The sequence below is a fragment of the Rhinoderma darwinii genome, chromosome 3 (assembly GCF_050947455.1).
Source record: "Rhinoderma darwinii isolate aRhiDar2 chromosome 3, aRhiDar2.hap1, whole genome shotgun sequence".
Classification (NCBI taxonomy): domain Eukaryota; kingdom Metazoa; phylum Chordata; class Amphibia; order Anura; family Rhinodermatidae; genus Rhinoderma; species Rhinoderma darwinii.
Window position 1 is genome coordinate 211,724,710 of NC_134689.1, and position 72,089 is coordinate 211,796,798.

General features: G+C 40.1%; 1 protein-coding gene across 1 annotated transcript; it reads left to right on the top strand.

The window, feature by feature from the left end:
• Nucleotides 1–16,260: 16,260 nt before the first annotated feature.
• Nucleotides 16,261–52,545, top strand: CD36 (CD36 molecule (CD36 blood group)). The gene is made up of 10 exons (XM_075857353.1): nucleotides 16,261–16,422; nucleotides 23,311–23,402; nucleotides 27,693–27,742; nucleotides 29,485–29,554; nucleotides 44,546–44,733; nucleotides 47,086–47,204; nucleotides 49,743–49,816; nucleotides 50,292–50,346; nucleotides 50,957–51,114; nucleotides 52,315–52,545. Exons 1-10 carry the CDS (start codon nucleotides 16,264–16,266, stop codon nucleotides 52,322–52,324), a joined length of 975 nt encoding a protein of 324 aa, XP_075713468.1. The 5' UTR covers nucleotides 16,261–16,263; the 3' UTR covers nucleotides 52,325–52,545.
• The last annotated feature ends 19,544 nt before the right edge of the window (nucleotides 52,546–72,089 follow it).

The following is a 72,089-nucleotide window of genomic DNA, read 5'->3' on the forward strand; positions in this document are numbered from 1 at the left end:
GGCCAGCAAGATATTGTCGTGTATTAAAAGAGGCATGGACTCGCGGGACAGGGATGTAATATTACCACTTTACAAAGCATTAGTGAGGCCTCATCTAGAATATGCCGTTCAGTTCTGGGCTCCAGATCATAGAAAGGATGCCCTGGAGTTGGAAAAAAATACAAGAAGAGCAACTAAACTAATAAGGGGCATGGAGAATCTAAATTATGAGGAAAGATTCAAAGAATTGAACCTTTTTAGCCTTGAGAAGAGACGACTAAGGGGGGACATGAGTAACTTAAAATATATGAATGGCCCATACAAGAAATATAGTGAAAACCTGGTCCATGTAAAATCCTGTCAAAAAACAAGGGGTCACTCCCTCTGTCTGGAGAAAAAAAGGTTCAATCTGCAGAGGTGACAAGCCTTCTTTACTGTGAGAACTGTGAATCTGTGGAATAGTGTACTGCAGGAGCTGGTCACAGCATGGACAGTAGATGGCTTTAAAAAAGGCTTAGATAATTTCCTAGAACTAAAAAATATCAGCACCTATGGCAATGTCTAGAATTCTTGTCTGAATCTGGATCAATAGGGGAAACAAAGCTTTGAAGTTTACCCCTACCCCTTCCCTACATGCACATCCTCTTCTATCTCTTAATTGAACTTGATGGACATACAGTTTGTCTATTTCAACCGTACTACATATCTGACTGTGGAACTATATTTACTATGCAACTTAGTGCTTTATGCCATTGACAGTGTAGATCTTTTTATTTTTGGTGCAGTTTTTTTTTGTGCCAAATAAGGCCCCGTGCACACGGCCGTGCCCGTAATCATCGTCTGCGATTAGCCACCCACATTTTCAGCCAAGCAATAGATAACACATGTCCTATCTTTTCTGTTGGCTTTCTGCGGCCCAGACACCTTCCCGTAAATATACAGGAAAGTGTGCGTGGTCAATTAAAGTGAATTGGTTCGTAATTGTGGTTCGCAACTACGGACAAATTCTACGGCCATGCATGGGGACTAAGCTGTGGATCTAAAAAGAATGATATGAAGAAGGGAAGGTCTTATTTCTCCTCTTCTTTGTTTGACGCAAAAAACAACATTAAAACCTGCAACAAAAACTTCATCAAAATCTGCATGTGTGAATCTAACCTGAAGCTACAGCTCTCTTCAGTGTTACATTAGTAACATATCTTTAATATTTTTTTTCTCATTGTAATATCAACTTCCTATTGTATATATTTATTTTATTATGGCTTTTTTACCCCTGTATTTGCGTTCTTGTCAAATTACTCTAATTGTAATTGGTTATAGTCTTCCTTTGCTTAATTTAAAGAGGCTCTGTCACCACATTATAAGTGCATAATGTGATCGGCGCTGTAATGTAGATCACAGCTGTGGTTTTTATTTAGAAAAACTATCTGTTTTCACCAAGTTATGACCTATTTTAGCTTTATGCTAATGATCCTGCGTTGTTCACTATGTGCTGTCACATACACACACATTAACGTTACTGAAGTGTCTTGACAGTAAATAGACATCGCGTCCAACTAGGACAGGATGTCTATTCACAGTCCCGACACTTCGGTAACGTTTGTGTGTGACTTACTCACACAGCACATCAAGATCACACTGTGCTGTGATTTACAGCGAAATCTCGCGAGATTACGCTTGCTCTGCTGTAAGTCACACACAAACGTTAAGTGTCGGGATTGTGAATAGACATCCCGTCCTGGTTGGATGCGATGTCTATTTACTGTCAAGGCACTTCAGTAACGTTAATATGTGTGTATGTGACTTCACATAGTAAACAACGCAGGATCACTATGTGCAGAGTAAATAAATGGGGAAAAGTGTATGACGCTGATTGGTTGGGGAAAAAAAAAACCGAACTAGGGATCGACCTCCGAGCTACTAACACCCCAGGATCACGTGCCGGCGAGGGGCGAATCTCAATAAACCTCTTCAGGAGCACAGAAGAAACGCTCCTTATCCATGCATCGTTCAGCGCTTCTGCCGAACTCCCACTCCTGACGCATGCTCAGCGTCTCCCTTGCCGATCAAGCCGCTCCTCCCCGGACGCTACCTCCCTTTTCACAGCACACACAGATATATAGAAAGATAGAAGCTGCAATCTCCTCCTCACTTTCTATTTACTGTATGATTGGAAATTGATTTTTTGATGATAGGTTTCTGAACTTTTGCAAAGAGAAATGGGAACTACTGGCTAGTGGAAAGTGAAGAAGGAGATAATTTCCCCAGTAACGTATATATTACAAACGGGCATACCTGTGGGGGGTGCAGAGGTAGTAGTGACACCCGGGACCTGTTAAATAAAAGGGCCCAAGGCCCTTCCTCCACAAAAAGAGACACCAGTAGTATAGATGGCGCAGACACTAGTATTAAAAATCGCACAAATTTTGCATTGGGTCCCAGAAGCTTCAAGTTATACCTCTGATCTCAAAGACCCATCATTTTGAATGAGCTTCCATTTATGGAATCCAATTTCATTTGTGTTCTGCCAATTTTAAGATTGCCCATACATTTGTGACAGAGTTATGGCCCTTAGGCTGTGTTCTCATGTTGTGGTCATATGGTCGTATTGTGGTACCATGGCAAAAAAAACGTGATATGACCACAAAGTGTGAGAACATAGCCTTACTCCGTAGAAGCAAAATGGCTACTGTAAACATGATTGATAATTGTTTCGTTTAAACAGGAAGCTGTTATTGAAGAAGGAACGATTGCCTATGAAAACTGGATAGTGCCCGGAAGTACTGTCTATAGGCAGTTTTGGATCTTTCATGTTTTAAATCCAGATGACATCATAAATGGAACAACACCTAAACTACAGCAAAAAGGACCATACACATATTTGTAAGTATACTGGTACACTTGAGAATTGTGCTTTTCAATTGTATATGAAGAAGTAATACAGTAGATAAGACAGAAAAACATTTTTCTTGGTACGACATGTAAAAAATTCCCCTGAAATTTCTGCATTTACATGAATAAAAATCAGAATAAACAGAACGTGGTCTACAGAAGATAATGAAAAATAGGAGCATTTCTAGAAGTAATGGTTTCCAGGATAAGGCTCTGTTCCCTTTGCAAAAGTGCCCTACATCCAACGTATATGTCGGGAAAGCTTCTAGCCCATACGCTAAATCTATCCATAGGTCCCCAGTCATCCAGCATATGCCAAAAGGATGTTCTTTTGGCAAACATTGAGCTGTACAGCATAGTGTATTAATGACTATGCTATCCTATGTAGAGGGATACAACATATGCCTCTGATGGAAGGCTCAAGAGCAATGGAAACAAAGCTTTACCTGGACTCAATGGGCGTTACAGACTTTTTATACTGATATTACGGTCTTCACATTTGAAAAATGTCTGCCCAGAAAATAAGTAATACAATTACCAAGTTTACTATTCAGAATATAGTTCATTTATATAGTGTCAACAAGTTCCATGGAGCTTTACAATCATAGGATACCGTAGATGTAAGAAAATAATGTGACAATGACAAAAATAGGATAAATGAGACATTATAATTTAAATATAGTAGAGGGGTGGAACACATATCCCAAAAATATCTGTACCAACATAAATATAAAGCACATTCTGTCAGTATATTTAAGATACAATAACAGAAGAGTTGAGTGAGGCGGTCTGGGAAAATATGTCAGTTTGTATGTGGATCATGGGCTATGCCTAATAGTCAGAGGCAAAGCATTCCAGACAAAAGGTGCGACACAGGAGAACTCTTGTAGATAGGAAAGAGTAGTTGTGATGATTGAGCAAGATAGCCGTAGGTCATTGGCTGAAGAGGGAGATGAGATATGTTGTTAGAGATGAGAGTTAGGCCTACATAGTTCACACTGCGCTTTTTCTCCATGTTTAGTGTGTAGGTTGGAAAAGTTCCCGATGTACACGCTAAACGATTCCACTGGGCTCCATTTGCCCATCAGAGACCAAAAAAGTGTTCTTTTGGTTTTCGTCGGGATGGTAAACGTCAGTATGCCTTTTTTCTTTAAGAATGGTATAGTGTAGTAGATTACACTTTTACATTCTAAAGGATCCCGCCCAAAAACTTATACCGCACGGTATACGTTTTCTTAACGTGGTAGCCTATGGATGACAGATGCCATCACAAAAAGTGATTTATACTGTGGTGTCACGATGGGTGCGTGGACCCACTGGTCTATACCGCCTTAACGGTATGGCAACTGGCCAACAGGACACAGGTCAAAGTCTATAGTTCGTATAGGTGTACCTGTGGTAGCTTCAGACAGTAGCAAGACAGGCTCGGATGGGACTAGGCAGCAGGCAGGCACCAGGCGTGGTGAAGCAGAACAGGCGAGGTACTCAGCGCAGCACGACTCCAACTGAATACGGCACTTGGACCAGGATAACACAGGATACAGTTTACAGGTAGCAGGAACGGGAAACACTTGGAACTGGAGACACTTAGGGAACCATTTGCAGAGACAAACTTAGGTAACGACAACAATGCTCAGGCAATACAGGGAGGGGCAGAGCCCTTCTTATAGTCCAGAGTGATCTGGGAGCAATCAGCTCAATCTCACACATGTGTGCGCTCTGGCTCCTTAAGGCTGGACTGAGCCCGCGAGCGCACCCTAGTGGTCACTGTGAAACAGAACGACCGCATGTGCAGACATCTCTGGAGAGAAGGGCGTCGACAGGATGGGAGGAGTTTGTGGTCAGCGACCATGGACGTTACATGTGGATTTGAGTGTCATTGCATATGTATCATAATACTTGCACTTAGTATATATAAAGAAGTAAATCATTGAAATACTTGTGTACAATACAATTATGTGGATTTCGTTTGGAGGTGCAACTGGAGAAACCTCGGCTTTTTGCACAGGACTTCTGGTGGTTTACCTAATCATTGGCTATGTATGTTTGGATGCTACAAGACCTGTCCAGTCCACAAATGTCTAAATCTTGGAGTAATAAAAAAATTTGCTAGAGATTTTCCCTAGTGAATTTGTCTGAGACAGACTTCTTATGAAAACCTGCTTAGGAAATGTCCTATTAAAACTCATCTAGAAGCCTCTATTGCACCCACAGGGTCCCCCCAAGACAGTAATATAGAGTGCTCAGTGTGTTGTTTTTTATTCAACACATTTCTCCTGCCTGATTTCATGAGAGGCACGCTGCAAAGTAAGTTTCTTGTAAAGATGTTATGGAGCTGTCTGTATGATCCATCTTGACCAATTTGCAAAGGCGAATACTTTGATTTAAGAGGTCCTTCTCCATTACAGATCCTCTTTGAATAGATCTTGAATGTTGTACTTAATTAATGGCTGCAGAGGTTTAGTGCACTTGCACTTTCCAGGCGACAAAGTGGGATAAGCAGACCCAGGAAGCTTCTCTACAGACTTCATAGATTGGAAGGTCATTGAATTAGCATTGCTGGCCTGCAGGGAGTTAAGAGGACTGGCAAACTCTGTTCGGGGGGGCATCTATAGCTGTCAGACTTGTGGGAGACTTCTGTGGCTAGAAGGCACTGTTGTGGGGGACAATTGTGAATGACATTTTACAGCGATTGCGGCATGAATTGTAAATGAAAGAGAATGTATCACTTATATAGTTTTTTTACTAAGTAAAACCAGATAGTGAAACATGTTTTTTTTTTTCTATTCTGATTTTATTTTCTGATCATAGATTTTGTTATTCTATTTTCTGTACATTATTATGGGGGTGGCCATCTTGCCTGAGTTGCTGCTCTGTTAAAGTCATTGAGAGGCATGATGTACAGCAGCCACATGAACCAGAGGAACCTGTAGTCTGGAGATGACTATGGGAGAGTAATCCAAGTATATGTCAACCCACTGCACTCCAAATATTTTAGTGGGATGCAGAAATAGGTTTCCAGTATACAATATGTCAAATAAATTCTGCACTCCCAAAAAGTATTCTTTTTGTATGCGTTCTTTTATTTCAATTAGACATAAATGTTGTAAATGTTTTCGGTCAATTACAATCTTTATCAGACAATCGGATTGCCATATGTCACAGAAAAATGCACTCTAGTATGAGGCGATAGTATCGCTAGGAAGGTAAGAGCACATACTTACTTTCTTAGCTATACTATCTGTAGCATATTGTGGATCTTATGTGACATATGGCAATCCGATTGGCTGATGAAGGTTGTAATTGACATAAAACTTTTAAATTTGTGTCTGATTGAAATAAAAGAACATGTAAAGGGGATATTCCGTAGATCAATTATAAATGTCCCCTTGTGTGCCAGCTGTCTGTGGTGACATGGTTTGTGTGCCCCTCATCTGTTTCCCCTATCTGTTAGGGTATGTGCACACACACTAATTACGTCCGTAATTGACGGACGTATTTCGGCCGCAAGTCCCGGACCGAACACAGTGCAGGGAGCCGGGCTCCTAGTATCATACTTATGTACGATGCTAGGAGTCCCTGCCTCTCTGCAGGACAACTGTCCCGTACTGTAATCATGTTTTCAGTACGGGACAGTAGTTCCACGGAGAGGCAGGGACTCCTAGCATCGTACATAAGTATGATGCTAGGAGCCCGGCTCCCTGCACTGTGTTCGGTCCACTACTTGCGGCCGAAATACGTCCGTCAATTACGGACGTAATTAGCGTGTGTGCACATACCCTTAATGCGTGTCTGTCCCCTCTGTGTGTGTCCTGCATGTTTGTCTTGTATCTGTCTTGTCTGTGTGTCCTGTATGTATGTTTTGTCTACATTTAAAATTAATGGTGTGGGTAAACTGAGGAGGCAGGGGCCATAGATAATAGATGGGGGTCCCCCGTTCAGGGCCGTCAACTATTAGTCAGAGTGGAGAGTGACTTAAAAGAGCGTCTAATTCTGGAGGACACAGGCACGTAGCATGACTTCAATGGGAACTGAGTGGATGCTGCATGGAAGTTTATCGCTCGCTGACAGGTTTCCCACAATTTATAGCTGTTTGATAGGGGCAACTTTTAGGGGTTGTCCACACACAACGGAATTGCTGCAGAAAATTTCTGCAGCAATTTAGTTGAAAAATGCAGACATTCCGCTGCGGCAAAAACACACCATTTCCTGCGGTTTTTACAGCAGAAAATGATGCGTATTTTGCTGCGTTTTTCACAATGTTAGGAGATGGAGACCTCTCCTCTGAAAAGCCTCTGAAAAGCGCAGCAGTTCTGGCCACTTTCTGCAGCAGGAATTGACATGCTGCAGTCCGAAAAATACGCACCGCAGGTCAATTTCTGTTCGGAATTTTTACGCAGCATGTGGATGAGATTTGTTAAATATCATCCACTATGCTGCAACTGTATTCCGCTGCGTTTTTCCGTCCGAAATTCCGTCCGGAAAAAAACGCAGCAATTCTGCAGCGTGTGGACGAGCCCTGAGGCTATGATTATAACTTTTAAGGTGTTGCCCAGGGCTGTCAGTTTGATTCCATCTATCGTTTTTTAATCCATATTTCTTGTTACAAATTGACAGTTGTAGTTCTATTGACTCCAGTCAGCAACTCCTAATATTTATTTTTGCGCTATTTATATGAAAATGCCTTTTTAATTAATGTATCAATGTTTTCTTTTTTAAAATATTTTTTTTATGTTTATTTTTTAAGGGTCCGCCACGTACCAAAGTCTAATGTGACACAGAACAATAACAACACTGTATCTTTTTATCAGCCAAATGAGGCCATCTTTCAGAGACATTTGTCTTATGGATCTGATGATGATGTTTATACAGTTCTGAATATTGCTGTTGCTGTAAGTAAGCATTTTCCTTTAAGATCATGGAAGCATTTACTTAGCCTCCAGTTCTGAACATATCTTGGCACTTAAACATAGTTTTGGTGCTTCAAATGGCTTTATTCAAATCATGGCTTACAGAGATAAGATTATTTCTTCATGAAAAACTTTGAGTAGGCTTTCATAAGAGCTGTAGTTTAACATCACACATTGAAGTCTACAAGTTTGAACCCCTAAAAATAGTTAAATGCTATAATTATATCAAATAAATAGACAAGACTATATAAAGTAGAGATAAGCAAGTTAAATGGTTCATATCGGTTTGCTGATTAGATGACAGGAATTTACAAGAATAAAGGCTAAAACATGGATCCAATTAATTTACGTGCTTTGATGGCACTGCAGACTTCTAGGCCCCATGGCTGTAATTTTGATCCGTAATTGCGGATCACAGTACGGACCCATTAGTTTCTATTGCCTACATACACCTTCCCGTATAATTACGGGAAGGTGTCTGCGCCGTAGAAAGGCTCTGCAAAAAATAGGACATGTCCTATTTTCTGATTTTACGGACCGTGCTTCCATACATTATAATGGGAGCACAGCCCGCAGATGCGGGTGACTGTCCGCGGCTGGCCGTAGCCGTAATCCCGGACCGGGGTTACGGCTAAGGCCGTGTGCAGGGGTTCTTATTGACAGCCGGATCCTGTACTGTGACAGGGAACTGAAATAATAAATTTCCTGTCACTTAAACACCTAAACACATCATTAATACCGAGTGCAGAGGGATTCCCTGTTTAGAGGGGGATCGGAGGCATCCAGAGAAAACGCAATCTGCATCTTCTCTGCATATCCCTGTATGCCAGGGATGCAGATTGCTCCTTTAAACCGGTGTCCCCATCTGAGATATATATGGCATATCCACAGAATATGTAGCTCTGTTCATTGTAGTTTTTTTCTGTTTTCTGTAACTTTCCTTACGTTTTATGGCCTTGAGAGTATCACAATCTGGCAATGCGGCCCTTGCACCAGAAATAGTTGTGCACCCCTACTGTTTGCTGATCACTGGTAAGTAACAGTTATCTAATAGGCTGTTACCATTATATCACTGTTTATCAGTGACATACATTAGTATCCGTGATCGGTATTTGAGGTCAGCATGGAACGCACAGATCATGTGTTCCCTGCTAACCTGTGTACCTTTAATAAGAAATAAGTAAATTAAACAATAAATATAGTAAATTGTAAATAAATAAATTCACAGTGCCGTTATTGGTATCAGGAATCTGCCCCCTACCGCAGCTTGCCCCGCCTACATGCATCCTATTGGTTTGCTTCAGGCACTAAGTATAAATGTACCCTGCGCCTCTGCGGGCCCTTATGGCTGATATACCACTATCTCTCATGACCTAGCCCGACCACCCACTGATGTGAGTGTACAGCATACACACCACACAACAGCAGCAGGAGCGTAATACAGCACGGTCCCAGACTAGGTGGTCAACACAGTCCCAGTCCAAGACTTTGTTAGAAAAGGATACCATCTCTTGTATTATCGCATGACCTGACTTGGACCTGATTGGAGATGTCCAATTCTTTTTCATTTTTTTGTGTTCTGTTGGTATCCATTTTAACCCCAAAAATCTTCCATGATTCCTGGTCCCATCAAACTAACTAATTAGAAGAAACATACTACGCCACTTTTTGTAGGCCACACAGTTGATTATACTCAGAGCTTGAAAGTCTGATATACCCCTGACCAGAACACAATGGGCAACTGAATTTATTCATATTATATGACTGGAGGACATGTTGGATGTTGATACAACTAGATACTCTAGGTTTGTAGCTCAGAGGGCCTTATAGTTGACCTTTTCGAGTTCCCCTGCCTTTCACATATGGTTTATGTCTGGCTCATTACCCTCATGATCACTTAACACTTTTATTTGGAACGTAAAGCTTTTTCTCTGGTTAAAACAATGAATTACAGTTTTACAACCATCTTCCCCTGATTCTAGGGTAGTTTCCCATTACCTCTCCATAATGTGGTAATATCTGATGTCCTGTATATCTTGCCTGGTTTTAAGTTGTTATTGCTTGGCTATATAACTGGTCACACTGGTTCATCCTGTTTCTTTTGATGATGACATTTACATGTTTTTTAAATGGGTTGTATTAATATATTGGTTTTGCTTATTGATACAATCATTGTAATGTACGTCACGTGAGTGTCCAATAAAATCTGATTCAACTTGTAACAGCAGTATAACAGGAACAATAACTGTAGTAACAACAAAGGTAACTTGCTTGTAGAACATAGTGTACCGTAACCCTTAAACTCTTTATGCAGGAGGAGGCATTACCCACTACCACTTGTCTTACTCTCCCAAGAAGTCTGTGGCTAAAAGGGGTTGCCCGGCACGGGGGCGTTTTTCCATACTGATCACCTATCCACAGTATAGGTGATCAGTATATGATCGGTGGGGGTCCGACATCCGGACCCTGCACTGATCAGCAGTCTCCAGGCACCAGATGTCCGTGCCGGAAGCAGATGGCTCAGATCACAGTATACCAGCCGTGCTGCAGTACTGCAGCTCTGCTCCTATTCAAATCCTGTGGATAGGTCATCAGTATGAAAAACCAACACGTGCCCGGACAAGCCCTTTAACACTGTCCCTCTATCCTCCACTAGTCCACTTTCTTAACGGGCCTTGAATAGGACAGCCAATCTCTCAGTAAGCGCTGGTCACTGACGCTTCGCAACCCACACAGACCCAGCTATGGCTCCCAACTCAGATCAGTTTCTTTCACTGCTCACTGGCCTATCTCCAAACTAAAAACTCAAAACTACAGTTGCTGCAACCCTCAAGGACTCTGGCCCACCATCAGTCTCACAGCGACTCCTCTGAACCACTCTGCACCACTCCTCATGGGCTTACTTAGGGCCACATATACTCAGACAAATATCCTACAAAGGCTGTGAACAGTTAAATGAGCCCACAAAGTAATCTTTACTAACAATTCATGTACTAAAAACTAATAAAAACATGGAGAATCAGTTATCTGTTGGCGCCAAATAATGTCAGCCTTGGAAGGCCTGGTAGATGCTGCGGAACGTGGATAAGGCACGGCTGACATTGTTTGGCGTCAACAGATATCAACAAGCAGCGTGGATCTAGTGAGTGCAGTTTACTATACTTCTCTTGATAAAGCCATTGGCGAAACTAAGGGCTAAGGGCATCCAGGGATTGTCCAATCTTCAGTCCACAGAGTAACATGTACAGTAGTTGGCCATGTTCCTTTTTATCCCTCTTAATGGAGCACTCCCACAAATTTTTTCATTCTCTGGCCCATTAGAGAGGCACATTATGTAAATGTTGGTGAAGGTAATCTTCTTACCGGTGGCTGTATTTGTGAGTTATCCACTCCCTTCTGGTCCCCAGCTGTCATGTGACCAGCAATAGGACTCTCCAACTGTCACAGCGTCTTATGTGTAGACAGGAAGTCAGTTTCTCCATTCATTCCTATAAAACTCATATCGAGGCTGTGATCGTAATGAATAGAGAAACTGACTTCCTATCCACACCTGAGACGCTGTGGCAGTTGGAGAGTCCTATTGCTGGTCACATGACACAGCTGAGGACCAGAAGGAAGTGGATAACTCACAAACACAGCCACCGGTAAGAAGATTTCCTTCACCACAAATTACATAATGTGCCTTTCCAACCGGCCAGAGAATAAAAAAATTGTGGAAGTGCTTCTTTAATCATGTAGAATTTTGTCATTGACCACTTGATTTAAACCTTCTAACAATCATGAAAAGTGGTTTACATGTCCTTATACTGATATTTATTATAATGATGACGGAATCTGGCAAGCAGATTTTGTGATGGTTGATTGTTCCCCATGTTTTCATTCATTTTAAATACACTAATTGTTCACAGAAATGACTCATTATTTTCAAACAATATTTTTGTGGGCTCATTCAGCTGTTCACAGCCTTTGTATGATATTTAACTCCATTTTATCTACTACACCGGTCCCTCCTAACCAGCAATTTGGCGCACCATTACTTTAGCATTGCATTCTGCGTGAGCCCACACTGACACCCGACACCTCCCACTGCATTGATAGCAAGATATGGCGGCACCTTCCACCTACTCCTGCAATGACGGCAGGGAATGGCGGCACATTTAATAAAAACGGCCCTCCATTCCTCTACAACAAGGAGAAGGTGCACAATAATCATGATATTTTACATACAGGACAAAGAGAGCACAATACAACCTGTAAATAAAAGACAATTAAAGTGACCCATATAATTTTACAAAAGGGGAGGGAAAATATGTGTTACCCCCACATCTGCGTTGAAGGCTCCGTTGGAGTCCTCCGTCACCGACCTGGCCGAAAATACCGGAAACAACAGCACACTGCACTATTGTTTCCAGTAAAAAAACGGACATCCTGATAGAAACCCGATGGAACCCATTTAAGTCAATGGGTTCCATTGGTCGCCGACGGAGCAGAACAACAGAAAGACCGACGCAGATGTGACAGAGGTCTTACACGTTTATTCACCCATTGGAAGGTTTCAGTTCAATTTGGAGTCATTCTCAAGATTGTGCAGGCCTTGTTCACACAGTGCAGATTTGCTGCAGATTTTGCATGTATTCTTTTAAGCCAAAACCAGGAACTGAACCAATACAGAAGAAATATATAAAAGAAGGCCTTATGGGTCTGCTATCCTGGAACCAATTCTGGTTTTGGCTTAAAAAATGCATGCAAAATCTGCAGCAAATCTACACTGCGTGAACAATGTCTTAAGGGCAAAGCCCCACGTGTCGGAATTGCTCTTGAATTCCGCTGCGGACACTCCGCAGCGTTAATCCACAGCGGACCCGTTTCTCCATTGCCTCCCACTTCTTTTTAGTAGGCTTCGTTCAGACGAGGCTGAAAATTCCGCTGCGGAGCATAGGCTGCGGCGCGGAATTTGGTGTCCGCAGCATACAATGGATGTTGCGGACCAGTGGCGGACTGGTTGCGGACTCATTGCGGAAGTTCTCCATTGACTTCAATGGAGATTCTTAATTCCGCAATGAAGTCCGCAGATGTCATGCACATGTTATGTGTGCTGCGGATGCGTATTGCTTTTTTAACATGACATTTCTTCATTCTGGCTGGACCTATGTATTTCTAGGTCTACAGCCAGACTGAGGAAGTCAATGGGGCTCCCGTAATTACGGGTGACTATGTGTGTGCACCCATAATTACGGGAGCGTTGCTAGGCGACGTCAGTAAATAGTCACTGTCCAGGGTGCTGAAAGAGTTAAGCGATCGGCAGTAACTGTTTCAGCACCCTGGACAGTGACTACCGATCCCAATATACATCAACCTGTAAAAAAAAAAGAATTTCATACTTACGAGAACTCCCTGCTTCTTTCTCCAGCCCGGCTTCCCAGGATGACGTTTCAGTCTAAGTGACGGCTGTAGCCAATCACAGGCTGCAGCGGTCACATGGACTGCTGCGTCATCCAGGGAGGTCGGGCTGGATGTGAAGAGAGGGACGCGTCACCAAGGCAACGGCCGGTAAGTAGGAAATTCTTTTACTTTCACTAGGGAAAGTGCTGTCCCTTCTCTCTATCCTGCACTGATAGAGAGAAGGGAAGTACTTTCACGGCAATACGCAGCAGCCAGTCCGCATCAATTTACTGCACATTTTGGGCAGATCCGTCACAGAATCTGCAACGCAGATTCTGTGCGGCATTGATGCGGACAGTTGCGGAGGAAAACCGCCACCTGGGGCCATGCCCTAAGGGTTCAGTCACAGAAATGTCTGCACCAAACCCTGTCGCATATTGCATGTAAAAGTTAGTACCATTAATCTGAATGGGACTTGCAGAAATCCCTGCACCTGCTGCAGAAACAACGCCATTTAGATAAATGGAACTGATTTTAGGGTGCAGTTACATGCGGCAGATTTCACACAAATTTCTGCAACAAAATCTGCTGCATGTGACTGCATCCTTAGGCTATGTTCACATGTAGCGTAAATTCTGCTGAATTTGTCAACCAGATTTTCTGTGTGGAAATTCTTCCGCGTTTTTGCAAAATAAATTGACATGCTTCAGATTGAGAATCTGCATCATAAGTCAATTTCCGTATTTTTTGTGCGTATTTTTTTTATGCAGTGTGAGGGTGAGATTTATTGAAATCATCATTCACTACACTGCTACTGTAATATGCTGCAGAATTTCTGCACAGGAAATTCGGACGGAAATTCTACAGTATTTACGCTACTTGTAAACATACCCTTAGGAAACCCTCAAATGTGGCATACTTTGATTGCAATGCATTTTCACAGCGTAAATATTCGCTGTGAAAAAATGTACAATGTATACCTATGGAAAAATATTCCACAATGCAAGAGCAAGAGAAATCTATCTGACTTGCATACCGCATATTTTACCGCAGTGTATTTTTACACTGCGGAAATACAGTTCTAGAACGCCATGTGTGAGCGCACCCTTATATCTGCGATCTCGTTTTAAAATCTTGTGTGTGTTTTTTTGCATCATTTCTGCCACTGTCCCATTAATCTGAATGAGGCTTGCACAAATCCATGTGCATACTGCAGGAACAATCCCATTCTGATTTTTGGGACTGATAATTCAGTCACAGAAATTTCTGAAACATATCTGCCCCATGTGAATCCACCCTTAGGCCTTATTCACACGAACGTGTGCGTTTTGCACGCGCAAAAAACGCTGCATTTTTTGTGCGTTACAGTTCCGTGTGTCATAAGTGTTTGCTGCGTGGCTGCGTGATTTTCACGCATATGCCATCCTTATGACACGCGGTTTTGATGTTTAGAAAAAGAAATTAAGGAAGTGCTTTTATTTTTCCCTTCATTTCTTGATCTACTGTTGCGCGAATTACGTGCGACACACGGAAGTGCTTCCGTGTGCTGCGCGTGATTTTCACGCACCCATTGACTTCAATCGGTGTGTGATGCGCAAAAAACACCGAAGTAAAGGACATGTCGTGAGTTTTACGCAGCGAACACATGCTGCGTGAAAATCACGGAATGTCTGAATGGACCCATTGACTAACATAGGTTCGTGCGACGCGCGTGATTTTCACACGCGTATCACGGACGTTAAACACGTTCGTGTGAATAAGGCCTTACACAGACATAGTTTAAATGGACACTAACTTTTCAAACAACTTATGCTAATCTAATAGTATGCCTGATATAGATCAACTTTGTCATTTACGTACTATTAAAATGCAGCTGTCTTATCCATGCAAATTCTGTATGAAGTTACTGCCACTAGGTGTCTCCGATCGTGTATTCTGCTGTCTACCCCCAATTGTAAAGCAAAATCAGTCTATAATTACAAAGCAGGATTGACGGGCTGCAGAAGGTGGTGGGGGGGGGGGGTTTCACTTAACTGCCTGCCAATAGAAGTCTATGCAAAGGGCAGAGGAAGCAGGAGGAGGAAGAAAAGAGTGAGTCAGCAACTGACGCGCTGCATACAACTCTATGGGGAGGGGAGGTGTGAACAGGGAGAAGGAGCAGAGAGAAACACACAGACGTGATGGCAAGATTTTTATGTCACACCAATGCTGGATTCTCAGCTACACTACTCGTTACTGCTGTATAATGTCCTCCATGCTGCTGCAGCTTCTATATATGTGATAGAAAAAGATAGGAGACCAGGATTATCCTCTTCTATGAGTGCAGTGTATAAAAGACATGATAGCAGTTAGGCTCCGCCCACTAGCTCAGACACAACTGAGAATTAGATATACAGCCTGCAGCGGGGAAACTGCTAAATAATGCAGAAAACAAGTCAAATAATGGCCAGAAAAAGTTTTATTCCTTATGTACACACATATGACAGCTTATTCTGAAAAGTTAGGTACACTTTAAACTTTAAATTTAGAATATATAGAATATCACAAAAAATTTACAACACATGCAAAACACCTATTCTGTCTCATGTGTAATTACGTCTTATAATAATTTAGTAATAATTTCTAATAATAAATTAACATTTTATTCCTAGAATGTGTTGCAATCTGTAACTACATACATTTTGTAATCAAAGTCAGAAAACAGAAAACATATATTTTTAGTCGACACTCTATTATTACTGCTTGTAAATCTTGAGCAATCTGAACTCTCCTTTGATGTCCTTGTATATGCTATATTTACGGGTATATTCAGACATTGCAGTTGTGGTGCGATTTAAACCATATCCAATCTATAGCGATTTGATGCATTTTTTGATGCAGTTGTGGTAGAAAAACGAAACTGTATCAAAAAACGCATTAAATCGCGGAAAAGCGCATTCTTGTTTTTAGATGCCTTTTTAACCGCACATCAACCGCAACATCTGAATAACCCTAACTACTTATCTTGAATCTCATTACATTATCACAATAATGTTTCAAATTACAACTAACAAAATTATGTAACAATAAATATTTGTTTTTTTTTAAGGCTGCCCCTGATATGTTTTCATCACTCCTGGGATTAGTGAATATACTCATTAAACAATCAAATTCATCATTGTTTCAAAAAAGAAGTGTCAACGAGATCCTATGGGGCTACAGTGATCCCTTGTTGGAAAAATTAGGAGCTCGAGATACAACAACTGGAGTGTTCTATCCGGTACGTTTGAACTAACGATATAAACTGAGGTTGTAAACTGCAGTAAAGAATTTTTTTTTTATATAAAATATAAAATACTAAATTATTAAGCACCTCCTAACAAAGTGAAATAAAATTAACAAGTGCTCTTCTGCTCTCAATGCAATGCAAAAGCAAACAAACACAATGATTCTGCAGCACCCTGCAGGCACTAAGATATATGCATACATTTAATATTTTAATTATTTTAAATTGCATCACTTCTATATTTACTATACTTATAAATGGGAGGTTCTTAGTGCACACTTTAATCAAATTGTGTGAGCCCACCTGCCACAACAGGCAACCTCCGATGAGTCCATACACTAAACATTATACCTGTACAATAGGAGACTCACCCCTCTCTCTGTTGTAAAGAGGTATTATGGTTTTAGCAAATAAATGTTATTCATTGTTTTATGAAAAAGTCCACAATTTTCCAATATATATTCTGTATAAATACTTCCCAATTTTTACGATCTCTGTTTGCAGCTATTTAATAGAAACCTTCAATGTTAACTTCCACTGGTAAAAAAATAAATCTGTCCTGGTCATGTAATGGACACCCAGGTGCAGGGCTGATTCCAGTTACAGTATGTGTATCAGAGCTCTATCTTGTAGCCAAGCACCTTTGTGTCCATCACATGACTAGGACAGATGTCCTATTGAACGAATGCAAGCGTAGGTCGTGCTAACCCCCTGGCTACATCCAATATACAGTTATGTCGCGCTGCCAAGGTGTTAGCACATTTCAACGTACCTATACGTTGAAGTTAAGCTGCTGGCTCAGAAGCTGAGCCTGCGCCATCACCAGCGGGTGTCTACTTTATACTGCAGCTGACACACTGCTGTAATGGCCAAGATCAAAGCTAGCTCTGATCCCGGACATTTAACCCCTTAGTTGGCCATCAAGTTGTTAGCACATTTCAACAAACCGGTTCACTGGGGTGGCGGTGCGGGCTCAGAAGCTGAGCCCACGCCACCACAAGAGGGTGTCAACTGTATAGCACAGCTGAGACTCTGTTGCAATGGCCAAGATCCCAGCTAGCTCTAATCCCATCTGTTTAACCCCTTAATTTCTAGGTCAATAGTGATCATGGCATCTAAGAGGTTAGAACGCCATCGGTCCCCCCACAATGCGATTGCGGGGTGCCGATGGTTGCTATGACAACTGGAGGCCTAGTAATGGTCTGTAAGAGGCAGGGCGTAGTAGGCTGCCTGTCAGTGTAACGGTGTGTTCACACGGCTTATTTTGGGCCATTTTTCGGGCCCAAAACGGCCGAAAAACGGCTGAAAAGTCGGAAGCAGAACGCCTCCAAACATTTGCCCATTGATTCCAATAGGAAAAATGGTGTTCTGTTCCGACGGGGCGTTTTTTTAAAAACAGCTTCGTATTTTCAGACATTTTTAGCAAGCGTGTGAACATACCCTAAGGCTGGGTTCACACGAGCACGTATTTCGGCCGCAAGTCCCGGACCGAACACACTGCAGGGAACCGGGCTCCTAGCATCATAGCTATGTACGACGCTAGGAGTCCCTGCCTTGCAGCAGGACAACTGTCCTGTACTGTAATCATGTTTTCAGTATGGGACAGTAGTTCCACGGAGAGGCAGGGACTCCTAGCATCGTACATAACTATGATGCTAGGAGCCCGGCTCCCTGCAGTGTGTTCGGTCCGGGACTTGCTGCCGAAATACGTTTTGTCCTTTACGGACGTAACATGCTCGTGTGAACCCAGCCTAAGGGGCATTTTCAGACGTGGCGGAATTGCTGCAGACACTGTCCGCATCAATGCCGCACATAATCTGCGTTGCGGATTCTATTGCGGATTTGGCTAAAATGCTGCAGATTTGTCGTTGCGGATTCAGGTGCAGATCACACCCTGCTCTCTTTCAAACATTCCATCCCAGTTTGGGTACCTCAACACACATAAGTCCAGCCTTCATCCCGTGTGTTGCGCTCACTATACACTGCACTGGAGGTGTCCCACAATTCGGGACGGTTATGTACCTGAAAAACAAAAAGACAGTGCATATTGAAGTTTGATTTGTACTTATGAATAATGTTATATATGTTATATGTTTATCTTTGTTATAATATTTACATATTGCAAATGCTGCTAGTCAGACATCATACATACAAGTAAACTAGTGAAAACATGACATAAACATGTAAGGTTACTTACAATGTTAATAAGAGTGGACACTTCCATATCCATTCGCCTATATCTGGCCATGGTAATAGCTCTGTGTTCATGTAATAAGGCTGGAAGGCGAAAATGGAGGTTTTCTCTTCCTCATCAGAATGATGAAATATCCTGTTCCTGAAAGAAATCCGCAACACAACACACAGCAAATTCGCAACACACATTACATCTGCGGATTTCATTGCGTAATTTTCAAACTCCATTGAAGTCAATGGGGAAATTCCGCAACAGCTTGTGCATGCTGCGGACTGCAAATTCCACACCGCAGCCTATGTTCCGCAGCAGAGTTTTCTGCAACGTCTGCACGAAGGTAACTAAAAAGGTGTTGAAACCAATGGAAAAACTGTCTGCTGCGGATTTCCACTGCGGACTGTCCGCAGCAGAATTCCACAGCAATTCCGCCACGTCTGAACATGCCCTAAGGGTATGTGCACACACAAAATAAAAAAAAGTCTCAAAATACGGAGCTGTTTTCAAGGGAAAAGTCTATGAAAAACGTCTGAAAAAGTGACATTCACTTTTTCACGGCTTTTTTTTTACGCTGCCCTTTTGAGAAACGGCCACGTAATAAACGGCCGTTGGAACACAACACCGATTTTCCAATTGAAATCAATGGGCAGATTTTTGGAGATGTTCTGTTTCCGATTTTTCAGCCGTTTTTCGAGACGTTTATGGCCCGAAAAACGGCTGAAAACACTCCGTGTAAACATACCATAATAGTGACAGATATAACACACTGCAGTGTATTGTAACAGCAATCAGAAAGTTAGATCTACAAGTCCCATCAAATTACAATACTTATCCTGCACGGTAGGTTTATCACGATAACAGAATTTGGACTTCGATACCGATACTGCATGTAGTATTAAATTTCTCAATACCAAAACGATACTTTACCAAAAAAAAAAAAATCCCAAAAATAAAACGCCCTTCCATTTTCTGTTGTAAGGCACAATTTTGAACCACCATATGCGTCACATTCAGCCTGTTCACACAGCGCATATCTGATGCGTATTTCAGTGCGTTTTATGTGTAGTTTTCATTAGTACTATTTTGGGGTACATAGGATTTATAGATTAACTCTTATTTTATTTTTTATGGGGCGAATGGGAGAAAAGAGAGAATTTTGACATTGTTTTTTTTGGACACCGTTCATCCGGCGGTTTAATTAATGTGTTCATTTTATTGGTCAAGTTGTTATGATCGCGGGGATACCATATATGTGTATGTGTTATTTGTTTTGACACTTTTACTAAATAAAACCACTTTTGGGCAAAAAAAGTCGTTTTATTTGATTTTGACTGTAATTTTTTTTTTTTCACAAACTTTATTTAACTGATTTCCATTTTTTTTTAGTCCCACCACGGGACTTCACTATGTTGATCGCATATATAATGCTTTGGTATACTTAGTATACCAAAGCATTATTGCCTGTCAGTGTAAAACTGACAGGCAATCTATTAGGTCATGCCTCCGGCATGGCCTAACAGGCATTTGCTGAAGGCAGACCTGGTGGTCTTTGTTAGGCCCCCGGCTGTCATGGAAACCCGACGGCGACCCGCAATATCTTTGCGGGGGCGCCGATGGGGTGACCGAGGGAGCTCCCTCCCTCTGTTAAACACATTAGATGTCGCTGTCACTATTGACAGCGGCATTTAATGGGTTAAACTGCCGGAATAGGAGCGCACTTCGATGTCGGCAGTTGCAGCAGGAGCCAGGCTGTGTATAACAGCCGTGCTTCTACCACTGATCGCATGGGTACAGTGGCAGTACCCGCGCCATCACAGGACGGATATATGCATCCTCTTGCGCGAACTAGCAGCTGCAGAGGATGGATATATCCGTCCTTCGGCGTTAAGGGGTTAAAGAGGCTCTGTCACCAGTTTATAACCGCCCTATCTCCTACCTAATCTAATAGGCGCTGTAATGTAGATAACTACTGTTTTTTTTTTTAAACAAAACAAACGTTTATTTTTGAACAAGTTATGAACATTTTAAGATTTATGCAAATTTGTTCTTAATGACCAACTGTGCTTTTTTTTTTTTTACTTTTCACCAAGTGGGCGTTGTGAAGAAAGTGTATGACGTTGACCAATCCGCGTCATACACTTCTCTTCATTCCAGCCCAGCTTGATCCACAGCATAGAGTGATCTCTTTAAGGATATTTCTTTATTTTTTCCTCTTTGCATCCCGTGCTCATAACTTTTTTATGAGCTGTATGAGACTTTTTTTTTTGCAGGTTGAGTTGTGCTTTATGAAAGTGCCGTTTTTTGGTACTTTTACATTATCGTTAAATTGGTATAAATTTTTCTTTTGGCAAAATAAAGCATAAACCGATCATCATAAATGACACTATAAATTTGTAGTGCAGGTCATTATGGTCACAACGATACCAAATATTTGTATATTATTTTACGTATTGAGACTTCTATGGGGCTATCCACACAGCCATTTTTTTTTAACAGACAGCGTGAACTGCCTGTGATAACATAGGACATGTCCTATGTTTGCCCGTTTTCAAGGATCTCTCAATAGACTCAAGTCTATGAAAGATCTATGAACTCGGGCCCCTCACAAGTGCAAATCAGCTGTGAGAAACACCTGTTAGTGTGAATAAGCCCCTAGTATGCCCTAACTGCAGGATATATGGCCAGACTGCCCTGGGGTCCTTCAATGGACCCTGGGCTGTCTGTACATATAAGTTATGTCCCTCGATCGCATCACATGGATTCCCAGTGACGCGATCAAAGGAGAGTCCCCACCTTCTCATTTTCCCTTTGAATGCCGAGGTAAGCTGTGATCGTTGCATTCAAAGGGGTAACGGCAGAGATCAGAGCTTTCTAATGTCCACCGTTACAGCAGGGCTGCGGCTGTGTATTACAGGTATTGCCCCACTCCTGATCGCGATCAGCATAATGTAATTCAAACAGCGCTACACTAATGAGCGGCGGCACTGAAAACAGAGCACATGGGGGTGCTTTGCAGTGCACACGCCATATTCTCTGCCTTCAGAGCCAGTGCCACCGCTCATTACTGCAGCGCTGGCCGCTTCACATCATACTGGTCACTAATTTCATGCATTACAGTCCTAAGCTGTGCGGCCGCACAGCCTATTATCGAAATACATGAATTCACGGTATTGAACCGTTTGCACAGCATCGAAATAGTAGTAACATTTTTTGTAAAAAAAAAAAGCCAGAATCGCTGTTTTTTGGTCACCTCGCCTCACAAAAAATGGAATAAAAAGTGATCAAAAAGTCATATGTAAACCAAAATTGTACCAATAAAAACTACAGACCGTTTTGCAATAAAGAAGCCCTCAAACAGCTTTCTCGATGGAAAAATAAAAAAGTTATGGCTCTTAGAATATGGTGACACAAAAACATACATTTTTTTGTTTTTAAAAAAAGGGATTTTATTGTTCAACCGTAATACATACAACAACGAATGGGAATGACAGCAAGAGGTGCGTGGAGCCGAACCTCTGCATAAACAGATCATCTGATTGGAAGAATGGGGCGTAGTGATCCATTCTGTAATGCAAGTGAAATTGGACATCACATCTCAAGACTAGGGCGGCAACCAGTGTTGGCACAGGCCATCAGCGGGCGTTTGCATGACATTGGATTACAAGCCGGACGTCCAGCTACAGGTGTTCCATTGACCACACACCACCACTCTCAAAGGCTATCATGGTGCTCAGCAAGATAGCAATGGAGCCTGGAATGGAGGTCTATCCTCTTCAGCGATGAGTCCCGCTTTTGTCTCCGACTCAATAATAGCTGTGGAGTAATCTGGAGACCACTTGGGCCTTCACAAGTGAACATCACACCGGTCCTACGCCCAGGATTATGGTGTGGATCGGCATAATGTACGGTAGCCGGACCCCTCTAGTCTTCATTTCAGGTACACTAACAACTCAGCGTTACATTGATTTGGTCATGGAACCAGTAGTATGGCCATTTCCCCAAAGTGTCCCAGAAGCCGTTTTTCAACAGGACAACACCAGGTCGCATTTTCCTCGTGCTACTATGAGCCGCCTACTATGAGCATTATGCGCCTCCGTACTGGTCTCCCATTGATCACATCTGGGACGTCATTGTTCGGCAATTGCAAAGGGAGCTGCCAGCAGCCAATCTTGATGATTTGCGTGCCCAAGTGCATTCAGCGTGGCATAACATTCCTCAGACAACTACAAATAACCTCATTGATAGCATGCCAAGGGATGTAAGTGCATGTATTTCTCTGTGTGGTGCTCATACTCCATACTGAATAAATCAAGTTGTTTGGAATATTTTGTTTCCATTTTTTTATCATTTGCATATGATTAACATGTCTGTCGATCCTTGGATTTCCACAATTCCAAAGCATTAAATTCTTGGTGTTGCAATTATAATGTTGTGGCATTTATATCGGAAAATTATATATCTTTCTACTATACAAAAAAAAAAAATATTTCTTTGCTGAAACCATAATACCCCTTTAACTATAGTTTGTAACCCTATATTATTTTCACACCTTCTATGATCATTATAAAATTAATATCTGGGTTAATATCTATTGTGTTTAGCTACAAGATCATTAAATATGTATGTTTAATATGCAACTATAAATGTTAAATACATAACACTAAGGGAGTATATCTCTGTCTTCCTATACCTAGTACAATGGAACTGCAGATGGCCCGTACACCGTGTACAATGGGAAGAAAGATATCAGTAAAGTTGCCATAATTACTAAATACAAAGGAGAAAGGTATTTTCATTGTTTTGTGTTTTTTTTTGTTTCATGATACATCAAATTATTTTTATAATAACATAGTAAATCATTGACTGATTAATAAAATATTTCCCTTTTATAGTTTCATTTAAATTAAAAAGATGTAGATAAAATATCTAATGAATACACTTTGAAAAACATTTTGAACTAATTAGCCATTCATATATTTGCATTTGATGTAAAACTAAAGGCCCGATAACACGTCTCAAAATAGGCTGTGAAAACGAGCACCGATCAACTAGGCAGTTCATTGAGCGGTGCTCATTTGCTCCTTTCAGAAGGTACAATGATCAGTAATGTATGGGGATCAGCGATTGTTACTACAATCACTGCTACGATTGCTCGTCCCCATACAGTTTTATCTTGTTGGCAGCACATCTCCCTGTTTACACAGGGAGATGTGCTGCCAGCAACAATAATATTTATTGCTGCATAAACTATACAATCAGCCGATGAAAAAGTGTTTGCACAGGACAATGATCGGAAACGTACGTTCATATGAACGCTCGTTTGACCGGTCATTGGCCCATGTAAAAGGGCCCTAAATGAAACAAAGTTTATCAACATGGAAGCTGAACCCCACATAATTGTACATAAACTATTCAGGCACACTAGGTCAAGTTCAGAAAATTCATACAAAAGAGCAAAAAATCCACGTTTGCAATTAAAAATATTGAAGCGTACATACAAAATAAGCTGACATACAGTTAGGCCTTATTCACACGAACGTGTTATTCGTCCGTGCTACATGCGTGATTTTCACGCGCGTCGCACGGACCTATGTTAGTGAATGGGGCCGTTCAGACTGTCAGTGATTTTCACGCAGCGTATGTGCGCTGCGTAAAACTCACGACATGTCCTATACTTGCCCGTGTTTCACGCAGCATGCACCCATTGAAGTCAATGCATATCGCACACGGCACACGGAAGCACTTCAGGGTGACGCGTGTGATTCGCGCTACAGCTGGTAAAGAAGAGAAGGGAAACATAAAATCCCCTCCTTCTTTACTGTGTCGTCACATAAAAAGGGAGTGTCATAATGATGCCGGCTGCGTGAAAATCACGTAGCCACGCACCATATACTGATGCCACACTGAACTTTTGCGCGCGCAAAATGCAGCGTTTTTTGCGCATGCAAAATGGACACGTTCGTGTGAATAAGGCCTTAGGTCCAGAATTATTTGGACAGTGACACAATCTTCATGATTTGGGCTCTGCATGCCACCACGTTGGATTTGAAATTAAACAACTGAGTTGCAATTGAAGTGTAGACTTTCAGGTTTAATTCAAGGAGTTGAACAAAAATATTCTGTGAAACGTTTAGGAATTGCAACTATTTTTCTACACAGCCTCCTAATTTCAGGGGCTCAAAGGTAATTGGACAAATTAACATTACCATAAATAAAAAAAAATGTTTTAAATACTTTGTCGAGAATCCTTTGCAGGCAATGACTGCCTGAAGTCTGGAGCCCATGGACATCATCAAACGCTGGGTTTCCTCCTTTCTGATGCTTTGCCAGGCCTTTACTGCAGCTGTCTTCAGTTGTTGCTTGTTTGTGGGTCTCTCTGCCTTAAGTGTTGTCTTAAGCAAGTGAAATGCATGCTCGATCGGGTTGACCTGTGGTGATTGACTTGGCCATTGCAAAATATTCCACTTCTTTGCCTTAAAAAACTCCAGGGTTGCTTTTGCGGTATGTTTTGGGTCATTGTTCATCTGTACTGTGAAGCGACGTCCAATCAACCTTGCTGCATTTGGTTGAATCCGAGCAGAAAGTATATCCCTGAACACTTCAGAATTCATCCGGCTGCTTCTGTCTTCAGTCACATCATCAATAAACACTAGTGACCCAGTGCCTTTGACAGCCATGCATGCCCATGCCATCACACCGCCTCCACCATGTTTTACAGGGGATGTGGTGTTTTTTGGATCATGAGCCATTCCAAGCCTTCTCCATACTTTGTTCCTCCCATTATTCTGGTACAGGTTGATCTTAGTTTCATCTGTCCAAAGAATGCTGTTCCAGAACTGGGCTGGCTTCTTTACATGTTGTTTGGCAAAGTCTAATCTGGCCTTTCTATTTTTGAGGCTGATTAATGGTTTGCACCTTGTGGTGAGCCCTCTGTATTTGCTTTTATGAAGTCTTCTCTTTATGGTGGACTTACATACTGATATGCCTACTTCCAGGAGAGTGTTCTTCACTTGGGTAAATGTTGTGAAGGGGGTTTTTCTTCACCATGGAAAGGATTCTGCGATCATCCACCACTGTTGTCTTCCATGGACGTCCAGGCCTTTTGGAGTTCACAAGATCACGAGTGCGCTTTTTTTTCAAGAATGTACAAAACTGTTGATTTGGCCACTCCTAACATTTGTGCTATCTCTCTGATGGATTTCTTCATTTTTTTTCAGCCTAACCATGGTCTGTTTCACTTGCATTGGGAGCTTCTTTGACCTTATCTTGTGGCTTCACAGTAACAGCTCCCAATTGCAAATGCCACACCTGGAATCAACTCCAGACCTTTTACCTGCTTAATTGATTATGGACTAATGTGGGAATAGCCCATGCAGCCCATTAAATAGTTTTTGAGATAATTGTCCAATTACTTTTGATCCTTTGAAAAAGAGGCAGCTACATATTAAAGCGCTGTAATTCCTAAACCCTTCCTCAAATTAGGATGTGAATACCCTCAAATTAAAGCTGAGAGTCTGCACTTTAAGCCCATGTTCATTATATAATGGTATATTCAATATGTTTTGGTAAACAGCTAAAATGCCAAAACTTTTGTCACTGTCCAAATAATTCTGGATCTTACTGTATATGTATACACAAGGAATAACAGTATTTCTGGCCATTATATGACTTAGTCCTGTATATTTTATCAGTTTTCCCCTCTGCAGGCCCTATCGCTAATTCTCCGTTTTCTCTGAGCTAGTGGGTGGAGGCTAACTGATATCATGTCTTCTATACACAGCACACAAAAAGAGAACATACTGCTCTCCTATCTTTATCTATCACATATATAGAAGCTGCAGTAACATGGAGGAGATTATACAATAGAATGAGCAGTGTAGCTGAGAATCCAGCACTGGCGTGACATAGAAAACTTAACAGCAGCCTGTGTCTTTCTCATTCTGCTCCTGCTCTCCCCTCCCCTCTCCATAGACCTGAACTTGCAGCTTGTCTGACTCACTCTCTGCTCCCTCCTTCTACCATACCCTCTGCATAGACTTCTATTGGTATATAGGGAAAAGACAGACCCCAATTCCGCTCTGTAAACAGAGATGGATTTTGCTTGACAACAAGGAGGGGTGGGGGTGCAGCAGATAACAGGAAGGGTGACATCTAGTGGCAGTAACTTCACACAGAACTTGCATGGAAAAATAACAATTTAACAGCTAGTATATTACAAATTTGATATTATTCCTAGATGTCACCTAGGCAATCAACAAACATAATCACACAAGCCTTGTTTATTATACATTTCTGTTTGCAATATAAAACATTGACTTATGGAATTTAATTTGTGATGCGAGCCCAGTTCCTATTGGCTAGTGCTGTATACCACACAAAGCCAAGTTCTTAAAGAGGATTTCAACCACAACTTTTAAGACATCCATATATTGGTAAACCAGTAGTTAGAGTGACAGACAAAGTTTAGTGATGATATTTTATTTACTTTCAGATAGTAACGATAGAGACAGCATTTTTGTTAAAAATATTTTCTTTAATTGTGCCAAGAACAGCATACAGATAAGCAGCAACATTTCGACCCATTACAAAAGAAGGATATTTGTTAAGCTCGAGCCCTTTATCTCGTGACATATACAATGATAATTTTTTAGTAATTCTAGAATAACTATTCACTTTCTGGCTTCTCACGTTATATTCAATGGCCACAAACTTGTAACTACTAGCATTTACTCATTATGTATTCAATTGCGGTTTCCTTGTGACCACTAGCATACAGTATGTTGTACTAAGTTTTTGGAGTCTAGTTCCTGTTATCTTGCAGTGCATGCACAGAACATTTCCTGATAACCCAAGCATTTTGTGCCTCCATGTGTCTACAGTAGCTCATCTTCTCATGATATTTACAATGTCCACTTACTAGTAACCAATAAAACATGTTATAATAATTACAAGGCTTGTTGTTTTTGGTGACTCACAAGGATTTTGCTGCAATAACTTTACTTATAGCAAAGTGTTTTCCTTTTGTAAAGACCTGCAACTACCCTATTGACCCAAACTGAATCCTTTTTTTTTTCAGCACACTCTCTTACTGGGGAGATAACTACTGTGATATGATAAATGGTACAGGTATGTGTAACATTTAAAGCAAAATGGTAAGATGCAGCAAACATAGATTTTAAGCCTACGTTCAGTGACAAAACAACATGCTGCACTATTTCTTGCAGCATTTTTCACCGGTACTGCAGCGGAAGCCTCCTACTCAGATGTGAACAGAGCCTAACATGTTTGCAGTAATTTTCCTGTGTAATGCCCCACTATGCTCTAAATGATGTCCTCATGTCTGCAACTGTCAATCAACCAAGTGCTATCAATTCCTGTCTGAGTGACCAGTGTCTAGTTTCCCAACAGCCGAACTGTTGTGATCATAGACATTAATTTATATAGGGGCCTGGGATGCTCCATCTATGAAGCTAGAAGCAGTTCTAGACAATATCTTGCAGTCCTGGGATTAGATGGGAGGTTGTTTGCTTAAAGTAGGGGAAGGAATGCAGAAGTAGAAATTGGTAAAGGGTAATTTTTGTTTGGGATTCACTTGTCTTTGCACAGCTATTTAAAAAAGTCAGAAATACCCTTTTTTAAATGAAATGGTCATACACTATGCGGTCAATTATGTGGACATCTTACCATCACACCTATATGAGCTTGTCTGACGTCCCATTCCAAAACCATGGGCGTTAATATGGAGTTGGGCTCTACTTTGCAGCGATAACCGCCTCCACTCTTCTGGGAAGGCTTTCTACAAGATTTTGGAGTGTGTCTGTGGGAATTTGTTCCCATTCACCCAGAAGAGCATTTGTGGAGTCAGACACTGATATTGGACGGGAAGACCTGGCTCGCAATCTGCAGTCAAATTCATCCCAAATGTGTTCGATCGGGTTGAGGCCAGGGCTCTGCGCAGGCCACTCGAGTTTCTCCACACCAAACTCATCACATTCGTCTTTATGGGTGCACAGTCATACTGGAACAGGAATGGGCCTTACCTAAATTGCTACCACAAAGCTGGAAGTATAAAATTGTCTAAAATGTCTTTGTATGCTGCATCATTAACAGTTGGTACTATGCATACCGGTGGATAGCGTTCTCCTGGAATCTGCACAACCCGAATAGTCATTCAGACTGCCAGGAAGTGAAAAGTGATTCCTCACTCCAGAAAATATGTGTTCACCACTCCAATTCTGTAGTGAGTGATGAAGTAGAAGATAGGCAATTTATTCGTGCCATGTGCTTTAGCACACGGTGGCCGCTCTTGCTTTTGCATGGTCTACTACTTCAAGGCTGAGCAGCGAGTGTTATTCCTAGATGCCTCCACTTCACAATAATAGCACTTACATTTGACCGAGGCAGTTCTAGCAGATTAGAAATTTCATGAAGTCACTGGGCTCTTTAGTACGACCCTTGCTACTACCAATGTTTGTCTATTGAGATTGCATTACTGTGTGCTTGTTTTTATTCATCTGTTTGTAATGGATGTGGCTGGAACACCTGAATTCAATAATTATGAGGAGTTTCCACTTACTTTTGGTCATATAGTGTATCACTTTCTTGAAGATTCAGGCCATCAACCATTGAGATTATAGTGGGGAAATTTCATTTTTTAGGGTCCTACGTTGTAATTCATATGAATGGTAACACAGAAATGCTGTAGAGGAAACCATTAAATTGCTTAGATGAAAGTAGTCTTAAATCAAATGCATACCAAGGTACAGAAGAAAAAGTTTTTATAGAATTTATTTACCTATAGATTTTCAAAGAAATATTTTTCTATGAGTTTAAACCTCTAATAATTTATATATGTTTTTGTGAAACAGATGCAGCTTCATTTCCTCCATCTGTGGACAAAAACGTTCCTCTATATTTCTTTTCATCAGAGATCTGCAGGTAAGATATTAGTTGGACTTTGATTTTATTAAAGGGGTTGTCTCACAAAGCTGAAGCCAAACATTTTCCCTGTCTCTGCTGCGAGCGATATGTAATATTACATGCAAACCATTCAAATTAATGCTCGGCCATGTGATACATGGATGTGTCAGATCCTCCAGAGTGAAAGATGGTCTCTCCAATCTGGCTCAATGCAGGATGGGGAGTGTCGAGAAAGGGAACCCCCACTGTGACTCCCATATGCACTAATCAGTAGACATGCAGTATGCCGCTGACTCATTCATACAAAGTATTTACATAAAGTTTGTATGTGGTCTCTCTGCAGGTTGTGAAGGTTGTGTACTCACTGTAGTTGCCATTACAATATGATTATTACATTTGAGCTGCCAGCGGCTGTTATCTCCATAACACATTTTTTTCCTACATACGCAAAAAGAATAACTAATATGCTTTCCTTTCCTTATAGGGGTATCTGTTTGCACACCATCATGTCATAACTAAGATTAGGAAGGATGCACCATGTGACATAACTAAAATAAAAAAATGGGGGATTTATACAATTCCATTAAACAATTTTCAAGTTCAATTATCACTGATATCCTATAGGGCTTTCATCAATGTAACATTATGTAATAACTGGAAGTATTCTTTACACCTTGGCATAGCCTCAAATGTGTTGTATTCTTTTATGAATTAGCAAAACTTTAGAATTATGTCCTCCAAAGTGGGAGATGCTCTTTTTTTATTTATTTTTTTTAAAGTCACTCGCTAATACAGTAGGACCCCGTCCATGAAATCTATTTGCCCTAACTGAAAATATGGAAAGGAGTTTTCTTCATTAGACAACTCTTTTAAGTTGTAGACACCCATTGACGTTTTTGCTGATCTATGCAAACTGCTAAAATAGATGTGTACAGAGTTCACCATTGATCTTCATAAAACTGTATTAAGAAGGCAATTAGCATTTCATCACCATTGCTGCTTTATCAAGTATGCTCATATCAGCGCCTATGTCAATGTATAGAATTTTTGTTTGAATGTTGATCCATTCTGATCGCCACTTGGGATCAGGAGGGACATTTTTCCTTTTTAGTTCATGTCTTATCAGTATTTTTTTTTTTTTACCTTCCTCTGGAACAGAAGGGGTAAAACCAAGTTCTTTAGTTTACCCAGATTCCTTCCCTTTCGCCCATCCTTTGGTTGAACTTGATGGGCATATGTCTTTTTTCAATGAAGATAAACTCGAGCACTCCCTTTAAATATGCCGTGAAAGGTTTATCCGAAATAAGGCAACAATTTGAGATTTGCAATATTTCGCCACTTCGGTCACTACATCTGGCCTTTGTCATACTCTATTGCCGCAGGTCAATAGAAAAATGGTTGGTGCTGTGGAGAAAGGGTATCTAGTACCAATCATATGCGCGTATGTATTTTTTCAAACATACAAGTATAAAACTGTGTATATCTATCTTGTCAACAAAATTAAAAAAAATGAAAACATTAACCCCTTAACAAACCAGCCTGTTTTGACATGAATGGGGTTATCCAGGGACCAAAAATTGCATTGCAATAATATATTTATGTGAAACTAAGTAACTTATTAATATACTTTAAATTAAAATTCTGTACTAAATGGTGCAGTTCAAACCTCGTGAATTGTTCCCGGACGTCCTGGAGCTTTTCTAATAATGATGACGCTCTGACACCGCCCCACATGACTGAGGGCTTGCTTCATGTGCTGTTCGTGAACATGACCGCAAGGGGCTGTCACATTGCCTATTGCTTGAGTCCCGAGCAGAGCATCAGCTAGCGCTTTGCTCAGGACTCCAACCCTGCTCCCGACGTCCATATTTGGTCAATTCAGTGGTTCCTATCGATGGAGCTGATGCTCTGCCTGGGGACTCCAGCACTTCTGCCAGCGTCACTGTCACTGTCCTTATATGGACAATGATGTCAGGATCAGTACTCGAGTCCCCGAGCAGAGCATCAGCTGATACTCTGCTTCGGAACTCCAGCGCTCGGAAACCTCTGGTCTACTAACTTTTTAGTATCGTTTTCTTTACTCCTCTACAATAAAAACACTTTTAAAAAAACTTTTAAAAAAAATAATTTGTTTTTGTGTCGCCATATTCTGAAAGCCATAACTTTTTATTTTTCCGTCCACAAAGCTGTGTGAGGTGGAACGAGGTGTAGTTTTCATTGTTCCCACTTTGGAATCGATATGACAATTTGAACAATTTTTATTCCATTTTTTTGGGAGGCAACTTGAACAAAAAACAGCAGTTCTGTCATTGTTTTTGTTTTATGGCATTTACCATGCGGGATGAATTGCATGAGAATTTTATAGTTAGGATCATTACTGGCATAGTAAAACCAGTATTTTTTTTAATGAAACATTTTATATATATAGATCTATATATATATATATATAAATCAGGCAGCACTCCAAGGTATAAGCAAGGTAGAAAAAGGTGCTTTATTGGTCCATACAAAACACGACGTTTCAGCTCAACACAGGAGCCTTTTTCAAGTGAAAAAAAAAAGTTTATTTAACTCATTTTTACTTTTTTTTATTAGTCCTCCTAGGGGACTTCAACGAGCGATCGTTAGATCGCTTGCACGATATACTGCAATACTAATGCCGGAGGCAGGGCTTAATAGGTGCACAAAGATGGCGGACCTGGTGGCCTTCATTAGGTCCCCAGGCAGCCATAGCAATTATCGACCCCGCCCCCCGCGATTGCGTTGTCGCTATTGACCGCAGCATTTAACAAGTTAAACGAACGGGATCGCGCTCGAGTGCGATGCCGCTCATTACTCTGAAGTGTCGGCTGTAACAAACAGCCGATACCCGCATCGTATGGAGCGGGTTCACTCCGTGAGCTCGTTCCATACTTCCCCTACCCAACTTTGGCGTATGGATACGTCAAATGTCGGGAAGGGGTTAAGCAATGCCTTTTTTCTGGCCACCCTTCCATGCAGCCCCACCCTGTGGAGTGTACAACTTATAGTAATCCTATGGCTATGGAGAGATTCTTCCATCTCCGCTGTGGATCTTTGGAGCTCCTTCAGTGTTATTGTTGGTGTCTTTCTTGAATCTCTGGTTAATTCCCTCCTTGCCCAGTCTGCGAGTTTCGGTGGACAGCCTTCGCTTGTCAAGTTTGTAGTTGTGGCATATTCTTTTTTTTTAAATTGATTTAATGGTGGTAAGTGGGATTTTTTTAAGTTTTGGATATTTTTTTAGAACCCAAGCCTGATCTAATCTTCTTCACAACTCTGTCTCTGACATGTTTGGAGAGCTCTTTGGTCTTCATGTTTAGTAGGGTTGTTATTTAATTAAATATAGGAAAGGGGATGTGGAAAAGAGAAAGAGAGCAAGAAGTCTTAGATCACTAGATCTCTAGTAAAAAAAATGTCTATAGTAGATATGGATTACAATATAGGGATAGGGTGAACAGTCCCTTTTGGAACACCCTATTAAATGTCAAAACCCACTTGGCTGTTGGATATTTAGAGGTTATATAAAGCTTTATAGAAAAAATGCCAAGTGGGAATAGGGAGGGATAGTGAATTTAAGTCTGAGTTGTATACTTAGGTGCTCGGACAGCAAACTTTCAGTGCTGTCAGAATGAGCACTATGGTATATACTGGCAAGAAAAAAACAACTGTAATACTCGGTTGCATAAAGCAACTCAGGTGCCAGAAAGTATCAATTCGGATTTCCTTCAGAAGATGCAATGTGAATGTAAATTTTTAAAACACACACTTGTATCTTAATATTGAAAAAAAATTGCTCTTTGTTTTAGGGCTTGAACATTACCAGCATTTATGTATTTAACTTAGAACTGGCAGGGTGACCATTAGGTAAAATGCATAACTGTTGCATCTATAGCTCTCCTATTTTATTGCCACTCGGAGCGGACTCATCAGTGTCTGCCTGTGTATTAAGCAGCAGTCACAGCGAGTCAGCTTTTGGAGGAGCAAATAGAAAATGCAACAGCTATGTGTGTCGCTCTCCCTTCAGTACAATGTGCTCATCGGCAGAGATGTTTTGGATAGAGGGTATGTCACTTATTCTAACAGTTTCTAATTCTGGAGGACATGATGGGTGAGGGCGAGAGTTTAGGCAGTCAAGAAGATATTTCTCCTATAACTATCAAGGCAGAAAATATGAACAATATACAGAATAAGCTAAAACCTAATTCTAAAAATATGCACCCTCTTGTCATCAGCCCACAGGTAAAGATTTTAGTTGAATTAGTATCCAATGACATTAACAAAATAAGTGACATAGCCTCTATCCAAAACATCTTTGCCGATGAGCACATTGCCCTAGAAGAATTTAAGACATGGACCGATGTAGTTTTAAAAAAATCGGACAAAGTGGGTAATGTGGTAATCCGGCCTAAAAAAATGTATACTAAAGAACCCAAAAGACAACTACATAATAAGGATTGCTATAGAACCCTGTGGGGCGACCCTACAGCAACATTTTTAAGGGAGTATGAAGATCTTATTGGGTTTGGCCTTAATGAAGGGGCAATTACACTGACTGAAGCCAAATTTCTCTCAGTCAAACACCCCAAAGTAGCAATGCTCTATATGCTACCGAAGGTACACAAAAACCTTGAACAACCCCCGCTATTGTATCTGGGATGGGGTGTCTGACTGAGAGATGCAGTCAGTGGTTGGACATGAGCTTTGCCACTTGGTGTACAAACTCCCTTCCTATACCCATGATACCATGCAGGTTTTGAAGGAGCTAGATAATGCCAACCTGGACAAGGAAGAACTCCTTGTCAGATGCGAAGTGGAAAGCTTATATACATGTATTGGGCATGATCTAGGATGTGAAGCAGTGGAATTCTATTTATGCCATGAGTACAACTGCAGCCCCAAGAGGAGAGAATTGTAGCATATAGAACTTTTATGGTTAGCCAATAAAGGTATCATACCGTCTATACTTTTGTCTTTTTTGACACAAAAGTATTTGACATTGCATAATTAAAGCACTTAAATTCATTTTGACCAGAAAATATTTTTTATTTGACAATCGGTTTTTCTTACAGGCCCATGGAACAGCAATGGGTGCTGCATGTGCGTCATCCTTTGCCAACCTGTTCCTTGGGTGGTGGGAGGAGGAATTAGTATTTTGCGATCAGCTACTCAACTACACTAACAACATAACGATATGGCATCGTTATATTGACGATATCATATTCATCTGGTGTGGACCAGAACAAGAGTTAATTAATGTTGTTCATCGTCTTAACGAAAACCAACTGAACACTACACTAACAGTGAACTATAGTAAAACTGAAATTCCTTTCCTGGATCTCAAAATTGGTATCAATCAAAAATGAGAAATCGTGACTGATCTCTACAGAAAGGAGACAGCAACAAATAGTCACCTTGATGCGAGAAGTGCCCATCTGTGGACAACTATTAAGGCAATCCCCAAGGGCGATTTTCTGAGGTTGAGAAGAAATTCAAACTTGGGGCCATTGGTTTAAAAAATCGCCTGCGAGAGAGAAATTACTCAGGATATCAAATCAAAAATGCTTACAATCAAGCTCTCCACACAGATCATAATAATTTATTGATGAATAAGTAAAAAGATACAGTTAAAAATAGTGCAGATGAGGTAAGATTTATCACCACACTGCAGGATAAATGGAAGGAGATGGATGACGTGATTAACAACCATTGAAGATCTTACTACTTTCATCCGAATTTACAAAAATACCTAGGCCAAAAGCATCTATAGGGTATATAAAAACTAACATAGTCAAAAGCCATTTTTCAAGAGAGTGTACTCGCAAGAAAATTCAAAAATTCCCAGAGTTTTTTCCCTGTGGAATATGAGTAGCATGTCAAGTTGTCGTTAAGAAGAAGAGTTTTGTTGATGGTTCAAATAAAGCCTACAATATTAAAGAACATATCTCTTGCTCCACAAAAGGCATTATTTATATGTTACACTGTAAATGTGACCTAAATTATGTTGGAAAGACCAAAAGGGAGTTAAAAATATGGATACATGAACACATTAATAGTGTCAAAAATTACAACAAGATGGCACAACAGGCAGAAAAGAAAAATAAACCGTTCCAACACACTCCTGTAGCACGGCACTTTAAACTAAAGCATAATCTAAACATCAAGGACTTGACTGGTTGGGCCATTTGCCATCTGTTCACAGGAATCAGAGGAGGAGATTTAGATAACCTCCTACTAAGAGAAGAAAGCAAATGGATCTATCGAATTAAATCAGTTAGTCCAGATGGACTAAATTAATAATTTAATTTTGGAAGTTTCCTATAGTCCACAGAAGTGATGGATAAAAGGAGAATAGAAGAATGAGCTACTGGCCTATGGAAAATCTTGAAGCCCGAATATCAATTTACCTTTCAGGTTAACCTCCATGTATATAACATATTGAAATTAATATAATTAGATAGGTAACTTAAAATTCTTAATACAAATAAAATCAATATGTAAAATTAATAATAGAAAATAGAAACATAAATAATAAAAAAAATAATCCAAAATCAACAACAATAATAAAAATATGTTAGAATAAAAAACGATATTATAAATAAATAAAAAAACAATAAAAAATAAAAAGGAAGGGGCGTGGCTTGGCAGCCGAGACTGATGGCAGCTTGAACAGAGAGCTCCGGCACCGAGCGACTGACACAGCGTATAAAGCTACTTTCACTTTCTACAAACCTTCCCCCGGTGAAGCAGATTCATCCCTGATGATGACCCGCGGCAAGAGACAGCATCAAAAGCAGGAGAAACTGGAGTTCTTCTTTGATAAAGAGCGGGGAGTGAAAGGCGCGAAATCGGGCAGGTCGCCATCTTCCTCTCACTCTGGGACATCTCCCCCGTCGTGCTCCTCGCCCAGACAAGAGCAACCGGAATCATCACAAGAGGTAGGAGCAGAGGAGGGAAACAGTAGTGCTGGCTGCTATCGACAGCATGCAGAGAGAGAGGGGAGTTTAAACTCTGAGAACAGGCATGTCCCTTCCCCCGAGCGGGCTGATGGTAAAGCTCATGCTCCTGCCCAACAGAAGCAGAAGCTCCAGGAGCAGCCGGGTTCACTATCTGAGGTGAGATCCTCCCCAGCACATGTCAATGCAACGCTGCAGAGTTTTCACACTACTGATGCACCAGCTTCTGGCACTTTACTGAGGGACATGTTGGTAGCGTTTAGTGCATCCATGCACAAAGAATTTGCACAGCTTCTTTTACCAATTCACACCACAGTTAATGAACTAGAAGTGAGAGTTGATCATGTGGAAAATAAAATGGCGGATTTTGCATCCTCTCATAATAATCTGGTCGATTCGCACAATGCTTTATCAGAAGAAATAGAGCAGATCCATATGAAAATCAATGACCTGGAAGATCGCTCTAGGCGAAATAATATTAAATTTCGAGGAATCTCGGAGGAGGTGACACAGCAGGAGATACAACAGTATTTGCAATCCTTCATTAAAGCAATGATGCCTATGTGCTCCCTGCATGACGTTATTATAGATAGAGCTCACAGAATCCCCCGGCCAAAGCATCTGCCAGAGACAACGCCGAGGGATGTTCTGGCGAGAATACATTTCTTCCACATTAAGGAGTATCTTATGGATATTGCAAGGAAAACAAAAGATCTTCCAACTCCGTATCAGCATGTGAAGTTATATGCGGACCTATCTGCAGCTACGCTACGCTTGAGGAGGCAACTTGCGCCCATTACGACCGTACTACGTGATCAAAAAGTGGCATATCGTTGGGGATTCCCGGTCAAAATCCTGATTCTACGCCAGGGGACTATGCATTCTATTTCATCACTGGAGGAAGGTGCTAAATTACTGCAGATGTGGAATCTTCCAGCACCAGAGAAAAGTGGAGATAATGGAGGATCATCGACTCGTATACATCAAGAATGGCATACCGTGACACATGGAAGACGCACCAAGCATTGAACTCTGTTCGCTACTTCAAATGGTGCATTGAGAGTTCTCTGACCCTCTCGGTGTGTAACCGTGAGTGGGTACCCGTTTCTATGGATACAGCAGATGAGGCTGTATATGTTTTACCATTTTCTTTTGTTCTCCTTTGTTATTGTTTCACAGGTTTGTTTTTTTTCTTTTGGGCATTGCAGGATGTATAAAACGGAAAGATTTTGTGTACGCAGAGTAATGGGTGCGAATTCAAAGAAGGGTCTCTATTCCAACGAAGTGTACCTTTTCTTAGAGAGCATATCTAGGTACCGATTATCTTCTAAAGCTTTTTATGCAGATGTAATGATGGTAGTAATATCTGGTATTTATAGTCCTCATGGTTCTTAAATTTCTTTCTTTAAATGTCAAAGGACTGAATAGTCCGCATAAACGCTCGTATATGTGGAAAGAGGCTATCCAATCCAGGGGAGATGTATTGTGTGCGCAAGAAACGCACATCATTGCTAAGGATGCACATAGACTCAAACATTATAAGTTCCCGTGTATTATACAATCACACCACATTAAAAAACAACGAGGCGTAATGTTGGCAATTAAAGACACAGTCGCTCATAAGTCTATTGAGACAATTGTAGATCCAAATGGCAGATTTATCATACATGTCTGCAATTTGAACAACACTCTGTACACACTGGGGGTGGTGTATGCCCCTAACCAGCATCAAATCCGGTTCTTGGGTTAATTTTTTCGGAAACTTAAAAAAGTTCAACAAGGTCATTTAGTCATGTGTGGAGATTTTAATACTATCCACGATAAGGCTCTGGACTCTACAGCGGAGCAGAGATCGGCCTCCCAACCCTTGGGCGGATTTTTACACACGAATGAGTTATATGACATATGGCGCATTCACCATGAAAATGAGAGGGATTATACATTTTTCTCCTCCGCACATGCAACCTATTCACGCATAGACATGTTTTTGATACAGAAGTCCTTGTTGCATACTGTTACTAACACTACCATTGACCTTATTAAATGGTCAGATCATGCCTCCATATCACTTCAAATCGAAGAATCCTATGTGGCATCCAATACGTCTTTATGGCGATGTAATCCCTTCCTATTAGCCCACACGGAATATAGAACTGAGATAGAATCGGCCTTAAAAGAATACTTCCAGTTAAATGTGGGTTCAGTTACTAGCCCCTTCACAATTTGGAATGCTCATAAAGCCATAATCAGGGGAGTATTCATTAAATTAGGACACAGAGCTAAGGTAGAAAGGGAAAAAAAGATGCAAGATATCATGCAGAACATCCGTACATTAGAAGATCTAAACAAATCTTCAGTATCCGCAGAACAGGTGTCACAACTTAGAGATCTACGAATACAATTGAGAGATTGTTTACTACATGAATATGAAAAATCCCTCACCAGACTTAAAGACCAGTACTACTCACAAAATAATAAAGCAGGCAGATTACTGGCTCAACGGTTAAAGGCAAAATCATATAAGTCTAGGATCCCCTTTTTATATCGAAGATCTACACAGTCCAAGATATATGACCCCCGAGATATAGCCAATGAGTTTATGGAATTTTACTCTAGTCTTTACAATTTGGATGGGTCTTCAAATTCCCCATCTGTCCCTGTGACTTCTATTAGCCAATTTCTAACAAAATTAAACCTACCTATCCTTCCTAAACGACAGCTGGAGGCCCTAAATTCCCCGATACAACTGTCGGAAATAGAAGACATTGTTAAAGCACTTCCCTTGCAGAAAGCACCAGGTCCAGATGGCCTCACAAATTGCTACTATCAAACATTTATAGATATTCTGATCCCTCATTTGCATAATACTCTAACACAGGCCTTTAAAGAGGGCTCATTTCCAAAAGAAATGCTTTCAGCTCTAATCATAACACTTCCAAAGCCTGGGAAATCCCCAGATATCCCGCAAAACTTTAGACCAATATCGTTACTTAATACAGATCTCAAAATATATGCAAAACTTTTGGCTAACCGACTGGCACCATTAATACCCTCCCTGATAGGAGGAGATCAAGTAGGATTTGTCAAGGGCAGACAAATAACTGAGAATACCAGAAGGGTTCTGGATATATTGGACTATGTCCAGGGCTCAAAGGAAGCCTCAGTGATGGTGACACTAGATGCTGAAAAAGCGTTCGACCGAGTGCGTTGGTCATTTGCCTTCTCGGTGTTGGAGACTATGGGCATAAAAGGTGGGATATTGCAGGCTATCAAGGCGTTATACTCTGCACCTTCCGCGAGAGTGTATGTTAATGGGGCACTCTCAGATAACTTTGATATTTCTAATGGGACTAGGCAGGGGTGTCCACTTTCCCCCTTGATATTCATACTATCAATAGAACCGCTAGCTCAAGCGATTAGACTGAACAAAGATATCACTGGGGTTTGCATAGGAAATAGACAACATCGCATTTCGTTGTTCGCAGATGACATCATGCTGACACTGGAACACCCGGAGAAGTCTTTAGAGACAGCACTAAACATTATTAAAGAATTTGGGACACTATCTCTTTATAAAGTTAATGAGAATAAATCTAAAATTTTACCGTTTAACATTCCTCTGGATACTCTTCAATCACTTAAATGTAAGTTTCCCATGGATTGGCAATCACACCATGTTACCTATCTAGGTATAGCAGTTACTAACTCTATACCTGCGTTATATAAATATAATTATATCCCACTGTTAAAAACCATTGAACAAGATATGTTGTTGTACAATAAATCCGAAATATCCTGGGTGGGTCGCATAGCGGCCTTTAAAATGCTAATTCTACCAAAAATGCTGTATATATTTAGAATGGTCCCTATTAAACTACAGAGTTCCTTCTTCAATAAGGTGCAGAAACTGTTGAATACATTTATTTGGAAGCCGGGAAGACCCAGAATCGCTTCCTCGATCTTGAGTAGAGATAAAAAATGTGGAGGTTTGAGTCTACCCAATATTCAAGATTATTTTTGTGCAACTCAAGTCTCGCTCTTAAGAAACTGGTGGACAGGTGATGTCTCACAACATTGGATACATATTGAGACTTTTTGGGCACCTAGCCATAACTTGAGGGCTTTACTATTGGCTTCACTAATGCCCATAGCCATACCTACCTCTCTTCCTTACTTTCTACATACTTCCTTGCATTATTGGAAACAGTTTCATTCACGTAGTCCGAATACAAAGTTTTCAATTCAGAAGGTAACACCTATCGAGACTTTCTGCATAGCCTTAAGCGATATGGATTTGAGACCCTGGAAAGAAAGAGGCATTGTATACCTCAATGATATGATGGAAGAGGCTCAATTAGCTCCATATTCCGATATAACACACAAATATGGCATCTCCCATAAAGATTTCTATAAGTATTTAAGAATAAGACACCTCCTATCTACCGGAGACTATACTCAATTAACAGCCAACGAGGAGGTGTTTCAACTATGGTCAGCCCCATCAAGTACTCCAGTCCGCCTTAGACCTATTTACTCACTCATGGGTTCAAAGTCCTTATTTCTTAAAACGTCTCCATTCCTGGCATGGGAGAAGGAATTGAAACAGGTCTTTGAAACATCCCAGTGGAAATTCTCTTTGAAATTCATCACTACTACTTTTACATGCGTCTCGCATTACGAGTCTGCTATCAAGACGGTACTGCGTTGGTATTATACGCCTGATAGGTTGAGCCATATATATCCTAATTCTTCCAATCTATGTTGGAGAGGATGTGGACATAGGGGCACACTGCTTCATATATTGTGGGCATGTCCTTATCTTCAGTCCTTGTGGTCCTCGATATTCAGAACTATTTCCCGAATATGTAAAACTAATTTGCACACATCACCGTCTCTGGCACTCCTTTTACTGGGTCTTGAGGAGATACCAAGGGAGTTTAGGGTGCTGGTTGCTCATTTTTTATTAGCTACCAAATTAGCAATAACCAGATACTGGAGGAGTACAACCATTCCGTCCATTGATGAGATTCATACTATGCTGAATGTTACGTGTGCTTATGAAAAAATGATAGCATATAAAACTCACAGATTTACAAGATTCACAGAGGAATGGAGGGGGTGGTTGCTTCTTCCTCAGAACTGTATATTTCCATGATGCTTAGGGGTTGCCTGGGAAGCTATAGGCCCAAGAATTAAATATGTAATTACTCTATCTTAAGCATAATTTTTTGATGCAGTTGTTTGTTTTGATAAACTTTATGTGATGATGAGTATGTTATTCTTGTCCTTGCAATGCATAATTTGTACTGAAAAATTTTTCAATAAAAAACAATGTTGATTAAAAAATAAAAAGGAAAAAAGGAAGGATCAGTTAATGTAAAGGAAAACATCCAATTTATTACAATATTATAATAATTCATCTGCTAATAATATCTGACATGCAGTACAGGACTAATGTTATTAAAATAAAATAAATAAAAATATAAAATAATGAAAATACATTTGGTAGACGAACCCGGCTGTAGGTCAGGGACAGCACAATTGAAGGACAGTTTACCACTGCTTCGTTAGCATTGAATCATACTTACCCCATTTTGCTTATGTACAGCGATTGCACGGCGGGGTAACTGTATCAGAGTATCGGTAATCCGCGCCGCTCTGACTGAGTTATTGACATGCATGCCGCCTGTATTCATGACAGCTGATGACTGGCACATCTGCTCATTGTGACCGTACAGGGAGAGAGTGATATGCTAAAACGCTGTTCCCCCAATTGAACAGCTGACTCGGTGTGATTTCGGCCTGACACGCAGGCTTTGAAGAGTCCGCTCTCAGCATGTACTGAAGGGAGAGCGACACACATAGCTGTTGCATTTTCTATTTGTTCCTCCAAAAGCTGACTCGCTGTGACTGCTGCTTAATACACAGGCAGACACTGATGAGTCCGCTCCGAGTGGCAATAAAATAGGAGAGCTATAGATGCAACAGTTATGTCTTTTACCTAACGGTCCCCTTGCTAGCTCTAAGTTAAATACATAAATGCTGGTAATGTTCAAGCCCTAACACAAAGAGCAATTTTTTTCCAATATTAAGATACAAGTGTGTGTTTTAAAAATTTACATTCACATTGCATCTTCTGAAGGAAATCCGAATTGATACTTTCTGCCACCTCAGTTGCTTTATGCAACAGAGTCTTAGGGCACATTCAGACGTGGCGGAATTGCTGTTGAATTCCGCTGCGGACAGTCCGCAGTGGAATTCTGCAGCAGCCGTTTTTTACATTTGTTTCTATACATTTTTAGGAAACTTACTTCAGACGTTGCGGAAAATAACTGTGCAGAATTTAGGCTGCGGTGCAGAATTTTCGCTCCGCAGCATGCACTGTCTGTTGCGGAGAAGCAGCGGAATTTCACTGCAGATTTCAGCATTTGCAATGCAAAAACTGAAATCTGTGGCAAGTCTGCTGTGATATCTGCAACGTCTGAACTACCTGTCAAATATGAAAATGTTGCTGCACATTCGCAAAAATCTGCAGTAACATTTTCAGCATCTGAACATGGCCTTACAGTTGGTTTTTTCTTGCCAGTATCCACCATAGTGCTCGTTCTGACAGCACCCAAAGTTTGATGTCTGAGCACCTAAGTATACAACTCAGACTTGTTAAATTCACTATCCCTCCCTATTCCCACTTGGCATTTTTTCTATAAAGCTTTATATAACCTCTAAATATCCAACAGTCAAGTGCGTATTGACATTTAATAGTGTGTTCCAAAAGGGACTGTTCACCCTATCCCTTTATGCTAATCCATATCTACTATAGCCCGTTTTTTTTTTACTATAGATCTAGTGATCTAATACGTCTTGCCCTCTTTCGATTTTCCACATCCCCTTTCCTTTATTTAATCTCTACTACTGGTGGTGAACATCAGGGCAATATAATGAAACAAGAAGTTTAAAGATCCCAAAAGACACGTTTCTTATTAGTGGGGTTGCTGACTCAGGGGCCTCTCATAACAGGTGTATTTATATAGACATCATATGACACTTTGATCGCACACAGAGGATCTTATTTAACTGATTATGAGACTTCTGAAGTAATTGGTTTCACCAGACCTCATTTAAAGGGAACCTGTCACCAGCATTTCACCTATTGAACTCTCCTCACCCCTTCGCTGGTCACTGCTGTCAAAAGTTCATTGGCGTTATCCCCTCTCCTAAACTCCTACTCCGACCGTAAATAACGGTCTGCAAACATTTTGCATCTTTTATGGTAATAATCTGTCAGTCTCGTTTGTTCCTCTTCTTATGCCCGCCCACCACCAAAAACTGAACCGCCCTGTATGCCAAAATCTCGGCTGAGAGAGCGCACATGCGCCCGTTATGTATGGTCCAGCACCCTTCCCTGCTTCGTCTGGGCCTCAAATCTAGTTACTGCGCATGCGCCGCTATGATGTCCTGTTGTGCACACGCACCAGAACAGGATATCGATGCGCAAGCGCAGGATTTCGTGTGTGCTGGGTGGAGGCGAGGAGCTGTCAATTAAAAGTAAGGAGGCGGTGTTAACTCGGAAAGGCTTGAGGAATGAAGATATGACTCTTTTATGCTCATTAGCATACGGCTCAGGGACACAAAAAATGGAATACTAAAGGTACAGAACCTACATAGAAGATAATTATAGGTTACATAAAAATGATTTTTTTCACCCAATGCCACCAGTTATTACTGGTTTCATTGGTGAAATGCTGCTGACCGGTTCCCTTTAAGGGTTTTTTATAGCAAAGAGAGTGAATTCATATGCACTCACAATTTTTCAATATTTTGTTTTTTTTAAAAGAACAAAAAAAAAACAAGGTATTTTTCTATTCCACTGTAACAATTTTAACTATTTTGCCATGTTCATTACATGAAATCAAATTTCAAATCCATTTAAATTCCTGGTTGTAACTCAACAAAATAGGAAAAACATGAAGGCGCTGATTACTTTCACTGTATATCGGATATAAATATTTATAAACAATATGTTTTGTATGTTTAACAGATCTATATATGGTGAATATGAAAAAGAATATACGTTGAGAGGAATTAATCTTTATCGATTTGTGGTGTCAAACAAAGCTCTTGCCTCACCTCATCAAAACCCAGACAATCATTGTTATTGCACAGATAAGGTTATTTCTAGAGACTGTGCTGCTGCTGGTGTGTTGGATCTTCGAGCCTGCCAAGGTGGTAAGTGTGATGATAAAATGTACTGTGAGCTGTCAAAACAATTTCCAATATAACCAGTACATTTCCGATTGATTCTTTTTGACCTGCATGAGCCATGACAGGAATGAAGGCAACCATTTAGGGAAGTCTGTATTCTCTCAGTTAGACTGCAAACCGACTTTTGAAATCTCTAAGGCCTCATGTACACGACCGTATTTTTGTGGCAGCAATTTCTCCGCATTTTCGCTGACCCATTCTTTTCTATGGCCCCATGCACACGACTGTAATTTTTACGGATCGGTGCGTGGCCACAATTGCGGACCGTAAAAACTCAGGACAAGTTGTTTTAGGTCTGCAATTTCAGATTCACCAATACTGGTGAATCATTGTGGATCCGTGAGTACAGATGACACACAGATGCACAACAAGGGTTTTTTTGCGGTCCCACAAACTGCAACGGACACATGGATTTGCGGACAGCGAAACCAATGCGATCATGTGCATGAGGCCTAAGCAGATAACAGCAATCTCCATTCTAGTTCATCCCAAAGGTGTGCAATGGGGTTGAGGTCAGTACTCTGTTTGGGCCAGTCAAGTTCATCCACACCAAAATCACCCAACTATGTGTTTATGGTCCTCGTTTTCTGCACTGGGGCACAGTCATGCTGGAACAGAAAGGGACCTTCTTGGAACTATTCCAACAAAGTTGGAAGCATACAATTGTCCAAAATGTCTTGGTATGCTGAAGCATTAAGTTTTTCCTTCTCTGGAACTAAGAGGTCTAGGCAGTCAGGCAGGTAATGTTCTCCTGGCATTTGCCAAACCAAGGCTCGTCCATAAGACTGCCAGATAGAAAACCATGTTTCATCACTCCAGAGAACACGTTTCCACTGCTCAAGAGTCCAGTGGCGGCGTGTTTTTCACCACTCCATCCAACGCTTAGCATTGTGCTTGGTGATGTAAGGCTTGCATGCATCTGCTCCGCCCTAGAAGTCTATGCCATGTAGCTCCTGGTGCACTGTTTTTGTGCGGATGTTAATGCCAGAAGAGGTTTGGAACTCTACAGTTATGGAATCAGCAGAGCGTTGGCGACTTTATGCACTATGGGCCTCAGAAATTGGAGACCCTGCTCTGTAACTTTACGTGGTTTGCCACTTTGTGTTTGAGGTGCTGTGGTTCCTAAACGCTTCCACTTTGAAATAATACCACTCCCATTTGATCGTGGAATTTCTAGGAGAATAGAAATTTCAAAAACTGAGCACTTAAGAATGAGCCATTCTTTTACAAATGTTTGGAAAGTCAGACTGCATGGCTGGGTGTGGGATTTTATACATCTGTGGCAATGAGACTGAACGAAACACCTGAATTCATGATTAAGAGGTGTCCCCCCATAGTTTTGTCCATATAGTTCATGTGTGGAATGCACTGGGAATACAAGTTATCATGTTGTCCACCAGGTTACACAATCAGCTTTCCATACTATTCCTGCACTGTTGATCTACTCTGCCTTATGTTGCTTTCTGTATACATTCCTACCTGAGAAAACAACACAATGGCTGGTGGCAACTGCCTACTACTGCAGTTTGACATGTCGTCCCTATTGACAAAACTTCAACAAGTGGGAATGTACACTGACATGAGGGAATTATGAAAAAACTGAGGCTGTGGGAAGGTTTCACCTATTTTTAAAGTTGATCAACTTAGATATGATCGGTAATAGGGTTATAGAAGGCATCAGAGGAACACTTTAAGCGCTGACGGCTGAAAGTGCCAAGATTCTAGTACAAATGAATGCATAGAAGCAGCATCTAACTAAAATAACACATTTTTCATAAAAGTCAAATATAAATATGTTTTTTATCAATAAATATGTACATTTATTTTTTAATTTGCCACCCCCCCCCCCCCCAAAAAAAAAAAAAGTTTTCATAGCCTTTAGGGTCAGTTCACATGGAGGTTTTTGTCAGGCAGAAAAAAATCTGCCTTAAAATTATTTCTGGAGTTTTAAGGCAGATTTTTAAATGGCAGCGCTATTTTTTAAAAAAATTCCCAGCGCTTTTTGCTGCTGTTAAATTGCCAAAATCGATTAAAATGAGCGCCACATTTTTTTTTTCTTACTCCCCTTAATTTCAATGGAGGCTCAGAGACGGAAACTGCTCCAAGACAGATCAAAAGCTGTCCGGGAGAATAAAGCCTTTGCCTCCCACTAAAATAAATAGGCAGAGTTATGTTTTTTTTTATTACTTTACGTTTTGATGGTTCCCACATCAAAATCGGAGCCAAAAAATTCTGTGTGAACTAACCCCCGTTTCAATTCCTATAATTTATTTAATAATATTAATATCATAAACAAAATAATTTACTTTATTATAGGAAAGCCCATTTTCCTTTCATTGCCTCATTTCCTGTATGCAAGTGAATTCATTTTGGAATCCGTTGAAGGCTTGAGTCCTAATATAGAAGAGCATCAGACTTTTGTAGATGTTGAACCAGTAAGTGGAATTGCTAAATATGGTATGCTTCATTTTCAGAGCACATTTACAGGTTAATTTGATTATTTTCTACTATATAATAATCTAAGCTAGTAATATTGAATTAAGTGCATAAAAATAATGAGCATTAGTATAACAATATACTAAAGACTCCTTACTATCTAGAAGCATCTTCATACAATTTTTATGGAAAGGGAAACATCCCAGATTAGCTCATAGACTACTTATTTTAAAAAAGAAACAGGGTGGCATGTCTTTATCAGATATAAGGTTATATTATGAAGCAATTCAATTGCTCCGTTGGTCGCAACTTGCTAACCCCTCTCTTACTCATAGATATTTGGATATAGAGAGACGAGTTCTCTCGGAGGAATTATTACCCTTGCTTTGGGTTAAGCTACCATTACCACCGAAAACAACCCTAGTTAGTGATGTGACGCGAGTTATGCTTAAAATCCGTCAGAAGTTTAAAGTACTAAATATGGCCAGTGGTTGCCTCTCTCCGTTAGCTCCATTAGGTGTGCTTCCTTATTTCACAGATTGGGTAAACATTATTAGGTCGTCGCTATGGCCACTGCTTGGTTCCCATAGGGTAAGTGAGGTAACTACCCATAGAGCTACTCCTGAACTAAGTAACTTACTTACTCAATCCTCAGGGTCCAATTTATCTGCTTCTGCTTCTACAGTGACCTTTCTTCATAGGTATGACTTTGACTCAACGTGTTGCAAATTTTTGGCTATAGCACCCTCACAATATCCTGATCCCACATGGATGGAAAACTATATTCTTATGTTTAAATCTCCACCAAGATCCTTGTCCAAAATATATACCAACCTCCTACTAGGTTTGACCCCATCCAAACCCTTTTTCTTAATGGAATGTGAAAAATAATTAGATATTGTTCTTTCGCAACCGGAAGTTTCCTTCATCCTGTCTCGTTCTCCTGGGTTCGTTCTCTTGTTGTGTGCGACACCAAGAGAATTCTTATAAGTTGCTCACTCGATGGTATCGCACTCCAGAATATCTTTATAAGATACCTCTCATACCGTCAAATATTTGCTGGAGATGTGGGTTAGCTCCTGCGTCATTGTCTCATATTTGGTGGTTTTGTCCCAAGATCAGACCTTTCTGGTCACAAGTAGAAAGGGCTATTAACGATATTACCAATTTATCCTTAAAATTAACCCCTGAACTGATCTCATTATGGCTCCCTTCGGGAAACTTCACTCCTGTACCAAGGGACTTGCCCACCTTCATGATCTCAGCTGTTAAATTGTTAATACCGTTGAAGTGGCGCAGTGAGGATCCTCCCACAATGGAAATGTGGTGGTCTAAAGTTCACCAGCTCCACTCATTAGAAGAGATGGTAGGGTGGCACACCTTCTCGAGGGACTTATGTCTGAGAGTTTGGCAGCCATGGAGAGATTTTCATGGAAGGGATGTAGCTGTGCTGTGATTCCTGGCTCTCTGTATGTTTAATGTATACTTATTTCAGATTAACGTGTTCTTGGGAAGTCCTTATCCATAGTTGATCACTTATGCGGTTTTTATGTTCCCTTTAACCCATTCTTTAAACAGCGATTATTACCAGTTTTAATAACCTTACTAATTTAATGATCTCACCTGAGAAATTGCATTTTGAGGTTCATTTCTATTTCCTTTGTGTATTGGAAGTCGTGCAATATACCTCATTGTTATTGTGATAGAGATACGTCATGTTTTGTTATATATATTTTTTGTCTTCATTTTTTGCTTTATTGTCTACATGTCTGTCCTACTTTACCCGATCTTCAGCTGCGGTCCCTTTCTTATTTGTTCATGCAAGTGGATCGTTCTTTCTTGTTACCTGCAGAGTCTTTAGAATTGATCTCATTTTGCAACATTGCACCTTTGTATTCAGGTGGAGATCCTTTGTACAATGTGATACTTGTTTATTGTCAACAAACAATTAAAAAATCTTTCTTAAATAAAGAATTGACAAAAAAAAAAGACTCCTTACCACATCACAGACAACATCTATAATCTGAGAGCTTCATCGGCGATAAGGGTCCCGAGTTTCCCAGCAAACAGCTGATTTTGCCAATGGATAATGCGGTTGGCTGCTCATTTGCCCAGTAGTGGCAGAAATGTAGAATTACATGATGTAGTATTGCATTCAGATAAATAGCTGTCCATGTAATACATAGACGGTAATAGTCCGCCTCAACAGTGGCTCATCAGCAGCTCTGCACACTGCCTAATAGAGGAGGGATCTGAGCAAATGACCCACCCCTATGACTTCCATATGCCCCAATAACCTATATGCCCATCAAAACAACCCCTTTAAGGAATGTTTCATAAGTGTATGCTATGCTCCAAGAATTACTGCTGTGATTCTGTAATATGAAAGCGAGAGAGATAGTGAGTGTGTGTGTGAGAGAGGGAGAGAGAGAGAGAGAGAGAGAAAGAGAGAGAGAGAGAAAGAAAGAGAGAGGGGTAGAAGCTGTACTTGTATGTGTTTGCTGCAATAGTGAAAACATTATTTTCCTTCATTACAGATTACAGGTTTTACTATGCATTTCGCTAAGAGATTGCAGGTCAATGTAATGTTTAACCGCACAGATAAAATTGAGTGAGTATACATACCATAGTCTGTTTTCTATGGCAGCAATATTTCTCTTTTATACCATTTCTGTTTTATATGATACATTTCATTTACATGCTGTACATAGAAAAATATATAATTAAGGCATTTATATTATAAATATTTTTGGTTTACATTTACTCGCAGTGGTAATGGTGTGCGCCAGAAAACCACAGCTGTACTACACTACAAAAATTGCTTAGAATTTGTATGTATTTTTGCCATGGTTTTTTCTCAGTTGCGGTTTTAAATGCAATGGAAAGACAGTTCGCATTGTATTCAAACCATGACAGCGATTGATGGACATTCATGAAAAAGATGCATGGAAGTACACATCGTAGTAATGCAGTGTAATAATGGTGCTGCGATCAATCACACCATTACCGCTGCATGTGAATAGAATCGGAATCATTCTTTTAATTTATTTATTTATTTATCACGTTTTCTGCATTTCAAATTTCAGGGTTCTATCAAAGCTCAAGTCAGAATTTGTGTTTCCTGTACTGTGGTTAAATGAGGTAAGTATTTAAAGATTTTTAACTTTGGAAAAAAACGGCATAGTTATTTCATTACCTCTAAACAGTATCTACCACTGAAATAATAATAATTCAAAAAAACAACCCAAAACAGTAAAAATGTTATAGCAATATGGTGGGGAACCGTTTCCATCACTGCATTCCAGGAAAGCAGGATGACAAGCCCTATGGGAGCAATAATGATGGCCTCGCTGCGGGATAACTGTTCCGTACTGTAATCATGTTTTCAGTAAGGGACAGTAGTTGCACGGAGAGGCAGGGACTCCTAGCGTCGTACATAACTATGATGCTAGGAGCCCGGCTCCCTGCATTGTGTTCGGTCCAGGATTTGCGGCCGAAATACGTTCCGTCCTTTACGGACCGAACATGCTTGTGTGAATCCAGCCTAAGTGTTGGCATATTATAGCGATATGCCATCACTTCCTCTAGTAGGAAAACCTCTTTAATGCTAATATAACTGATTTGGAACAGAGCGCTGTGGTTTCATTCTTCTAGCTTGGTGACTTCTAATTGTCATGTTACAACATTGTTTTTACTTTTGTCAGAGCTGTCTAAATTTCATTATATAAATGTATCTGTGCTTATATTTTAGACTGCCATCATTGGTGAAGATTCAGCAAATATGTTTAAATCCAGTGTAACTACTCCAATGAATGCATTAGGGATTGTGCAAATCGTATTTCTTTGCCTCGGAGGTGTTGTATTCCTTGCATGCTCCATAACACTTTGTGTCAGAAGCTGCAGAGGGACGTGAGTACAAAAGAGTGTTATGTTATTACAAAGTTGTCCAGATTATGATGAATTGATATATTGATCCAGGAGATGTAGCCATCCTCTATTGGGGTCAGGAAGAATGTTTTATTTTCATATGAGACAAGATTGGCCGCAATAACTTAGGGGTGTTTGATTTGCTTTCCTGTAGGCCAGATAGCTAGATATTTGTCAGTTTCCACTAGCGTAACTATGCGAATACCAAAAATGTCTTATCCCGTTTATGTTCTCTGCTTCTTAGCAGCAGGCTACTATTTTGTTGAACAACATAAGTTGGTGGTAAAGTTTGTAGTCTATTTGCTGAGGAACAATTGTTGGAGCGAGGAGAAGCAAGGACAATTTCAACAAGACAGAACCTACATTTTTAGTTGCTGAAAGTAGAACTTGTACAGCTTAGACTCGGTTCACATGACATTTGGGGTGAATCCTCTATGTATCGAATGGAAAAATCTACCTACGTAAATGTCTAACCTGCCCATAGACTTTCATCAGTCAGACATATGACAAAAGAGTCAATGAGGATCCTCCAGTGGGCTCAGTCTCTGACTCAATAATGGGTCCTAAAAGGTCTAGCAGAAGACAACCCCATTTGGAGATGACTTGTAAGCCTAGAACTTACCACTAGAGTCTATTTCTTATTGGTGATTCCCAAATAACCTATTAGACATTATTGATAATATGTCATATGTGTACAATAATAACAAGTGGATGTGCACATATTCTGTAGAGATGGTGGGTGAGCCCCAGAATCATTCCCTCTGGTGGGCCCAAGGGACCCCAGTCTGATGCTGATGGGGAGTCAATGCAGACTAATACAATTCTATATGCATATAGGTGCATACAAATAATGTGAACCTAGCCTTACTATAGGAAATACTTTTATTCACTCACCTTATTAGTAACTTAGATCACCTCTGTAGCAACACGTTCTGTCCTTCATTGGTATTCAGGGGCATAACAAGATACTGCTGGTTCCCAAAGCATTAAGAGACAATATGGGACTGATATTTTAGGCCTGACCGTCCTGCTGCTGCATGCACTGCACAGGGTCTTGCATCTTTCATGCTGCACTCTGTTCCTGTATGCTTTACATTATGACATTTAATGTTACATTACAGGTAAAAAGTACTTCCCAGTTTTATATTTTAAAGTGCTAAAACTAAATTCATTTTTTTTCAGGAAAGTATAAATAAGAGCTAGTAACACTGAAATTATGGAAATCCAACACTATAAGGAAATAAAACAAACTTCACAGAAGATACATGTTGATGGAAGAAATAAAAAAAAGAAATGTAAAATACATACTACAAATAAACTATTCAACCCTAACATTTGTAACGTTGTCCCAAAATATGAAAATGAGAATATTTTTCTTTACAACAGTATACAAGGGCAGGCAATAGCCTTGTGGAGTAGTCAATATATGTTCATAGATAAAATATATATTTATATATGGTCCAACAAAAAAAATGGACAAATATGATAACTGTGTATTAAATTGTAATATGTTGTTTTGTAGCTGTACCATAAATGTAGCTATGACGAATACATAATTATGGTTGTACATTATGTTTGAACTGTCCTTTTATGTTTTATACAATACTACGTCAACATAGATGGCGGAATTGTACAATTCAATTCAAAATAAAGTATAATTTTTATGATGTATAGTTTTTACATGAATGTATTTTTATGCTTTATAACAGATATTGAGAATAGTAATTCCTTTAAAGTGTACCTATACTTCCAACAAACTTTTGACATTTCATAGTGACATGTCAGAAATTTGGTGGGTGTCCGAGCACTGAGACACCCACCGATCGCTAAAACAAAGCTGCAAAAGCACTCAGGTGAGTGCTGTGCCACTTTGTTTCTGCTCGGCTTTTCCGGAAAGCCGAGCAAACAGTGTACGGTCTCATAGACTTTCTATTGAGCCCATACACCACTCGCTTGGCTTCCTGAGGAAAGCCAAGCAGAAACAAAGCAGAACAGCACTGACCTGAGCGCTTTATGCTGTTTCGTTTTAGCGATCGGTGGGAGTCTCAGTGCACGGACCCACACCGATCAAAACTTCTGACATGTCACTATGACATGTCAAAAGTTTTTTGAAAGTATAGGTACAATTTAACTTATATTTAATTTGTGTGATTTTATTAACTACATATTTTTTGTATTTCTACATTTATTAATAGTTAATTAAAAATGAATCAGTAAAAAACATTCCTTTCTCTTGTTATCTCCATGCCACAGTCTTTATATTGTTATTATTATAATTTATTTTATTTTTTTTACTTATTTTGTTTTGATACTTAATTTGAGATTTTTAGTTTTCTTCCAGGTTTTTTTTTTTTTTAGGTTTGCTCAGACTTCTCCTGTTTTACTTTTATATAGCTGGCAAGTCACTGTATAGAGTGAAACTATATGGGGTCTCTTTTGCTCCCTCCCAAGGGATGTCACCAGATCACGACGATTCTTCATTTTTCTTGTATTGCACACACGCACTCTGTTTAGCAATCCAAAAAGTTCCTGACTCATACTTGTCCCACATACTTGTTCTTGCTCAATACAGCTATATTAGCGATGGTTTAGAAGAGGGTAACTATTATAATGTTGCATGTAACATAACCATAACATATATGGGTAAAGGCTATGTCCACCTTCATAGACATTTTTAGTATTGCTCTGATGCATCTAAAATGAAAAAGGATTTAAAGGTTTTTTCAAGCCAATAAAAATTGATGGCCTATCCATATGAGCCTATTGTACGAGTGCTGCTTCCGCTTCATTTCTTCTTGCTAACTGTGAATCTTCGACACGGATGTAGCGGCGATTCATAAGCATTGCAGCCTTTTCTCCTGTTGAAGTGAATGGGAGAAAAAGGCTGCAATACCTGGGAATCACCGCTAAATGCGTGTCAAAGATTCACAATGAGCAAGAAGAAATGAAGGGGAAGCAGCGCTCGTAGAAGGGCTGTGGCCCCTTAAAAACAGCTGATCGGCGGGGGTCCAAGGAGTCAGACCCCAACCCATCAGCTATTGATGGCTTATCCTGAGGATAGGCCATCAATTTTTACTGGCTGGAAAACCATTTTAACTTAAATCATCCTCATTAAAAATATCCTACCATTTTTGCCTACAACTTCGATGCAATCTTTGTGTCTCCATGTTAACAGACTACAAACAAATTGCTGTGTAGTCTGATCTTCCAATCATACTCATCATTTATATCTGTCCCCTACTTCATGCTAATGTACTTCTGGTAGTTTAGCAAGTAGGAGACAGAGGGAGAAAATTGTTTGAAGGCATATGCATAGTAACGCCACATGTAGCACAAATACTACAGAAATTATGACTGGATTTTCTGTGCTGAAATTCTGCAGCGTTTTTGTAACATAAATTGACATGCTGTGTAATGGAATTTGGTAGAGAATGTCAATTTCTGCACTTCTTTCCTGTGGGTTTTTCCTGCAGCTTGTGGCTAAGAAATGTTTAAATCTCATCCCCGTGGCTGCTGCTGTAAATGTTGCAGAATCCGATTTGAACTTATTTATGCCACATGTGGCCTTACCCTGAAAGAACTTGTCACTATTGACACTCAAACAATCTGGTCTCCCTCAGACATTATTATGTACAAGGCATGGTGCTACGCATTGTGCATAACCAAAAACATGTATTACTATGACCGTAACCTCAGGGTGCCATACCAGTACAATCTGCCATCATTTTATTAATGAGACTACTACAGAATGCAGTAAGACCTCTTCTCTAGCTAGAGATTATTGGTCCATTCTTTTTATTTGTTGTACTCTGTGCCCAGCCAGCTCTGACTACCTGAAGAAGAAGGATTATGCCATTTATCATGTTCAAAAACACTATGACTGACTATACTAATGATCACTACCTTAGAACAAAAACCAATAACAACCCCAAATTATTCACAAGTCTATATTGATCCACATAGCAATTATCTTTATTGAAAAAGGCTAAACACAATCCTAAAATCATACATAAAAAAATGGTAAAAACAAAATAGAGGGGGCAGCATCCAGATACAGTACATACAACAGTATATATGGATGTGTTGTACTAAATCCAACAAGAAACGACCAAGGTATACAGTTTAACAATCCATGTAAGGGGATAAATGTATATATCAGTAATTCAAACAGCTACCAGGTTGACTAAAATACAGCCAAAAGTGTATAAAACATATACTGATCCGGGATGGATATGTTGGTTGTATGTTGGTCTGGGTGTCCACCTCCTAACTCTACAATGCGTGTTGTTTCGCTGCGTGCTTCTTCCAGGAGTTGTGACTACCTGCCTATGTTTCTACCAAAGTCCTAGTTACTAAGCACCTTGAATTTATAGTTTAGAGTAATGCACACAAGCACTGTGCCCAGCCATCTCTGACCACTTTCATGACTTTCTACTATAGTTCTAGCTACTAAGCACCTTATACATATAGTATAGGATGATGCACAAAAGCACATTGAGGAAACATTTTTTTATACAATGCATGTTTCACGGCATACTTTAACTACTGTTTTTTTTTTCTTTTAATCGCTACATAGACTAGGCTGCAGTTGCACATTGGAGCACATGTACTAATACTAATAACATTGTTGCTTGCACCATATTTTAGACCTTTTCAAATTATGTTTTGTTTTTTTTTTAAATAAAAATGTCTATCAGTGTGTTTGGTGCAACTTTCAAAGTACTTTTTATTAAAAATTATTTTTTGTTTTTTAGATACAGCTGCTTTCTATACTGTATACAGAGCAGCTGTATCTAGCGCTGAAACCTGTATGACGTCTGGTCAGCAGGACTGATGGGTTCAGTGACAGCGGGTCCTGCGTGTTACCAATCACATATAAGTTCATAAGTCCCGCGGACCTGACCGATATAGGTTTCACAGCTAGATACAGCTGTTCTGTATACAGTATAAAAAGCAGCTGTATCTCAAAAAGTAAAAATAGTTTTAATAAAAAGTACAAACTAAAAACCACCCCTTTTTCTAACACAAATGAAATTTCCTGTAGGTGGGGGGAAATGGGCAAGGGTGGGGCTCATAATAATGGTGTCCATGTTAAAAAGTAGTATAATTGCTTTTTTTTTTCTGGGATCAGATCCAACATGAATAATATGCATATAGGAAAATAGTATATCCTCCCTGTCAAATCTGATCCCAGCTTCAGCAACAAAAATAAATAAATAAATGCAAGTAGTAATCGTGCCACATCGAAACTACCAATGTGTTGCCTTTGTAGATGTGAACATACATTTTTGCTTGTGGTTTCTGGTATAATGCTAGCAGATTAGTTTTAAAGTCAGGCTCTGTTCCCATCACGTTTCTATGTACGTTCGGTGAGAGAACTATATTTCCAACTGATTAAATAGAAATAAACATACCATTATCACAGTAGTAGTTCAATAATGTACAACAGACTTCTACACCTTGCAAATAGGAATTGTTAACGCCTGACTGAATTACATGTAACATCAGGCTGGTGCGACACTTTATATATAAAATCTGAATGTGGACTAAATGGAACAACTATTCTTTACAAATTGGACGTAACGTTTGACTAACTTTTTTTTAGTTTAACACCTACTGAAATAATTGGGCCAATATATGCATATAGCAACCTATACTGTAATGTATGACAAAAAAAAAATACATGAGCACCTATACAAAAATCACACACACAAACTAATAATTATCAAAATGAACAATTATTTATTGAGAGAACATACACATAAAAAAAACAAACACTACCCACAAAGCTGGGTCCCCACATGGACCGGGTCTTAAAGAACTCATAGAATAAGGTGCAAGTAGTGCAACAAAAGGAGACTGGTAGGCTAAATCTAAGAGTAAACATGGACAAGTTGCCCAAGGAGTTCAGTAACCAAGTCAAAGTAAAATGAGGCATACAGACCAGGGCTAATGGGGGATCCAAATTTTTTTTTTCGTTTTCAGTGAAGAAAATGACTTAAAGAGGCTCTGTCACCAGATTTTGCAACCCCTATCTGCTATTGCAGCAGATAGGCGCTGCAATGTAGATTACAGTAACCTTTTTATTTTTAAAAAACGAGCATTTTCGGCCAAGTTATGACCATTTTTGTATTTATGCAAATGAGGCTTGCAAAAGTCCAACTGGGTGTGTTGAAAAGTAAAAGTACAACTGGGCGTGTATTATGTGCGTACATCGGGGCGTTTTTACTACTTTTACTAGCTGGGCGTTCTGACGAGAAGTATCATCCACTTCTCTTCAGAACGCCCAGCTTCTGGCAGATCACGCTGTGACGTCACTTCCCCAGGTCCTGCATCGTGTCAGACGAGCGAGGACACATCGGCACCAGAGGCTACAGTTGATTCTGCAGCAGCATCAGCGTTTGCAGGTAAGTAGCTACATCGACTTACCTGCAAACGCCGATGCTGCTGCAGAATCATCTGTAGCCTCTGGTGCCGATGTGTCCTCGCTCGTCCGACACGATGCAGGACCTGTGAGTGACGTCACAGCGTGATCTCTCGAGAACACGCTGTCTGCACTGCCAGAAGCTGGGCGTTCTGAAGAGAAGTGGATGATACTTCTCGTCAGAACGCCCAGCTAGTAAAAGTAGTAAAAACGCCCCGATGTACGCACATAATACACGCCCAGTTGGACTTTTACTTTTCAACACGCCCACTTGGACTTTTGCAAGCCTCATTTGCATAAATACAAAAATGGTCATTACTTGGCCAAAAATGCTCGTTTTTTAAAAATAAAAACGTTACTGTAATCTACATTGCAGCGCCTATCTGCTCCAATAGCAGATAGGGGTTGCAAAATCTGGTGACAGAGCCTCTTTAATATTGTCAAGACTCAAACTACTATTGACGAAATACCTGATGCTAAAATTACATTAGGATGTAGGTCACTCAAGGTCCTACCCGCTGTTTCTCATTTCCAGACAAACTATGTTGCATAAACCTAAATGAAACAGGAAGACGCGCTGCTAACATGATGATAATGTACAGGGATGAGCGATCGGAGTAACAACTGCTCGTCACCATCCATAGCTCCGTTTGAGCGGAGCAAACGAGCGCCGATCAACGACGTCTCGTTGATCGACGCTCGCTGCACCGACCGCTTATCGGCCGGTGTAAAAGGACCTTAACACTGACTGACTCATATCTCTCTCTAAAATCTATTCCTCTATCAAATTATTGTAAATTTAGCTATCTATTCAGAAGCATTTCCTGGTTGCCTGCAAGACATTATGGGGAAGCCCGCCAGGCTGCCACCCGAGGTCATGTTATATTTTATTTCTGCTTCTTGTCTTCTACTGATCTCTGTCGGCAGCCATTTCGAGTAATTTGTGTGGAACAAATCCCAAAAGTTTTGGATTTGAGAAAATCTGAATCTTTTGGGAAATTCATAACAAATTTGGTTAGTGTAGAATCGATTCTCTCATCTCTAGTTGTCAGGCATCACAATTGACTGTTGGTATATTTTCAACCAAACTACAGCTAAGACAGTTGAAATTGGTCATTATGGTCTACCTTAATGTGTATGAGCACCTTTGGGTCATATTTGTAGATCACTTCAGAGAAGTCTATGAGTATGAATGGAAGAGACCTGCTCAGCCTAAGGAAATCAGGGAGAGACAAAATGAAATACTTCACGTACATTTGATGAACATGAAATTACTCCACTATTAAGCTAGTATGCTACCTTCAAGTTATTTAGCAATCCATATATTATAGCCATGTGTTCATATATTAAGACTTAAGAGTACATTTTCACAAAATTACCCTGTGATTTTAGAGGATTTAATTAGGTACCATGCAATAAAAATGATCAACTGTATAAACATAATCACATGGCTGAGCAGAAGAAGCTGGAAAGGGTGTTTAAAATTGTGTCCACTTTCTTATGATCTTTGGGGTTAGAATCTACTTGCTTGTAGTCAAGAGGTCAAGTGTCCATTTCTTGGGTGTCCATTGGGCAAGCATTAAATAAAGGATGCAGCTAGTAGTTTGTCCCAACACGTATACAACACTACAAGCTTCCGGTGGTACTACAGAAAAGCTTTTGCATGTTAGGAGTTTTCTGAGTCCCTAGCCTAAGCCCTAAATGTTGAACATGAACATAGGAAACAGTGAACATCCATTCACTAAATGCTTATTCTCACATTTTCTAACATTTCATTTCAGAGCAGGAATACTATCGGTATACTATCCACAATTGTGACCAGTTATAGCACCATTATTTTATCTGTCTGGTTAAACATTTACTGAATTTACTTGTTTATCTTCACATGCTTCATAAGGCATTTTTATCTCTCTACAAATATTAATCAATTCACTGACTAAAAATTATAGAGAATGAAACTTTATAAATATTATCATTTAAACAATTAAAAAAACGCTGCAAATTATAGCAAATCTACAATTTGTGTCACTCAACATAACAAAACATTTATAGAGGTAACTAAATAGACAAGAATGTTCACACAAAAGGATATCAGGAGTTAGCGAGACATATATTCCCCAATTTCTGTCTGAACACGATATCTAATGGTCATTGAGGCATTTCTATTAGCCTTGATAGAATAGATAAGACAGCAAAGGACCGCTAATAAAGGAAATAAACTGTAATAGGGACAGTCAAGAAAAGAAGAACATTAGGAACATAGCAATTTATGATTAAATAATTAACCCTACACCGGACCCTACGCATTTATTCTCAATTTAACCCAACTTTTAATTTACAATGGTAAATCTAACCACTAGATAGCTAAGTCTGATAGGTATACAGTAAGATAACTGAAGACAAACTGTCATTTAATGCCAGAGGAGCAGAACAGCAAAAATGCCAGAAGGGCATGTTCCGTTGAGCAACGGAGATAACCAGCACCTGACAGAACCCATAGACTTTAGTGGTTTCAGTCAGATTCCTGACGGGGTGACCGTGGCTTTATGGAAACAATAGAGAAGCATGCTGCGCTATTGTTTCTGTGATTTTTGGAGATATCCGTGATGGAGGCCCCTAACAACGCCTCCAACGCAAATGTGAATTAGGCCTAACATAATGTCCATCCTTATAAAAACAAAATGCAGCTGTCCTTAATAGGGTTATTGCACAGCTTATAAAATGTCTTGCATATACTTCATATCAAGAGTCAAAGGCTAAGTCACTATCTGATCTCGAGTTCTGAAGTCACATTGTACTAACCTTGAATTCTACTTTAATTACAGATAAAAGAAGTTGATAGAAAGTTCAAAACATGTAATTAATTTCTACATCACCAACACCGATAACACAGCGTCTCAGCCATTTAAAGGGGAAATCTCATCAATATGTTTGCTTTTTAAAAAATGAAGCATTAACCATAAAGTTTATCAAAATTTCCTTTTTTATGATTGTCTATTCAGATATACCTAAATATTCCAGTTTGCACAGTTGAAGACAAAATCTGAACTCCATTTATGTATTTTTAGGATTATTTTTTCCAGTTTATATTTCTCTGCCTCAAGACGATGTCTTTATGGACCTGATGGGTTTTTAGCATCACATGTTTATATGTGCATCTATATAGCCATTTCTATGGAGTCCATATATTTCAATATATGCAGTGCATAAACTAGTATAATCAGTACAACGCCACCTCCAAAGATTAAGATTTTCAGTTTTTATTTTGAATACCACTTAAACATTTATACCACCCTCATGTACCTCTTAGGTCTTAAAATAGAATCTTAATTAACCCATTAATGACCAGCCTATTTTAAACCTTAATGACCAAGCTATTTTTTAGATTTTTCCATCTTCGCATTCCAAGAGCTATAACTTTTTTTATTTTTGCGTCGACATAGGTGTATATGGTCTTGTTTTTTGCGAGACAAGTTGTATTTTTTGTATTTGTATTTTTTAATAGCACCATTTTGAGGTACATATAATTTATTGATTAACTTTTCTTCACTTTTTTTGGGGGGGAGGGGCAATAGAATTTTGCGTCCTAAATCTACGCCGTTTACCGTATAGTATAAATAACAGAATACATTTATTCAGAGGATTGTTACGATTGCAACGATACCAAATTTCTATAGATTTTGTATGTTTTACTACTTTTACACAGTTAAAACACTTTTTTTTCAAAATTATTTGATTTTGTGTCTCCATATTTGAAGAGCAATAACTTTTTTCTTTTTCCGACGATGCACTTGTATGAGGGCTTTTTTTGCAGGACTTGTAGTTTCTATTCAGACCATTTTGGAGTAGATGCGACGTTTTGATCACTTTTTATCACATTTTTTTTAAGGCAGGATTCACAGAAAATGGCAATTTTTCCATTGTTTTTTATATTATTTTTTACGGCGTTCACCGTGCGGGTTAAATAATGTAATAGCTTTATAGTCGGGGTCGTTACGGATGCGGCGATACCAAATATATGTAACTTTTTAACTTTATTTTGTTTTTTTAATAGTAAAGTATTTTGTAAGGGGAAAAAGTGGGTTTTTCTTTTTTTTCACATTTTTATTAATTAACTTTATTAAACTTTTTTTTTGTAACTTTTTACAAGTCCTACTAGCGGACTTTAATATGCGATCCTCCGATCGCTTTTATAACACACTTCAATACTTTTGTATTGCAGTGTATTACTGCCTGTCCGTTTAAAACGGAAAGGCATCTGCTAGGCCATGCCTCGGGCATGACCTAGCAGGCATTCAAAACAGGCAGACCTGGGGGCCTTTATTTATTACAGGCTGTTAGTGCGATGAGAGGGAGCTCCCTCCCTCTCTCCAAAACAACTCAGATGCGGTGCACGCTATTGAGCGCCGCATCTGAGGGGTTAAACGGGTGAGATCGATATTTACATCGATCTCACCCGTTCGAGGAGGGATGCACGCAGTCCTCAGCTACCTCTGGTAGCTGAGAGCAGGGAGATTTAACGGTTCCCTGCTCTGTTTATTTATTCTGATGCAGCGCCGTGAAAAGGCGTATGCATCAGAATAAAGCTCATTAGGGGCCTCCGTGAAAATGCGTATTGGCGGTCACTAATGGGTTAAAGCAACATTCCAATTATGAGCTCAAAAATGATACCTATACAGTAGTGTTAAAAAAAATAGCAGCCGGGAGACATAGGCGCTTGATTCTCGAGCTCTGGCACTATAGCAGCTATTTTGACAGCACTGCTCTCCAAATCCTCATAATTGGACATTGGATGACGCTGATTCCCCTGCTAATGATGACCAGAGGAAAAAGAAGCCTTAAACAGCAGGGAAAGCTTGAGTTTTATTTAGATAAGGACCGAGACGCGGATGATGGCGCCTCCAGCATCGCTTCCCGCTCACATACCTCGAGTCCGGGGAAACCAGTCTGTCCGCTCTCGTCCTACTCTTCAAGAGGGGGAGACAATAACCCGACAGCCTTAGATCACCCTCGGTCTGATAGATCTGTGGTGGTTTCGGGTTCCAGATACAGTCCTCTTGCAACGGAAGCCTCTGATTCTTTGGGCGCAAAACTCACCACGCGGCCGTCGCCATCTTCTCTCTCAGTGAGTCCTGTGAAGCAGAGGCCTAAATTTCACCATCATACCCCTCAGGATTTGGAGGTAAGCGATCATGCTGCTTCCCCAATATACCATCATTGGTTACAACGGCATTTATGGATATACCTACTACCGATAGTCCTGCCTCGGGTTCATTGATGAAGGAGATGCTGATGGCGTTCAGCATCTCCATGCATAAGAATTTATGGCTTTATTAGCTCCTATCAATTCTACGTTACATGGCCCCTGGTCACAGCATAAATCATGTGGAACATAAGATGGGAGATTTTGCTGATGCACATAATCACCTCGCAGATACGCAGAAAGCTATGTCTGCACAGATAGATAGCCTGAAGGCCAAAGTTATTGATCTTGAAGACCGCTCAAGGCGGAATAATGTAAAAATCCGTGGCATATCAGAAGATGTTCCACCGAAAGAACTCACAGCCTACATTCAAGACCTCATCAGGGCTGTTCTGCCTACTTGTTCCACGACAGATGTCATCAATGACAGGGCATATAGGGTGCCTCGTCCTAACCACCTTCCTGATACCTTACCAAGAGATGTACTGACACACATTCATTTTTACCATATTAAGGATGCCCTGATGGCCTCTGCTAGGTCTTTGGGGGCTCTGCCGTCTCCATATCAACATGTTAAATTGTTCGCAGATCTGTCTATGGCTACACTACATCTCCAATTACTATTATTTTGCGAGATCATAATATCACATACAGATGGGTATTTCCGGTGAAAATTTTAATCCGCCATAATGGATCACTTCACATTATTTCTTCACTGACGGAGGGGAAGAAGTTTCTTGAGTTGTTGCATCTCCTGCTTCCATACCTCACAGACGTTGGACCTGCCATTTCGCATCGCCTGACATCTGAATAGCAGGTGGTGACGCATCATCGAAGGAACAATCGTGGAAGAGCTGACATACCGAGCAGTGAGTGTCTACAAGAGCTCGGTCATGTCTTTGGGTAACAAGCCCTAAGTGACTGTCCCTCAATTTTTTCTACAGCTTATAGAGCTGCCTATGTGTGTTTCATGTTCTGTTTGTTGGTTTGACCCGTACCTGTGGGTCCAATCTGGGTTTTTAACTACAGATGTTTTGCTGTTTCTGTCGGCTTGGCATATGTCACAATATTTTGCTGTGTGGTTCACTATGACTTCGTACACAAAGTGTGGGAGATTGACTTTGTTAGCCTATATTCTATCTATATCAGTCCTCTTTCTAAGGATGCTAATCGGGATTCTGTTATTGAATTGGTTGTTACTGTGTTGCACATTTTCACTCCACAGCATTCTATATGATATCCCACGATGATTACGTTTGCTTCTTTATCCCCGTCCCGCCGCAGCCCTTTTTCAGATTAAAATTTTCGTTTTTTCCTCCCCACTATCCAAAAGCCATAACGTCTTTATTTTTCCATCTATATAGTACTATGAGGGCTTGATTTTTGAGGGACGAGTTGTAGTTTTTCGTAGCACCATTTATTTTGCCATATAATCTACTAGGAAACGGTAAAAAAATTATTTGTGGGGTAGAAAATGAAAAAAACAGCGATTCCTCCATGGTTTTTTGCGCACCGTTTTTACGGAATTCACTGTGCAATTAAAAAAACATGTTAACTTTATTCTGTGGGTCAATACGATTACGGCATTTATTTTGTGTCGCCAAATTCCGAGAGCCGTCGATTAAGTGGTATGAGGGCTTATTTTTTGCGGGATAAGCTGTAGTTTTTAATAATACCAATTTGGTGTACATGCGATGGTTTGATCACTTTTTATTTAATTTTTTGTGGGAGATTAGGTGACTAAAAAAATAGAGATTACGGCGTTCACCGTGCGGGTTAAATAATGATATATTGTAATAGTTCAGACTTTTACAGACGCGGCGATACAAATTATGTTTGTTTATTTTTATTTTTTTAATATGCTCTAGGGGGAAAATGGGAAAAGGTTTTTTTTTGAACTTTTAATATTTTTTATTTTTTTTACACAAAAAACAACTTTATTTAACAAATTTTTACTTTTTCTTATTAGTCCCCCTAGGGGACTTCAACCAGCGATCATTAGATCGCTTGCATGATATACTGCAATACTAATGTACTGCAGTATATCGGGATTCTGACAGGCATCTATTAAGCCCTGCCGGGGGGCTTAATAGGTGCACAAAGATGGCGGACCTGGGGTCTTCATTAAGCCCCCAGGCAGCCATAGCAATCCTGCCCCCCCCCCCCCGCTACTGTGTTGCAGGGGGCGCGATGAGCTGTTAGAGGGGGCAGCCCTCTCTTTCTAACGATTTAAATGCTGCGGTCGATATTGACCACAGCATTTAACGAGTTAAACGAGCGGGATCGCGCTCGAGCGCGATGCTGCGCGTTACTCTGAAGTGTCGGCTGTAACAAACAGCCAACACCCGTATCAATGTCGGGAAGGGGTTAAATGTTAAGGGCTTGAATAGCCCCCATAAATGGGCTTTTATGTGGAAGGAAGCGCTCTCTCTGAGGTATGACGTTTTCTGTGATCAGGAGACGCACATTTTGGAGAGAGATGCTCCTAGAGTCAGACACCCTCAGTTTTCTTAAGTTATTCTGTCCCATCACAATAAAAAGCATAGGGGTGTGCTCATAGCCATTAAAAACACAGTGGCGTTCACGCCTCTAACATCCTTAATTGATCCGTGTGGAAGATTTATTATTCACGTAGGTGAACATTTTGCTTACTGTAGTGGTAGTTTATGTTCCGAATACCCATCATCTCCATTTTCTCCATAAGCTATTTGCCAAGATAAATAGGGTAAGATGGGGTGAACTGGTGGTGTGTGGGGATTTTAATACTATACCGGATCCACTGCTTGACTCCACAGCCACACATAGATCCCATTCCCAATCCCTGGTTAATATTCTACAAGAGGCAGACATGTATGATGTGTGGCGGATTCTGCATGACTCAGAACGAGATTACACTTATTTCTCCCCAGTGCACAAATCCTACTCTCGTATCAACCTTTTTTTTAACTGATAGATCCTTATTACAAAAGGTAGAAAACTCTACCATTGAGCTGATTAAATGGTCAGACCATGCCGCAATTACTTTGGAGGTGAATGAATCGTACAGAACTTCCCCTCATTATTTGTGGAGGAATAATACTTACCTTATGTCTGATCCTAAATATAGAGATGAAATCCGCAGGCGTATTGACAAATATTTTCTTTTGAATGTTAACTCTGTTCTAGATGCATTTATTCTTTGGAATGCTGACAAGGCCTACATAAGGGGGCTCTTTATAAAATGGGGGCATAGAGCTAAAAAGGACAGGGAACGTAAATTTGATGAGGTAATAACACAGCTTCGGGTTTTGGAAGCTATTAATAAATCCGCTGTTTCTTTGGCTAACATAGATAAAATACGAATTCTTCGTATTCGACTTAAAGATTGCTTAACCCTTTCAGGACCGAGCTCATTTTGGCCTTCAGGACCAGCCCCATTTTTTCAAATCTGACATGTGTCAATTTATGTGGTAATAACTCTGGAATGCTTTTGTCTATCTAAGCGATTCTGAGATTGTTTTCTCATGACATATTGTACTTTATGCTAGTGGGAAAATTTGGTCAATAAATTCTTTGCTTATTTGTGAAAAACACCAAAATGTAAAGAAAATTTGCAAAAATTATGATTTTTCTAATTTTAAATGTATCTGCTTGTAAAACAGATAGTAATACCACACAAAATAGTTACTATTTCACATATTCCATATGTCTACTTTATATTTGCATTGTTTTTTGAACATTATTTTATTTTTATAGGACGTTACAAGGCTTAGAACTTTAGCAGCAATTTCTCACATTTTCAAGAAAATTTCCAAAATCTATTTTTATAGGTACCAGTTCAGTTCTGAAGTGGCTTTGAGGGCCTTATATATTAGAAAGCCCCATAAGTCACCAAATTTTAAAAACTACACCCCTCAAAGTATTCATTACAGCATTTAGAAAGTTTCTTAACCCTTTAGGTGTTTCACAGGAATTAAAGCAAAGTAGAGGGGAAATTTACAAATTAATTTTTTTTGTCGGAAAATCCATTTTATCCATTTTTTTCTGTATCACAAAAGGTTTTACCAGAGAAACACAACTCAATATTTATTACCCAGATTCTGCAGTTTTTAGAAAGTGCGCTTATGGACTTAAACACAGGCCTCAGAAGCAAAGGAACACCTAGTGAATTTTGGGGCCTCCTTTTTATTAGAATATATTTTAGGCACCACGTCAGGTTTGAAGAGGTCTTGCAGTGCCAAAACAGTGGAAACACCCCCAAAAAGACAGCATTTGGCAAACTACACCCCTCAAGGAATTCATCAAGGGGTATAGTGAGCATTTTAACCCCACATATTTTTTTATGAATTTCGTGGAATTAGTCCGTAAAAATGAAAATCTAAATTTTTTTTCAATAAAACGTAGAAATTATACATTTCTACAAGCAATAAAGAAGAAAAAGCGACCCAAGATTTGTAAAGCAATTTCTCCTGATTACGGCAATACCCCATATGTGGTAATAAACGGCTGTTTGGACACACAGCAGGGCTCAGAAGCGAAAGCGCGCTATTTGGCTTTTGGAGCTCAAGTTTACTCAATTGGTTTTCGGGTGTCATGTCGGCATTTGCAAAGTCCCTGAGGGATCAAATCAGTGGACAACCCCCAGAAGTGACCTCATTTGGGAAACTACAGCCCTAAAAATAATTTGTCTAGGGGTATAGTGAGCACTTTGATCCCATAAGTTTTTGCTGAATTTAGTGTAGTTAGGCAGTGAAAACTTCTATTGCTTTTTATTCTTTTTTTTTACGGAATTCACCCTGCGCAATAAATGACATATTTCATTTATTCTGTGGGTCGATGCGATTACGGCGATACCATATGTATATAGGTTTTTTATGTTTTATGGTGTTTGCACGATAAAATCACGGTTTTAAAAAAAATATTTCGTTTTCGTGTCGCCATATTCTAAGAGTCACAACTTTTTTATTTTTCTATCAGGAAAGCTGTGTGAGGGCTTGTTTTTTGTGGAACAAACTGCAAACTTTTTATCGGTCCAATTTTTGGGTACATGCGACTTTTTGATCCCTATTTATGCAATTATTTGGGAGCTGAAGTGACTAAAAATAGCGATTCCGGTATAGTTTTTTTATTATTTTTTTTATGGCGGTCACCGTGCAGGATACATTACATTATATGTTTATAGTTCAGACCGTTATGGACGCAGGGTTACCAATTATGCATAGTTTATTTATTATTTATTTATTTTTCTAATAATAAAGGACTTTATAAGGGAAAAAAGGCGATTTTTAAATGTTATTTTGACATTTTACTCTTGTAATTTTTTTTAACTTTTTTTTTTTTAGTCCTACTAGGGACTTGAAGATCCAATTGTTGGATCGTTGTTATAATACCCTGCAATACTTATGTATTGCAGGGTATTATACCTGTCAGTTTCACACTGACAGGAGGCATATTAGGTCCTGCCTCTGGCAGGACGTAATCGCTTTCAATAGATGGCACACCGGAAGCCTTTGTTAGGCTTCCAGTTGCCATAGCAATCGCCCCCCCGCAACAATCGGCCCACGCAATCGCGTAGCGGGGTGTCGATGTTGCTATAAGAACTTAAATGCGGCGGTCGCTATTGACTGCCGCAATTAAGCGGTTAATCGGTTCGGATCACCGCCGTGATCCGACCCAATGTTTTCCCCCAGTACTAAGGCTGCTAGTAGCAGCCTGTACTCGGAGATGCCCAGCTGTGGGGAACGTCTGTGTGCTCTGTTAGGATCACACGTAGATTAACGGGCTGCAGGCACAAGGACCAGCTCTGCAGCCCATTAATCTACGTGGGGTGGTCGGGAAGGGGTTAATGTATAATATGAGAAGAATCTAAGATCTGTCAAAGCGCAATATTACTCCCAAGACAATAAAGCCGGCAAACTGTTGGCTCAGAGATTAAAGAAGAGGGCAGTAAAGAGTAAAATCCCATTCCTTACTAATTCTCCCGCACCCAGTAAACTTCATGCCCCTAGTGACAATATTATAACTCCCTCTACAACTTACAAACTTCACCTTTAGACACACAAGCCCTTCATCAATCCATTAAAAATGTCTTGCTCTTTCTGAGCTTGGTGGTTTAAGTGGCTTGTGAACTAAGTGGAGTTCTAAAACCGGATTGTGTTGCTGTACTTCTGTATTGTGTTGCTGTATTTCTGTGTTTGTGAATCTGTTTTGATTGCTAGCAAATAGAAGATAGCAAAAACTCACACAATTTTAAAAAAAAAAATTTGTAAATTTTTTTTTTTTTTTTTTCCCTTGCAGATTCGTTCCAGCTGAACAGCTGACGAGGGGGAAGGGGTTAACTGGACACAGGTGGTATAAATTAGTCAGCAGACCTCATTTTGAGCTTGCTCTTTCTGAGCTTGGTGGTTTAAGTGGCTTGTGAACTAAGTGGAGTTCTAAAACCGGATTGTGTTGCTGTACTTCTGTATTGTGTTGCTGTATTTCTGTGTTTGTGAATCTGTTTTGATTGCTAGCAAATAGAAGATAGCAAAAACTCACACAATTTTAAAAAAAAAAAATTTGTAAATTTTTTTTTTTTTTTTTTCCCTTGCAGATTCGTTCCAGCTGAACAGCTGACGAGGGGGAAGGGGTTAACTGGACACAGGTGGTATAAATTAGTCAGCAGACCTCATTTTGAGCTTGCTCTTTCTGAGCTTGGTGGTTTAAGTGGCTTGTGAACTAAGTGGAGTTCTAAAACCGGATTGTGTTGCTGTACTTCTGTATTGTGTTGCTGTATTTCTGTGTTTGTGAATCTGTTTTGATTGCTAGCAAATAGAAGATAGCAAAAACTCACACAATTTTAAAAAAAAAAAATTTGTAAATTTTTTTTTTTTTTTTTTCCCTTGCAGATTCGTTCCAGCTGAACAGCTGACGAGGGGGAAGGGGTTAACTGGACACAGGTGGTATAAATTAGTCAGCAGACCTCATTTTGAGCTTGCTCTTTCTGAGCTTGGTGGTTTAAGTGGCTTGTGAACTAAGTGGAGTTCTAAAACCGGAGTTGAAAAGAGGAGTTGAAGCCCCAGTAAGTACTCTTCTTTTTCTTTGACAATTGTTCGCTGTTTTGGTGTAACTTGGATAATGGATAGCAAGATTGGAGGTTTTCTTCAGTGCACAGTTTGTCATATGTATACACGACTGGAGCCGGAGTTCCAGGGTGAATATCTCTGTGGCAGATGTGAGCATGTTGTTCACCTGGAAGCTCGTATTAGAGATCTGGAGGAGCAGAATGCAACACTGAGGAGGATAGACAATTTTGAGCGGAGCTTGCTGCTCACAGAGCATGCAGTTAGTGGGTTAGAACTGGAGGGTGAAGACATGGGTGAGCAGGATCAGGTAAGTAGCTGGGTTAATGTAGTTAGGGGCAGTAGAAAGGGGTCAAAGACAAGGAAGGCCGATCCGGTTTCTGGCATTCCAAGCAAAATTGCCAGGTTGGGTGATGATGCGAGGGTGTCAGTCTCAGAAAAGGCAGCCCTAGTGGATACTGATCTCCCTAACAGCCGGGAGAACAGCCCAGCTAGTAGTCGGCGGGATGGTAATGCAGGCAAGCCAAGACAATTGATAGTTGTAGGGGATTCTATAATCAGGAAGACGGATAGAATAATTTGTCGCCAAGACCGCCTCAACCGAATGGTTTGCTGTCTCCCTGGTGCCAGGGTTCGGCATGTGGTGGAACGGGTGGACAAATTGCTGGGAGGGGCTGGTGATGATCCAGCTGTCGTGGTCCATGTCGGTACCAACGACAGAATAAATGGTAGGTGGAGGAGCCTTAAGAATAATTTTAAAGAACTAGGCTACAAGCTGAAGGGAAGGACCTCCAAGGTTGTATTCTCAGGAATACTGCCTGTGCCATGCGCATCACAGGAAAGACAGCGGGAGCTTAGGGAGTTAAATGCATGGCTGAAGTCTTGGTGTAGAGGAGAAGGATTTGGGTTCCTAGAGCACTGGGCTGACTTTTCATTGGGGTACAAACTGTATTCTGCAGATGATTTGCACCTAAATGGAAGGGGGTCCGCTGTGCTGGGGGAGAGAATTCTAGCTGGGGTGGCGGAGTATTTAAACTAGGGCTGAGGAGGGAGGTCAATGTAGAAAAAAAAGGGGTAGCCAGGTTAGAGAGGGGTCAGACTATATTGGTGGGGGGAGAAACAGAATGTGGGGAGAGGACTAGACAACAAGATAAGGAGATCCTTTCGTTGCAAAACATCAGTGTAAATAAAAAGGACCGATTAATGTCAAATCACATTTCTGATAATAAAAGTGAAAAACTGACAGGCAAGTTAAAGTGTATGTTCACAAATGCCAGAAGTCTAGCAAGCAAAATGGGGGAGCTGGAGGCCTTGATACTGGAAGAAAATATAGATATAGTTGGTGTTGCTGAAACATGGCTGGACTCTTCACATGACTGGGCTGTAAATCTACAGGGTTTTACACTTTTTCGTAAAGACAGGACAAATAGGAAAGGTGGTGGTGTATGTCTGTATGTGAGAAGTGATATGAAGGCGAGTGTGAAAGAGACAATAGTGGGTGAAGACTGTGAGGAGGTTGAAACCTTGTGGGTGGAACTAGAAAAAGAGGTAAACACTGAAAAAATTACTTTTGGTGTAATCTATAGACCCCCCAATATAACTGAGGAGATGGAAGGTCAGCTATATAAACAGATGGAGCGGGCTGCACAGGCGGGTACTGTAGTGATAATGGGAGATTTTAATTTCCGGGATATTAATTGGTGTCATGGTTCGGCTTCAACTGCAAAGGGGAGACATTTCCTCAACCTGTTGCAGGAAAATTTTATGGGCCAGTTTGTGGAAAACCCGACTAGAGGTGAAGCTCTGTTGGATCTGGTCATTTCTAATAATGCAGATCTTGTTGGGAATGTCAATGTTCGTGAAAACCTCGGTAACAGTGATCATAATATAGTTACATTTTACCTATACTGTAAAAAACAAACGCAGGCTGGGAGGGCAAAAACATTTAATTTTAAGAAAGCCAATTTCCCCAGGATGAGGGCTGCAATTCAGGATATAGACTGGGAAGAACTAATGTCAAATAATGGAACAAATGATAAATGGGAGATTTTCAAATCTACTTTGAGTTATTATAGTGCAAAATTTATTCCTACAGGTAATAAGTATAAACGACTCAAATTAAACCCCACATGGCTTACACCTTCTGTGAAAGGGGCAATACATGACAAAAAAAGGGCATTTAAAAAATACAAATCTGAGGGTACAGCTGTAGCCTTTGTAAAATATAAAGAGCTTAATAAAATCTGTAAAAATGTAATAAAATTAGCAAAAATACAAAATGAAAGGCAGG

Bases quoted from the DNA above. Each gene is read 5' to 3' on its own strand.
- CD36 (XM_075857353.1), top strand. From the start codon at position 16,264: ATGTTTTCATCACTCCTGGGATTAGTGAATATACTCATTAAACAATCA. The intron at 47,205-49,742 runs GTAAGTGGAATT...CCTTCATTACAG, and splicing joins CTTTTGTAGATGTTGAACCA to ATTACAGGTTTTACTATGCA. The intron at 50,347-50,956 runs GTAAGTATTTAA...CTTATATTTTAG, and splicing joins CTGTACTGTGGTTAAATGAG to ACTGCCATCATTGGTGAAGA.